At 51.3% G+C, this 62,739-nt stretch overlaps 4 protein-coding genes across 8 annotated transcripts in view; 2 read left to right on the top strand and 2 right to left on the bottom strand.

Annotated features, from left to right (window-relative positions):
- The first annotated feature begins 2,102 nt into the window (after positions 1–2,102).
- On the top strand, positions 2,103–8,870 carry LOC129665758 (cytochrome b-245 chaperone 1). 4 transcript variants are annotated; one of them, XM_055592595.1, is made up of 7 exons: positions 2,103–2,425; positions 3,132–3,279; positions 4,179–4,220; positions 4,632–4,705; positions 5,587–5,683; positions 6,723–6,867; positions 7,235–8,870. In XM_055592595.1, the coding sequence occupies exons 2-7, from the start codon at positions 3,195–3,197 to the stop codon at positions 7,353–7,355; spliced, it is 564 nt and encodes a 187-aa protein (XP_055448570.1). In that variant the 5' UTR covers positions 2,103–2,425; positions 3,132–3,194; the 3' UTR covers positions 7,356–8,870. The 4 variants fall into 4 exon arrangements, with proteins under 4 accessions (XP_055448570.1, XP_055448568.1, XP_055448572.1 ...); XM_055592593.1 differs by having other exon boundaries at positions 3,034–3,279; XM_055592597.1 differs by lacking the exon at positions 2,103–2,425 and adding an exon at positions 2,433–2,591.
- Positions 8,871–8,910: 40 nt separating this feature from the next.
- On the bottom strand, positions 8,911–23,359 carry Hexd (hexosaminidase D). Its single transcript, XM_055592590.1, has 12 exons — positions 22,532–23,359; positions 20,224–20,333; positions 16,978–17,065; positions 15,972–16,136; positions 13,753–13,936; positions 12,933–13,004; positions 12,370–12,565; positions 11,202–11,284; positions 10,082–10,160; positions 9,906–10,007; positions 9,723–9,812; positions 8,911–9,226 (listed from the first exon to the last, which is right to left on the bottom strand). The coding sequence occupies exons 1-12, from the start codon at positions 22,688–22,690 to the stop codon at positions 9,019–9,021; spliced, it is 1,536 nt and encodes a 511-aa protein (XP_055448565.1). The 5' UTR covers positions 22,691–23,359; the 3' UTR covers positions 8,911–9,018.
- A 347-nt stretch (positions 23,360–23,706) lies between these two features.
- Ogfod3 (2-oxoglutarate and iron dependent oxygenase domain containing 3) lies at positions 23,707–49,957 on the top strand. 2 transcript variants are annotated; one of them, XM_055592592.1, is made up of 10 exons: positions 23,843–23,914; positions 24,717–24,767; positions 25,256–25,473; positions 27,478–27,553; positions 28,348–28,390; positions 30,561–30,625; positions 31,091–31,147; positions 32,953–33,106; positions 42,341–42,464; positions 49,590–49,957. In XM_055592592.1, the coding sequence occupies exons 3-10, from the start codon at positions 25,338–25,340 to the stop codon at positions 49,724–49,726; spliced, it is 792 nt and encodes a 263-aa protein (XP_055448567.1). In that variant the 5' UTR covers positions 23,843–23,914; positions 24,717–24,767; positions 25,256–25,337; the 3' UTR covers positions 49,727–49,957. The 2 variants fall into 2 exon arrangements, with proteins under 2 accessions (XP_055448566.1, XP_055448567.1); XM_055592591.1 differs by lacking the exon at positions 24,717–24,767 and having other exon boundaries at positions 23,707–23,914.
- A 10,725-nt stretch (positions 49,958–60,682) lies between these two features.
- Uts2r (urotensin 2 receptor) overlaps positions 60,683–62,739 on the bottom strand; it is a 3,667-nt gene continuing 1,610 nt past the window's right edge. Inside the window, exon 1 of the mRNA XM_055592462.1 lies at positions 60,683–62,739. This exon is cut by the window's right edge and continues 1,610 nt beyond it. Coding sequence (XP_055448437.1) covers positions 61,820–62,739 — 920 coding nt within the window. The 3' untranslated portion in view covers positions 60,683–61,819.

The raw sequence follows: 62,739 nt of genomic DNA, 5'->3' as shown, positions 1-62,739 counted from the left end.
CCTTTGAGATAGGGTCTCGCTCTGTAGACCAAGGTGAGCTAAAACTAACATCTGCCTTTGAGATAGGGTCTCACTTTGTAAACCAAGGTGAGCTAAAACTCATTGTCAAAAATAAAAATTCAAAAATTAAAAAACAAAACAAAACCTGTTTTCCTGCCTCAACCTCTTTGTTTTTAATTGTGACAGTGTCTCTCTATGTAGTCCTGCTGGTCCTAACATTGTGGGCTATCCACCATAGAAGACCGCTTGGACATGGTTTAAGCTGATAGAAAGTTTATTAGCCAGCCAGTGACTACACTGGGTATTCTGGATCCCAGAGCAAAGCCAAGTCTTTCTCTGAGTGAGAATTAAACAAAACAAAACAAAAAAAGAGATTTGTTTTGTGTATGTGAGTGTTCTGTCTGCATGTAGACCTGCAGGCCAGAAGAGGGCATCAGCTCTCAGGATAGATGGTTGTGAGCCACCATGTGGAACTGAACTCAGGATCTCTGCAAGAGCAGACTGTGCTCTTCACCACCGAAAGATGTCTTAACCCTGAGGGCTCTCTCGGTAAGATTTTAAGGACAAAAACATATTCTGGGTTGACATAATTCAGTTAATAAGAACAGCTAGAAGCAGAACTACAGAAACCAAAAAGCAAGGTTAGTAAGGTTAGTTAAGTAAATTAGCGTTTCTCTATGTAGCCCTGGCTGTCCTGAAACTCTGCCTGCCTCTGCATCCTGAGTACTGGGATTACAGATGTGTGCCATTGGGCTGGAGAGATAGCTCAGTGCTTATAGAGCACTGTCTGCCCTTCCAGAAGTTCTAAGTTCAGTTCCTGGCAACTAACTACACAGTGGCTCACAACCATCTATAATGAGAGCTGGTGCCCTCTTCTGGTGTGCAGGTGTACCGGTAGTCAGAGCACTCACATACATAAAATAAATGTCTTCAAAGATGTGTGCCCCCACCGCCTGGCTAAGGCCAGACTTTTAAAAAGAGACACAGTAGAAAGAATGTCATTTTTATTTATCCACTGACTGGTCCTGTGCATGCCTAGTCAAGCACTCTACCACAGCTACACCTCCTGATCTCTTTGTATTTCTTTTGAGCTAGGGTCTCACCAAATTGCCCATACTGACCTTGATCTCACTTGTTATCCAAGTTGGCTTTGAATTGGTGGAGCAATTCTCCTCAGCTTCCCAAGTGCTGGGGTTACAGGCTGAAATGCCTCAGTCAGTTTTCTCAGTATATAATATAGCTTTATACTGACAACACTTCCAGGGTTACATATGCTGTTGTAGATTTTATAAGGCCATTAGAAGATTAAGAAACAGATAACACATCAACAAGGATGGCAGAGTAATGGAAAGTTCAGCTCTAGCCTGATGCTCTGGCACAGATCACCGTACTGCAAGACAGGGGCAGGTGCTCCAGCTTTCAGGTCTTTGTAATTATTGTACAGGTCTCAGAGAAACCAGGACAGATGGCTGAGGTGCCTCCTAAATATCAAAGCAGATGATGGTCAAGCTCCCATCGAGTACCTGCTGGACTCCTGGCCCCTCAGCCCTTCTCACGCCTGCCCACTTCCCTGACCTCTCCGGCCCCTGAGCTTCCCTTCCCCAGCTTCTCTTTGCATATAAAACGCAACCATTTTGGCTACACACTATCTTCACCTCTTGGTTCTCTCTGCTCTCTTGGTCTTCTTTCGTCTGTCTCCTCTTCCGTTCTCACTCTGTCCCTGTTTCCTCTCATCGCTGTCTATTCTGCTGGCCATGTTCAGGCGGACTCTTCCTTCTGCCTCTGGCTGTGCTTTCCCTTATATCGACAATAAAACCCTCCTCAACCATGCCTAGGGCCTAGAATGGTCATGTACTCATTTTCATTTACTGTGAATCTTTTGTTAGATTGACCTCAGGGAGTCCATGTTTCCCACCTTAGGAGGCTGCTGAGTATAACCTCTCATTATGTCCTTACAATTCCAGATCCAGCCAGGAGGTGGTGGTGCACGCCTTTAATCCCAGCTCTCAGGAGGCAGAGGCAGGCTGATCTCTTTGAGTTCCAGGACAGCCAGGGCTACACAGAGAAACTTTGTCTCAAAAAACAAAACAACAACCACCAACCAAAAAAAAAAAAAAAAAAAATTCAGATCCACACCTCTGGCTCCTAAGCCATCCCCACGTCCTGCACAGATAGGGCGCCTCCGTGAGTGACGTCATCCTCGGCCAGCCAGGAGGTTAAATTCAAGCGCCCCAAGGACCAGCCGGGTCTACCGGAGCGTGGAAGCAGAGTGGCGCGACGCCGGAGTACGTAATCAGTCTCCACCCCTGGGAGGACCCTGCCCGGCTCTTATCCCGGAAGTCCGCGGGACAGAAGTCCGGAAGTTCGAGAGGCTGTTTCCTCGTTTCCTCCCGCTAATTCTGCGAGCCTCTCGGTGCCGGCGTAGGTGCGTGTCCCGCGGCGTTCCAGGTTCCGACCCGCTGTGCTTCCGGCCTCACGTTCGTGCGCTGTGCGCGCCTTCGCTTGCGCACCTGGGTCGGGCACACAGCAGGCTGAGCAAACCGGGCGTGTGCACTCCGGAGGAGCGGGCGGAGCGGGCCGCTTGTGGAGCGGTAACTGAGGCCAGAGGGGGGCGAGTTGTGTGCCTACCTAGGATTCTGGGGCACGTGGGGCACGGAGCTCGACCGGCCCTGGCTATCCAGGGAGCCCTCAGAACTGGGGCGTGGGTGCTAAGTCTCCAGGGGGTCCCGGGAATTCCGATGCACTCGGGCCATTGTTAGGTAGGCTGGTGGCAGTGGCAGTCAGGGACCTGACAGCTCACGACTGCACCCTTACGCAGCGGCACTTTCAGTTCCCTTTGCTGGCGGGAAGAGGAGTTCCTGCAAGATTTAAGTAAAGTGCCGGAAACCGGAGAGTTTGTGGGGGTGTGGGGGTGGTGTGGGGGGTGGGTAACGACTCAGGACGGGAGTTCGGTCAAGAAAACGGTGGTGTTTGGGAGTGAGATCAGACCAACACTGAATTTGTGAACTACAAAGCCCCGGTGCCCATATCTAGGTGTGAGCTGAGGCGGTCCCTCGGAGAAAGGAGCTTAGGGTCTGCTGGACCTTCCCCCGGCCTCCTGTCTACACTGACGAGGTGCTGCTTCTGGGCAGTGCTTTCAGGCTTCCGCTGTGTGGTTTCCCGGCCTGCCGTGCAGTGGAGCCCAGGTTCCGGGGATGTACATGCAGGTGGAGACACGCACCAGCACCCTCCTCCACCTGAAGAGGGCTCCAGGCATCCGGTCGTGGTCCCTGCTGGTCGGTAAGCTTCCCATCTTCGCCAACACAAATCGTAAAAAGTGATGAAAACAGCTGCATTGTAGTCAAGTAGAGGTTCTCCTCAGTACAGGGCCTTGATAAAGCATGCCTCGTTAACCCTCAGTGTGCCTTTTCTCTCAGAGGACACTCAGGCCCCTCTGACATGCTAGGTGAGCTCTCTTCACTGAGATGCACTCCCAGCCAATCTGCCTTTCCTGAGGTCACTGTAGTTTTCGGTCCATGTGGCAGGGGGTCATGGGTGCACATTTTTCCTCTTCCTAAGTTCACGGAGCTTCCTGTACTCTCCACATCACTGCCTGTCAGAAGCCTTGGCATCTCAGGGAGAGCTGCGCTCGTGTTGGCTGAGCCGTACAGCAGTGTCTCTGGAGTCTGTCCTTAGGATACACACGTGACCTGTGTTGCGCTGTTACAGTTCTCCATGTAGTCTTGTCTTCACCCCTTATCACATGTCGACAATACCTACCTCGGGACCACTTGTGCATTCAGACCAAATGAAGACGGTGAATGCCATGGAGGGCTAGCCTGCTTTTTATTAGCTTTCACTTCTAAATTATGTGTACTTATGTGTATGTGCAGGTGCACATAGGTGCCTGTGGAGTCCAGAAGAACATTAGATCTCTGGAGCTAAAGTTACATGAGATTGTGAACAGCCAGACATAGCTGCCGAGTACTGGACTGGCTCCTCTGTGAAAGTTAAGCTCTCTTTCCAGTCTCCATTTTTAAGCAGACTTCTTGGCTGTTTCACCAGCTCTGCACAAGGTGGCCTCTCCCTCTGCCCCTGAGCAAGCTGTCCTACCATGGGACAGGCCAGCTTGCTGGCTGTCATGCTGTCCAGAAGGGAGGTCCCTTCGCTGGTTGACCAGGCACACCCTCTCTCTACAGGAATATTATCCACTGGCCTGGCTGCTGCCTACTACAGTGGAGGTGAAGTATGCAATCCCCTTCAACCTCCTTGCACTGGGAAATGAACAAAAGCAGTGATCTGTGAGCGGGCTTGGTGGGTGTGTGGCCTTTGGGGTAGCCTCTGCTTCGCCTTGTGTAGATGATACCAGCCCATGTCTTACATCTTAAATCTCTTGCTATGTTGTGAGGTCCTTTTGGAAAGCTCATCAGCCGCAGGGAGGAGTCGTAGGCCTCACCCTCCCTGACAAGGCTGTGTAGATCTACCCATCTCCTAGGTGGATTGAGGCAGAGTCTGGGATGCACATGGCAGACATCACCCCGGCAGAAGCACCTCCCACCTGAGCCAAAGCAAAGACTGGGCCGGGAGGGACATCCGTGGACACGTCACCTGGCTCTCATGGCCGAGGGGCTGAATCCTGTGTCTGCTTGCAGATAGCCTGGGCTGGAAGCTCTTCTATGTCACAGGCTGCTTGTTTGTGGCCGTACAGAACCTGGAGGACTGGGAGGTAAGATGGCACCCTTCCCTCCTGGAGGCATCTGTCCCGGTTACCTGGTTACTTTTCACTTTGCTTGTAACAGCCCCAGGCTCTAGAAGCTACTCTGCTGTTTTCACCAAGGTTCTGTAAGTTTTTGTTTTTTGTTTCTTTTGGTAGGCTTGCCTCAAACTCAAAAGTCAAAAGTAAGCCTACTGCCTCAGCCTTCTGACAGGCACAAATCTCCACACTCAGCTCGCGGGAGTTCCTTTTTCTGGGGTTGTTGCAGCGAGTCTGTATTGTCCTTCTACTGGGCTGACTGCACAAGATAGGGACCTGTGAGAACATTCTGCTAACTCACAGTTGGGCCAGCACCCAGGCCTTGAAGTTGAAGGGTTGGGGCTTCCTCTAACCAGCCAGGTCTCCCTGCAGGCCTAAAATAGCTGACAATAGGAATCAAGAGAACCTGAGCCGGGGAAAGGCCAGGTGGTAGCTTTGGGGGAAGCCCTCTCCTCAGTCTTGGCCTTAAAATGCTTGAAGCTGCTTGGCTTCTGCCTTTTGCTTAGTGGCCTCAGTGCCGTCCTGTGCTCTTGTTCTTTTCCTTACCCAGTACTGAGGGTTGAGCCTAGGGCTGCATACCTGCTGGGCCAGTGTTCGACCACCGGGCTAGATCCCCAGCCTGGTCTTGTTCTCATGGGGAGAGAGAGGGGCACCCACTCTACCTGCTTTCTCTCGTGTGCCCCTAACCCACAGGAGTACAAGAGGTCAGAAACAGAAGTTGCCTCTGAAAGCGAATCCAGAGCCTTTGGGTTTCCACTGAGTATCTGTGCCAGTGTGCATGGGGATGGTGCCTCAGCATCAGTGTGGTCCTCTCCCTGGAGTTGTGTGTGTGGCTAGCATACGTTTGTTTGCAGGAGGCCATTTTCAACAAGAGCACGGGGAAGGTCATCTTAAAGACATTCAGCCTCTACAAGAAGCTGCTGACTCTTCTCAGAGCAGGCCACGACCAAGGTAAGATGTGGGGACTTGCAGTTTGGTGAAGGCTTGGGGAGCATGGGCGACCTGGGTCCAAGTTCAGCTGCTCAGGGAATGAGGTCCCCAGACACATCCTGGCTTGCAGGGTGGGATCCAAGCAGACGGGCCATCTTGCATACTTCGTGACTCAGCCTGTTGGGAAGGATGGAAGCTCCTCAGCAGCTCTCTTAGGCTGGATGAGGGTGGTAGGAGTGGGTCCCTGTGCCAAGCAGACTAGAACAGAGCCATTCTGGTCTTCAGGAATGACTTGGCCACTCTTGGCCCAACTCCTGTACCTGACTGCTGTCAGCTACGCTAGCCCTACAGTTAGATGGTCAGAGGAAGCCTCCAGCCCTTGAACTCTGGGCTTGGGAGCTAGCCTGGCTGTGAAGTCCAGGTTCTCATAGGTCTCTTCCTGTGTATCCAGCCCACCTACTGTTACAGACATGTAGTAACAGCCTACACAGGCTCCTCAGCAGCCTTTAACGTGAGCACTTAGACTCCCGGATGCAGGCCTCTCACTGGTGTGGAGTGCTGGCAGTGTACAGCCGAATGTGGCACAGATAAGACCAGAGCTAGTTTGTGGGCTGAAGTTAGTGCACTGGCTGAACTTTCCCACAGGCACCAAGCCACGGGGTTGTCCCCATGTCATTGTGGCTGTGGGATACAGTTCCCAGTGGCTCTTGGGAAAGCAGTATCAGCCATGCATTAGGCAGTGGTTTTCCTGTGCAAAGAAATGGCGGGGATATCCCACTGAAGCTAGACAGGTGCTCCAGCCTTTAAGTAAAGCCAGGCAAAAAGGACAGCATACAGACGGCAGCTTAGCTGTCTGTTGCAGGACTGCTCCGGACAGCCAGGAACTGAAACTGCTCTCCGGACTGTAGCCTTATCCAGAAGCTGTTCTGGATCCACGTCCAGAATGTGGAATCACAGATGCGCCTGTTACTAATGCTGCTCCTACTGCTCAGCAGCTGTCCCACGGCACAGAGTGCGAGCCAAGAGGTGACTGCTCATGTGTAAACCCTTTTGTCCCCAGTGGTGGTCCTGCTGAAAGACATCCAGGATGTGAACGTGGAGGAGGAAAAGGTCCGCTACTTTGGGAAGGGCTACACTGTGGTGCTCCGGTTTGCAACCGGCTTCTCTCATCCCCTCACTCAGACTGCAGTCATGGGCCGACGCAGGTAAGGGCGGAATAGAGCAAGCCTGGGCTATCCCTCAGTGTTTCTCAGGGCAACAGGAGAGAGGCTGACCGTTCATAAACGGGGAATGGGGCTGAGGGGAGAAGTATGTGCTGCGGAACAGCTTTGCCGAGGCTGTCTGCAGGGGAAGCATCAGAACAGGGTTGGAGTCCATTGAGAGTAGGACTGAGGCCAGAGATACTGGGCCACTGGGAATGTTCTAGGCTAGCGCTCAAGCCCAGAGTTCAAGGGCTGGAGGCTTCCTCTGACCATCTAGGTGTATTGTAGGGGATGAGACAGTGTGGGTATTTTGTGGTGTGCTGTGGAGCTGCACCCTCTGCCAAGGTGACCTGCTTTCTTCATGGCCTAGCGATGTGGAAGCCATTGCCAAACTCATCACTAGTTTCTTGGAGCTGCACCGCCTGGAGAGCCCCTCAGAACGGTCACAAAGCAGTGACAGTGAACCGGACGGCCCTGGTGGCCAGAGCTGACAGCGTGGAATAGCTGTTGGTAAAGGCCATGTCTCCAACTGACTTGCCAATTATAAGGGTACAGGCAGACACTGGACACCTGCCTATGGCTCTCTTGGGCAGTTCCTTGGGCAGTGTGGACCACCTGTCTTTTGTTTATTTACGCTTCTACGCTTTGCAGAACCATGGGCTGGACCTCTTCCACAACCCAGAAAGGCTGCATCTATCAGGATGCAGGCAGGTGGATGCCACATCTAGGGGAGGGCAAGGTATCAGAAATTAGTGCCTTTCCCACAGGCAGACTGCAGCTGTGGCTTGGGCAGCACAGCCTGGTCTGAATAAGCTCACCCAAGGGCAATCTGAAGCATAAGATGCCAGGCTTTCCTCAGCACAGGCCTTGTGCCTGCCTTCAAGAGGCCTTGCCACCCAGGCTATTGCAGTTATGATTGTCTTCATAGCAACAGTGAGACACCCACATGCGTGTAAGCAGGACACACTCCTCCTGTGTATATTGGTGTCAACTTGTTGTTATAAATCCTGGTGTCGTCTCCCTGACCATCCCTCAAGGTGGACATCTCTTTTGCAAAGGCAGCTCTAGATGTCTGGGTGCTGCCTGGCTGCAGAACTCTCTGAGAAATCAGAGTGCACAGCTGTCAGGATCGGGAGGCTCTCCCTGCCCAGCCTGGGAAGAAGCTGTGGGGGGAGGAAAGGCCCCTCTTTTAGCACCCTGCAGCAGTTAGACCTGGCAGCTCCTCTACAGAAACTGAGTCTTGAAAAGCCCTGAGGAGCACAGGCATCTGACTCATACCATTATGAACCCCAGTCTTCAGAAGTGAGGATGGAAGAAGGTTCAAGGCCAGCGTGGGCCATTGCCTGTTCTAATAGAAGTTGGAACCAGCCACTGACGGTCCTTTTCTGCTCTCCTACTTTTCTTCTGAGTAGACTCAAGTTCCTCAAAAGTACAGTATTCACTAAGTTCCTAGCTTGGCTTCCAGGCCTGAATGCCATAGACCCCTGGCCTACACACAGCCTCTTCCCCCCCCCCCCCCCCCCCAAGCCGCAAACCTATGCCTGGCCAGGTAGAACTAAGAAACTGAAGTTTTATAGACAAAGAAGTCAAGTCAGCTTTGAGACCACTCTACCTGGGCTGAGAAGTTAGGCCAGAACCTTGAACAGGTGTCTGAAGTGACCGCCACCAGTCCTGACTTGGGGAACATGGTCCCTTGAACATGCCAAAGTGAGCTTTTCAAACGCTCAAGTTAGAGATTTCTCCCCACAAATGAAGAGTGTGAAATATAGCTTGTTTTCGGCTTGTTGCCTTCAGGCTCTTCAAGGTAATTTAGACAAGTCTGTCTCTTGGGTACTGTCCTATATCCCCTTCCTGTATTGCTGTGTCTCATCCCTAGGTGAAAGAATGAAGCTGCCTGTAAGCCAGGGTGGTAGTAAGAAGCTGATAAAAGTTTCTGTTAGTGGGACTTCTGCTTCTTCTGGTCTTTTTATTTCAGAATTAATAAAGCTCTACATGCAGATTGCAAATGTCCCTTTTTCTGTTTTCTGCTTTGCCCAAGGTGACTGTTCTTATAGTTGGGCCTGTCTGTGGTCCAGGGCTCAGAAGGAAGAGCACAAGCCCCGCATGGCTGGGTCACTGAGCTGTTGTCCAGGTTGATATGCAGGGCCACAGCCCTCAGGGATTCTGACCTGTGTCCCAGCCTGGGCGGGGCTGGGCTGGGGGCTGGGGGGCAGCCTCGCCCAAGTCCTGCAGCAGAGCCTGCAGTCGCTGCATGCTCGGGAGCACATTCTCCTCCAGCCACTCCTCTATGGCGTCCGGGTAGAAGGCCAGCTGCAGGGCTGCCTCCAGCTGCTGCACAAGGCTGTTCCACCTGCTCAGGAGGCTGAGGGCAACAGCAGCCATGATTTGACTTGAGGGTGTCTGCTAAGGTTCAAGTTCACATAGCCACACTCATATCCTCAGCCCCCAGCACCAGTACTGTTCCATGCCCCAGCCTAACACTGGGACAAAAATTAATGAAGAGCTGGACACATTTTAGCCATCAGAACCACACCACTGCCTGGCAATATTTCTCAAAACCATGCACGAGAAGTGTATTCTTATTAGTCTAGCTTAGAGTGGCCTGATCCCTAAGATGAACCGTAGGTTAGCCTGAGCATGTGGTCAATGCTCTGTCTCAGGCAAGGAACCACTCAGATTCTTACTGATATTAGGGCCAGTACTGCAGGCCTATCAATCCAGCCATGACCTAGAGCTGTAGGGCCAGAGAGCGTGTTTTCCCTTCACACTGAAAACCGTATTCATTTCACGGTGTGTTCATTAGGGGACAAGGTGTTCTAGGAGCGGAACACCGGGGAGGATAAGATGCTGCCGGCTACCTGAGTGCCTCTGGCTGGATGTGCTGGATCATGACTGGGTGAATAAGCTTCCTCCTGCGATGGTAGGGACTGAACCAGCCAGTGACATACCTGGAGCAAACCCAGACAGTGTCAGTGGGCCAGTAGTGGCTTTTTAAGTCCTCTCAGAAGGCCTTTGTAAAGGAGAAATGTGGGGTTGCTTACCGGTTCCTTTCCAGAAGCGTATCCACAGAGCTGCGCAGGTGAAGACTAATTTGTGTGACGAGGGCATGGATGTCACTGCCAGGGAAGGAGCCAGCTCCCTCACTGCCAGAGAGTCACACTGAGAACCGTGGTCACCCGAGGGAAGGGTGAGGGGATGTCAGGGAGGGTGGGATTACCTCACAGCATCCATCATTTCCAGGCTTGAAACCCCAAGGAGGCGCTCCACTCCCAGCTTCACGTCCTCAGCGAAGCCTCCTGCAACCACCCACGAGCAGAAGCGGTCAGAGACCGGCTAAGCTTTGGGTGCTACAGGGCGCCCCGGGCAGGCCAGCTAGCAGCTTTCCATCGAGCCCATGAAAGGAATCTGTTCAAGATCCCTGGCTCCGCCCCGGGCTCACTGCACAGTCCAGTGCACGTGTCCCGGCTCAACCAAGGGCAGAGTAGACTGACACGAACTGCTGGGGCAGACGCACCCACAGGTCAGCACAAGCAGCTGTGGCAGGAAGCCACCGACAGGGTTCCTAGCTCTGCATTAGGGGCCCAAGCGCCAGTACAATCACTCTTCAAAAACAGGAAACGCTAAAGCCATCACTACTGACATCAGTGCCTCTGCAGTGTTGGTGAGGCCGTTTGTGCTTCTCAGTTCATTGGTTTTCTGCTCATTCTAGACAGGTTTCAGAGAACAACTGCCAAGGAAAAAGCTAAAAGAAAACAACTTCTACACCTTTCTCCACCCCACAGCTGCGGAACGTTTCGGGGCCTTCTTTACATGTGGACATCCCGAGAGCTGTAGACCTTACAGTTTTGCAGTTTAAACGGGCACGGCTTGGTTCACCACGGCCCCAGGGCCCACACTTGTGCGGACCAGTGCCCCGCCTGTCTTCTGCAGTTAGTGGTCCCCTCAGGGTATGGAGCGGTGGTTAAGGGGCTCCTGCAGCCACAGGGCACCCAGTTCTACAGTCTGCCTTACAGCTATCGGGACACTTCTGCAGCAGCAAGAACCCTGTACACCTGCATCTGAAGCGTGGATTTCTTACGTAGGTTTTCTGGATCTGTGGGGCACATCCCTCATAACCTTCCAATCTACCAAAGGCTCAGGCTGAAGATCTGGGTACAGGCAGTCCTGCACCAGTAGTAGTCAAGCAAGTGGGCAATCTAGGAATATGAGCCTTCTTCAGTCCCATGAAGAACCGCAGTCCACACAGCAGGGCAAGCATAGGGGAAATCAGCACCCTGGCCTCCTTTCTTCCTGGCTAAGAGTGGGTAGGGGGTCTAGAACTGTTGGCTGGGACGTACCATGTACAAGTGTCTGGAGACAGGCAGCCAGGGATGGGATTCCCACAGGGAGCAGCTCACACAGCACAGAGAAGTGGTCATACCTGCGTCCAGAAGAAGAGGAGTCAGCTCCTGGGCTGGGAACCACTGTGGGCAGCATGATGTATCCCATGCCATGGCTCGGGGTTTTCAACGCGGGCTCCAGGTTACAGGTCATGGAGATTTTGCATTACATCTGTTAAGATGCCCCCAGGGAGGAGCCTGAGCAGGGGAAACAGGCTCTGAGCACTTGGGTCCACTCCACAGCATACACTTGGGGTTGAGCTTCTGTGGAGCCTTCATTAGCCACTGTCCAGTACTGGTCTGCTTCCTGGAAGCTCTTCTGTGGCCTGCATCCTGGGCCTCCCTCATCTTTCTCTCAAGGCCCCAGATTAGAGTGGGCAGCTGATCCCCCAGGGCTGGGCAGAGCGCCTCCCTGTGGCCTGGCCTCCATATTTCAGCTGTGTGGCACACAGAGGTTGACAAAAGGGCCAAGGCCAGTGAAACTCCCATCACATTTCCTTTATCTCACTTTCCAGTGCACAGAAAGGGCTTCACTCTGTGAGAGTCTTGGTTTAACTCACACCCCAGTTCACTCCCCCAGGGCAGCAAATGCTTGATAAGGCTCCATGAGCCACCTCGAACCATCTCTGAAGCCGGTCAGTGGCCATGTACTGAAGCCATGAGCAACCCCATAACCACCCTAGACAGCTGCACCTGGTGGAGAACCTTGCTCTGGGGTCACACTCTGGAACCTATGAAGGCCCCAGAGGGACATCTTTCCAGCTCTTCCTGATGGAGTTGCCAGCTTCAGCCGGTCCAGCTAAAAGGTTAGAACCTGATACTAGGACTTAGCTAGAACCAAGGTGTGGGTTCACCCTATTTTTTAAAGAACAAGGACTAATCTTCATGCCTGGCTACACATCACATGAGATATGCAGTATCACTCAGGACATGCAGACCACGCAGACTAGAAGGATGTATGCTTGTGGCTCTGAGTGCTCAGTGTCTCCTCAGCAGAGTTAATGAGGGAACCACAGAAGCATGAAGAGCATGATTTGGGCAGGGGCCAGGCCAACACTAGGCAGGCTGCCATCTTGAATGACAGCAATTGTCCTCGCTCCCCACCCCCAAGCCTCTGAGAGCGTACCTTTGCCAGCCAGTCAGGATGATTCCTTGCAGAGTGTCCGCTGGGCCACTGCCTGCAACCTGCAGCCACTGCTCGTGGTTTCTGACGTGGTGCTCAACAGGAGGCAGGGCCTGACTAGCCCCCGTGGCCCCCTTGAAGGCACTGGCAGCCCACAGTCTCTGGAAGCCACACTCCTGGTACTTTCCCATGAGGGAGACTAGGCAAGAAAGCAAGTAGAAGAGCAGCTCTCACAGAGAAGACCTCAGACACAGAGCAGCAGATGACACACCTATCCTAGCAGGGAGGAGACTCCAACCATTCCCACAAAGTCTGTGGTTTATCACTCATTAGGAATAAACACTTCAGGAAGAGCTGGAAAGGACCCTGGATGATCTGGAGTCAGCAAGGGATCTCCTACCAGGACAGGCAGCTTTGCATGGCCTTCTGGTCCATGCTGGTCAGCCACACTAATGAGGTGTCGGCTAAGCTAATGATTCCCAGGCTGAGTGATTCAGGTTACAGCGTTATGAAGGAGAGACATGCAGGCACATGCACCATGAGGAAAGTACTGTGAGCATACTGACTTTTGCTGTGGACATCAAGGTCAGCTCCATAGTCCCAGAGCACAGGCTCTACCAGTTGAGGCACCTCAGATGCTGTCAAGAGAGCAAGGTCATGAGTGTAGAAGGACCACTCAGATCACACCCCTGCTTCTTAGACATTTATTTTGATTTATTTTGATATATATTTGCTGCCCAGTCTAGCCTTGAACTCCAATCCTCTTGTCTCAACTTCCTAAGTACTAAGATTACAGTCGTGTGACATCATGCACCTTCTTTTCATGTTAAAGTGGGAACACAAACCGTCTTCTTGGGTCTACTGTTTTAAGAACAGCTTGCAGCTGGGCTAGGCTCTTGGCCATAAACACCAGAGCTACAACTGAAGTTTGTAGCCACCTGCTTTTGCGAGGAGAGACTCCTAAGCTCTTCTCAAAGCCGCTGGCCTTGCAGCCTCAGGGCCTCGGGGCACATCTCTAATTGATTCTATCTCATTAACACGAAACATAACTAGCCTCCCACAGTGCAGTACAGCTGGCCCTTGATCTCGTCACCGAACCGCAGGGTTCAGTGGTGCTAGATGATCTGTGTAGTACCATCTCCCAGGCTGGGGAAGATACTCTTCTGCCCTGGTTGGCCACTGAGAGCACTGGACGCCCCATGGCTCCTCTGGGCCTGACAGCCGCCAAACCAATTCTGGCGCACACCCCTGCAAGGCTGTGCAGTGACTTGGAAGGATTAAGTGCAGCATTTTCACTCAAGCACACAGTAAGAGCTCACTTCCAAGCCTCTGGAGCAGGTCTTGGGCAGCCACCTGTCAGCCCCCATCCGCACAGGCCCTGCCAACCTTTGAGCTGTTCCTGGGGGATGTCCCGCAGCATGTCATCCCACACTAAGGGTGTTGTGCCAGGGTACTGGGCCCACACATGGCTGGCCACTGCCTGCATGTGGGACAGGCACAGTTTCACCAGGCTGTTCTGTTCCTGCTGTAGCCACTGTTTTGAGGTCTCCCCCTCGCCCAAGTAGTAGACCTGGGAGGAAGAAACAGGGTGGGGTTGAATCCGTTGCCATCCTTACGTCTTCAGGGTCTCCACCTGTCCTGAATCCTTGGGTGGCTGCAAGTAAAGAGGGAACTAAGAAACTCGGCTTCCGTAGTTTCCACAGGAAGACTGCCTGTCTTAGATGGAGTCACTTAGGGCCAGTTCAGAGCAGCTCTGCTCAGATCACTAAGAGGCGGGGCAACCCTATGACCTCACTGAGGCGTGGGTGGAGATGGGATCCACTATGGCATGGCTGTTCCTGACATGTGGTAATGCTGAAGAGCCCTATCCTACACTCAGAATGGGAGTGAAGAAGCCAGGCCCAGAAGGCAACATGTGGCATAATTCCACCTATGAAATGTACGTACACACACACACACTTTTTTTTTTTTTCTGAACAGGGCTTCATATACAGATTATAATACATTGTTTTATCATTCCGCCTCCTTATTTTATATTTTTAATGTTATGTGCATTGATGTTTTGCCTGAATGTATGTCTGTGTGATGGTATCAGATGCTCTGGAAGTGAAGTTACAGACAGCTGTGAGCTGGCATGTGGGTGCTGAGCATTGAACCCAGGTCTTCTGGAAGAGCAGCCAATGTTCATAACTGCTGAGCCATTCATTTCTCCAGCACCCCCCCTTCCTTTCGGAGAGAGGATTTCATGTAGCCTATGCTGGCTTGTAATTCCGTATGCTGTAAAGGCTGCTGGGTTACAAGTGTGTACAATCACACCTTTCGGATTTCCTTATTTTGAGACACCATGGCCCAGCTGACCTAGAACTAACTATGGAGCCCAGGATGGTCTCAAATTAATGGCAATTCTCTCCACAATCCTCCAAGTGCTAAGATTACTGATGTCAGCCACCATGTCCAGCTTTGATGTCCTTTTAAAAGTGGAAACTTCAGGGTTGAATGCCTTTGTGTAAGACTCCCTAGCCCTCCCACATGTCTGGAATCAAGCCAGAGAAGCAGAAGGGTAGAGGCTAGCCTTTGAGGCGGCTAGATAGGAGGATACAACATGGATGTCACAGAGGGGCACTTTCCAAAGTCAGTGTTTCAAGATCCAAACACACACTCCCCCTCTCAAACCTCCAACTGCACTTCCTGGGCCGCCACAGTCTGAAAAGGCATGAATTTGCTCCTGGCTGGTTTGGCTCTGGTCCTGCAAGAGGAGGAGGTAAAGAAGCCTGTCCCTCTGGATGATACTGTTATCTGGCATACAGGACACCCGACTTGGGCTTTGCAGGACTGCCCTGTGCCAGGCAACACTCCTAGAATATCATCTAAAATGCTGCCTTCGCAGGCCTATCTCCTTGGCAAATCCCTGCCTTTATCCCTTAGTATTCAGACTACTTCTCTACCTAAAAGAATCCACAGGGCCTGGCATGGTGGCACATGCCTATAATTCTAGTGTTTGGCAGGATGAGGCAGAAAGATCAAGAGTTCAAACCAGCTTGGATGATGTAATGAGACTGTATCTCAAAAAAAACAGAGTTTCTCGGTGTAGCCCTGGCTGTCCTGGAACTCACTCTGTAGACCAGCCCGGCCTTGAACTCACAGAGATTTGCCTGCCTCTCCTCCCCTGTGATCAGACTAAAGGCACGTGTCACCACCTCCTGGCTATCAATTTTTTTATTAAATTAAACCAAACCATATCAAAAGAAAACAAATAAAGAGGAAGCCGGAGAGATTGCTGTGGTTAAGAGCTTTTCCACATGAGGAAGGCCTGTCAGCACTCACAAAGGGGCTCACAATCATCTATAATTCCAGTCCCAGGCTACGCTGACACCCTCTTTTGGCCCCTGTGGGCACCAGGCAACACAGACATGGCACACAGGCATACATGCAGGCAAAATACCTATACACATAAAATAAGTAAATAGATAAATACAAGAAGGGAAGGAGGGAGGGAGGGAGGAAGGGAAGGAGGGAGGGAGGGAGGGAGGAAGGAAGGAAGGAAGGAAGTTATCTCATGGCTTTGAAGAAAAGAGGCTGCAGACCTTGAGATTGAAGACACTCACCTCATCACAGCCAATGTGGAGCCACCGGACACCCCTGTGCAGCTCCAGAATTTGGTCAATCATAGCTTCTACCAATTCCAGAGACTCAGCCTCATGAGGATTGAGGGTGTTGGGAAAGAGAGACACTTCACGGAGATGTGAAAAGGCTGCGTGCTTTAGCACAAACTACAAGACAAGGAAAGAGGGACGCTGGTGCCCAAGCACCCCGGTCCCCTGCATGTCCTTGGTAAGAGCCAAGCTTCTGCTGCTTAAGCTGCCAGTGTGCCCGAGGGCTTCTGACTCTGGTGAGCTGGGTTCTGAGCCCTCTAGCTGGTTCCTCCCCCTCCCCATCTCTCTGTGATGTTGGGACTTTAACTCAGGGCCTTGCACATGCTAAGTAAGCTATCTTCCACTAAACTCGATCTCCAGCTTAGTCTTTTTACTTACAAGGGTGTTTTTCTTGTTAGAGTTAGCAGTCTGTGCAGGACACGTATCTAGTGTCCGCAGACGCCAGAAGCAGGACATCAGATCCCTTGGAACTGGTAGGTTTGAGCTGCCTTGTGGTTGTGGGAACCAAACTCAGGTTCTCTGAAAGAACAGCCAGTGCTCCAACGGCTCTAGAGGAGTGAATCAGCTGTATCCTATACCTACTGAATCAACACCAGGCTGCTTCTCAGCTGTCTGTCTTACCTAGGAGAATAATCTGAGCACTGGTAAAAAGACTCAGGTAGAAACCAAAAGCCAGCCTGCCTTCCTTCCTTCCTTCCTTCCTTCCTTCCTTCCTTCCTTCCTTCCTTCCTTCCTTCCTTCCCTCCCTCCCTCCCTTCCTTCCTTCCTCCCTAGTGAAGCTGCCATGACCAGGAGCTGTGCCCTCTGGCTGCTGATAGGTTAGTGCTCCTGAGAACAGGGGTTCAGGCAACAGGTCAGCTGCTGCCGCTGACCCTGTCAGCCTTTGTTGTACATTGGAGCCCAAGCCCAGTCTCTGAAGCTCACACTCATGCCAGGAATTTTCATTCCTCCCACTCACCTCCATGTGTCCAAATGTCTGCACCAAGGGAACAACTTCCAGCTCACTGAGTCTGGCCAGGCGCAGGATCTCTGTAACTTCAGAGGGGCTGGGGAGGTTAAGAGCACACAGAGGCTTGCATCAGGCTGGATGGCGCAGCACTTTCGCCCAGCCCAGCCCTTTCTTGCCCCTCTTCATGTTCTATGAAGAGCCATCCTGCACAACAGGGGTTGGCAGACTGGCCCGAGGGCAAAATTCATTCCTGTTGTTTTCGTACAGCCCTTAACCTTCGAGAGGATCCCATCACGCCCATCCCCCCTTCCTTAACTGCAAAAGACAATCAGATATTCACTGTTTAGAAAACAGCAGAGCTCAGAGGGCCCTCCAGCTGGGCAGGTGCACAGAACCGGGATACCCAGAGTCAAGCTGCCCTCTAGCGTGGTGAGGGCTTCACATTCCACCAGCAGGAGCTTGCTTTTCCCACTGCCACACACCTTGCCTTTTGTTTGTTTGGGTTTTCCTGAAACAGGATGGAAGCCCATGCTCCTGCCTGAGCCATCCAAGGGCTGGCACTGTAGGCAGTTATTATCATGCCTACCTGAAGAAGCAGCAAGGATTGTATCTCTAGTCCCCTGACTTGCCTAGGATCTAACCCAATACCCTGTGTATGCGAAGGAAAGACTGTACTACTGAGCCACGCCCCCGGCTTCTCCAAGTCAGTAGCTAAAATGACACTGCAGAGTTGTTTTAATCTTGAATTCTGTGACAGACTTAGTATTCCAAGGTTAAAATCCAACTGTGAGAGGTGGGGCGATCACTCAGAGTTGAAATGCCTGTTGCAGAAGCAAGAGAACTGGAGTTCAGATGCCCAGACCCCAGGGGACCATGGGTGGGCACGGTGGCCTCTCTGTGTTTCTAGTGCTTGGAAGACACAGACAGGAGACACCAGAGCAAGCTGCCTTCCAGACTAGCCAAAAACAGTGTGTGATGGCCCCAACCAAGATGTCCCTTCAGTCAATGAAGTGGAGAGTGATACAGACTTGGGATGTCAGCTTCAGGCCTCACATGTACTGGCACACATGTGCATCCATACATATGAATGCACACGCACTGCACACCCCCCCACATGAGAAAACAATCAATGTGGCCTTAAATGTAGCCCAGTTCCAGATGCCCCATGACCTCTTACTCTTCCTGGGCTTTCTTACTCTTCCTCTGAGCCCTTTCTGGCCTTTGATGTACATATTTTGCTTAAAGAGGTATTTTCTGCACATGCGTGTGCTGAGTATCTGTACTGTATAATGTGCATGCAGGAGCCTGAGGAGGTCAGAAGAGGGCAAGGGCTCCCCGGCCCTGGAGTCACAGGCCAGCCACTGCTGAGGACTGAGAAACAAACCCAGGCTTCTGTGAGAGCAGTAAGCGCTCCTCGACACGGGTACTGTGGTGGTAGCTCTGCTAGCTTACACCCCAGCTATGCTCTGTACATGTTGTTGCTCTGACCCAGGCGTGGGATGTAGGACTGCTTCAGACTGTCCACAGCAGCCAGCTATTTGCCTCACACGGGCTCTGGCGGGGCATGACTGTGCCAGCTGAAGACAGTTTAATGCGGGGACTCTAGAAAGGGTATAAAACCACCAGAGCCCCAAGAGAGGAGGCACGGCTATTCCTCCTGCTCCTGCTGGTTTAAGTGGTTGGTAAGAAATTAAAGATATCCTGATGAAGCAGAGATTGGACTTGCCCCAAGTAACTCAATGCCCCTAATCAGCAGAATGTAGTCTAAAAAGACTCAACACCCCCTCTGCCTGCTAACCTTCTGTCTTCCTACCTGTTGGTGTGTTGGAAGGGACTAGGGTGGAGAGGGGTAATAAATATGATAACCCAAATAAAGTATGGTAAAAAAAAAAATGCCTATAAAAGACATCTCTCTAGCCTCTACAGGTTTTACTTGGAGCAGGAAGGATTGTAGGAGCCAGGGGGTCAAGGACACCACAAAAACATGGCACCACAAAAAAAAAAAAAAAACAAAAAAAAAAACAAAAAACAAAAAACAAAAAACAAAAAAACAGAGTCAGTAACCAGGGCCCATAGCGAGGCCAAACAGCAACCAGGGAGGGGGACCGTACAGGTCTGACCTGTGTCCTCCGCATCTAGGTTATGGGGTTTTGGGTTTTGGTTTTGGTTTTTCAAGACAGGGTCTCTCTGTGTAGCCTTGGCTGTCCTGGAACTCACTCTGTAGACCAGGCTGGCCTTGAACTCACAGAGATCCACCTGCCTCTACCTCCCAAGTGCTGGGATGAAAGGTGTGTGCCACCACTGTCCGGCTGTAGCTTCATTCTTGTGGGACTTCTAACAGTGGGAATGGGGGCTGTCTCTGAGTTTTGCTTGCTTTTAGGATCTTTTTTTTTCCTACTTGGTTGCCCCGTCCAGCCTTGATATGAGGGTATGTGCCTGGTCTTATCATAACTTGTTATGCCATGTTTGGTTGATATTCCTGGGAGGCCTGCTCTTTTCTGAAGGGAGAGAGAGGAGTGGATGTGGGGGAGAGGGGAGGTGGGCGGAGAGGAGGGAGGGAAACTGCAGTTGGGATGTAATATGTGAGAGAATAAAAAATCAAAAAATTCCTCTGAGTGCTTTGCCTGCATTTGTCTGTATACCACATTTTTAATATGGGAGGTCAGAAGAAGGTATTGGATTGCCTGGAAGTGGAGCTGCAGGCAGTTTTGAGGTGCCATGTAGAACCTAGGAATCAAACCTGGGTCTTCTGAAAGAGCACTCAGTGCTCTTATCACCTCAGCCATCTCTCCAGCCCAATGTTTTATTTTTATAATGTGTTTTAGGTTTGTTTGTTTGGTTTTTAAGACAGAGTTTCTTTGTGTAGCCTTGGCTATCCAGGAACCGGCTCCATGGACCAGGTTGACCTCAAACTCAGAGGTCCGGCTAGGATTAAAGGCAAGAGCCACCACAGGCAGGTTTGTTTCTGAGACAGGATTTCAATCTGCAGCCCAAGATGGCCTTTAACTATCAACAATCATCCCGTCTCAGCCTCCTAAGTGTTGGGATTACAGGTATGAGTCACCACACCTGGCTACACATTTTAATTCTGAACCAAGTTATATACACAAAGATGCTTAGAAAGACAGAAAAGTGAAAAAAAGGCCAGAAAAAATGTAAAATGTTATATTCCAATTATCCTACCCTTGGTTCTGCACATGCCTTCCTTGTTGAAGGCCCTCCCCATCACTTGGAATTCCCTGCTAGCTTTGATACCTGTATGCATGCTCAGCCCTCAGCAGCCTCAGGCGGCCCTCATAGGGAAACATGTCTTCATACTCAATGAGGAGGCCATTTGCACCAAGAGCATGGAGCCAGGGGAAAACCTGGAAGGAGACAGAGGTGCTGAATGAACAACAAGGACTGCGATGAAGTGTGCACCTTTTCCTTCTAGGGTGTGGAGGGCGGGAGCTGAGACTCACTCTTCTCTCTTGCAGACTTCAAATCTAGAGTGTTTGCTGATGTTTGCCAGACACATTCTTGTTTAACAACAGGAGTTATTGTTTCGCACAGGAGTGTCATGTGTCTTTTATAGCAATCAACAAGGACTGCTGGTGGTTCAGCTGAGGGAGGACCTGGGACAGCTGGGAAACTATTCTGGAGCCAGGCCACAGGGGTCTATTTCACAAGAACCCGTGTGCCAGAGCAACAGGGGCACCGGGAACTGCACACACACACACACACACACACACAACCTCACCCTGACCCACCTATACTTCCCCAGGATCGGACGGATCATCCCTTCCCAGCTAAGGTAGGGTTCAACGTCAGAGCTCCTTCCTCCACCCTTCCCTATCTTCAAGGGGTTTTAGGGCCTGTCCATGCCTACTATGCAGAATAACTGGGTGGTTTTTTTGTTTTGTTTTTTTCTGGTCTGAGATCAAGGCCGGGGGGGGGGGGGCACAATGTAGACACTAATGAGGGGGCCTCTATCTGTATTAAAACAGCTCTCAATCTCCAATCAGTGCTCCAAGTATTTTCTGTGATGCAGGTTTTAAGTAAAGTTGTGAAGTATGCTGAATCAAGTCAGTTCAGGACTGAAATTTAGCTGCAGATGAGTCACAAAATGGGTATTAAGGCAGTACAAGTCACAGAGGCAGCTGACCATGGAGAGAATATAACCTAATTATCACAAAGAAATTAAGTGCAATGACGATGATGCTGTCTAATTTCCCCAGTGTTTTTTGTTTTGTTTTGTTTTTAAACACACATTGGTGTTTCCCTTGCATATTTATCTGTGTGAGGGTGTCAGATCTCCTGGAACCGGACTTACAGACAGTTGTGAGCTGCCATGTGAGTGCTGGCAATTGAGCTCTGTGGTGTCTGGATATGGCTTTGCTTATTCCAGCTTTGGAATCTATGGAGATACCTAACACATAAATTTTACTGTTCATTACATGTATTTATTTTATGTGGTGTGTGTGTTCCAACATGCACGTGGAGGTCAGAGGACAACCTGCAGGAATTGGTTCTCTCCTTCCATTACATGAGTCCTAGAAATAAAAGTCAGGTCATCAGGCTTGGTAGCAGCACTGTTACTGCTGAACCATCTTACCAGCTCCCCATCACCTCTTTTCTAAGACAATGTCTTCTGTAGTCCAGGAGGTCTTGAATTTGCTCTGGGCTCAATGCTGGCCTTGATCTCTTGAACCTCCCGCCTCTACTCCCCAAGTACAGGGATTACAGATGAAGAATGTTGAAGAATGTATTGGTATTCTAGGATTGACTAGAAACAATTACAAATGAATAGCTTCGAATAACAGGATTTTCTGTCATAGTTCTGGAGGCCAGGAGTCCCACATTCAGGAGCGATAAGGCACACTTTCTCTGAAGGCTTCCTGTCTCTTGTAGCTTCTGGTAGTTAGAACCATCCATCATAGTCACTGACTTGTGGCTGCATCAGGCCAGTCTCTGCTTCCATTGTTACAGGGAGTGCTTATGTCTTCTCTCACCTTCCCTTTAGGCCCAATTTTATGTTTAAAGTCCCCTCTTCTACTGGAGTTTGGATCCCTAATACTCATATAGGAGCCGAGTATGGTGGGGTATGCCTATAACTGAGCACTGGCAAGGCATAGACAGGCAGATTACGGTTTACTCTGACTAGTCTATCTGTCTGACATGTGTTAGTGATTGATAGAGGAAGACGTGTTGCTGACCTGTGGTGTCCACATGGACACACATGACCGAGTGTGTAGTGTGCTCACTCGCCCACACACAAGCCGCTTTTCTTATTAGGCACACAGAGATCCAGTGTGCCCTCATCTTAACTGGTCAACTCTCCAAGGACAATTTTCAGGTAGGGTGGACCTGAGCTTAGCTTTTTGGTGGGTACAATTCAGCCACAACAAAGAGATCATGGTTTCTTCTGTTCTTTGTGCCACCCTGCTTGTCCTGGCTGGGAAACTGGGAGAAAATGAAAACCCTATGCTCTGTCACCACCTTGCCTATCCACAGGGCCTCAAAGCATGTCACCTGTGCACAGGTCCGTGGAGTAAAAGGTGATTCTTTAGAGGTGAGTCCTTACCTCAGAGAGATAGGAAACCTTTGGGGGTGCTCCTTTAAGGTCCAGATGAACGAATCTCATCTGAAACGGCGTGTCACACGACATGCTGGTGTAGCAGGGTCTCTGCCTGTGACCTCTTCCTGGTGGAGAGAACTCAGTTACAGACAGGAGCAAGGGCATCCCTCCCCTTCTTTCTTCAGTCCTGATACCAGCCAATATCAGGAGAAATTCACTTCACTAATGTGAAAACGAGCAAAGAGTTTACTTCCGTATTTACAGTGTTTGTGAATTGCCCTGAAACGGGAAGGCATTAATTTCTTTATGAGGTGATTATGATTAACAGCCACAAAACCCTCCACCAGTGTGGCAGTGGCACACGTCTGTGACACCTTTCCCACCCCACCCCCTGCCTGAGGAAGAAAGATTAAAGTTCAAGGCTAGCCTCGGCAGCCTAGTGAGACAAGTAAGTGAGGTAAGGGCTGGGGTACAGCTTAGTGGCACAACACTTGCCGAGCATTTCGTAAGGCCTCAGTTAATTCCTAGCACTGAAGAAAACAATTATGGCAGGGATAATTTGGGGAGCTGGGACGTGTGGCTAGCTCCGTGACACAGCACTGGCTCGTTATGCCAAAAGCCCTGGAATCCGCCTCCACCACTGCAAATAATTAGTAACAGTTTGAAAGGGGAATAAGCTCTCCATTCATCAGAGCTGACTGCAGTTTGCATTAACACTAATTTCTGGACGATACTGAAGCAGCCAGGAAATCAAGGAACGCTTTCCTACCTTCTGTAAAATCACAAAAGATTATTTAGGAAAGGAGAGCCACTGAGCCGTGTACCCAGTTCCATGATTTCACCTGGTCGTCCTGTGCAAGGACTCAAAGCCTCAGCCACAGGAACCACTCCCCCTGGCCCTCAATCCCCAGCCCCGGTCCGCCGTTCTCAGGCAGGGGATATCTGTCGAGAGACCTGTCACAGGATTCTCAGAGGAGCTCTCTGGGCAGAGGGCGGCGGCTGCAGGAGACAGGTCCTCCTCGTCCAGACCAACCCGTGGCCGCGGGTCTGACTCACCTACGCGGTCGCCCCAGCCCTGCAACTGGAGAAGGCGTCCAGGGGAGAGGCGCCAAGAGAGGGGAAGGCCCCGCCTCCCCGCTCCCCCACCCCGCCCTCGCTCGGCCTCCGATTGCTCACGCCTGGCCGCGAGCCGGCCGACGGCCGAGCGCGTCGCTCCCGCGTCTCCACACCGTGCCCGCTTGGCGAGCGCTGTCGCGACTGTTGCCCGGCGCCTGCAGGCTCTGTGTTCCGCCTGGCTCCGCGGCGGCCCGGCCCGATGGCGCCTCAGCGGAGGGGACCACCCAGAGTCCCCGAGGGGAGCAGAGCAGCCGAGCGCCGGCGCGCGAACAGGTAGCGAGGACCGTAGGGACCTGGAGGCCGCGCGCTAGCGGGCGGGGCCTGGCTGCCGTCGTGTGGGCGTGGCCATTCCGGGGCGGGGCCTGACGGGGCTGGGCGTGGTCATGACCGCGGAGTCTGAGGCCGAGCGGGGTGTGGCCATTCCGGAGGTGGAGCTTGACAGCGGGACGCGGTAAAGCTGAGGGGACGTGCGGGGCGCTTGGGTCTGGGTCGGTTCTTGCCTGGAGCTGTGGGGCGAGACCAGCCCTATTGCGATGTTATATGGCAGGATTTGAACAAAGGGCGTGGAAGTAGTGGGGGCCTGACGCGCTGGGGGCGTGGCCTGGTGGGAGTATTTTGCCGCATCCCTCCGGTAGCGAGAAGTCCACGTGGTTGTCCGCCTCCGAGCTCTGCGCAGAGGTCCTACTCTCAGGGAGCTTCTCCTGGGAGTCGATCTGCGTCCAGTCACCTGAGCAGGCCTTTCTCGCTAGGGACCATTTCTGAGCCTTTATGACTCCATTCTGCTCTGTATGCACCATCACCCCCCAACTCTGCTGATAACCTTTCACACCTCACCTGTCCGAACCCGGCCTTGTGAGCCTCTGTCTAACCTGCCCCTGAATTGTTAACTAAGGGATGGAGCCTTTAGGGACAGGGACTTAACTGGCAATTCTGCGCGACCTTTTCCGGACAGCAGAGCTCAGATATCCCAGTTATACACACAGATGTGTAGAGACACAGATACAGCGTCATCCGGGACTGTTTGGATAAACATAGACCTGGGTATTGAGACGTCTTAACTCACATATCATTTCAGACATTCTTCTGTGCTCTTTCTGGCCCTGTGATTTAAGTGGATACGATTCTTGTAAGTTGGTTCAAGTACACATGTGTTCTTACATGCTTGGGATGGGACAATCATACAGGGATGTGTGAGTGTGATTAAAGACTCACATTCCAAGCAACCCTCCAAACAGGAGCTCTGTGGGCTGGGTAGAAAGCAGCTATGGTCAGCCCATGTTTTTTTTGCCCATTGATTCACATGTTCAGCCCTGCCTGGTCAGAAAAGACAAGGCCACACTCTGCCTGAGAAGTTCCTCGGGGGGGGGGGGGGGTGCATGTGGGCATCCTGATACACTTTGTTGGGTTGTGGATGGAAGTAAATGCCCCATTTCCCACCACCTGCTTCGTAGTCAGCCCACAAGTACCTGCAGCATCTCAGGATTGACGGGAGTCAATCATCGTGATCAGAGGTCACTGCCCATGGCTCGTGCCATCCAGTGTGAACATCTTGTGGTTCTGATTGGCATGCTTAGTGTGACAGCTGCACCCAGAGGCTTTGTTCTCTGTTCTCAGCACCAAGAAGGACTCGCTGCCTCGGGAAGCACAGACACCATGCCTAAGGACTGTGGCCCTTGCGGTCAGCCTTGCTGTGGTCATGTTCCTGCTCTGGAATAGTCTTCAGGTCGAGGATGATGTTGCTGAAGTTGTAGCCCGTCGTGGTGAGGTGCTGGAAGGCAGATTCATTGAGGTTCCCTGCTCTGAGGACTATGATGGTCACCGAAGGTTTGAAGGTATGTGCCACAGGCTTCTCGATAAAGACTGACTGGTAGGGACTTGGAGGCCGACCCTGCAACATCTTTACTCTCCAAACAGGCGTGGGCTTGCCTACTTGGGAAAGGAAAGTTTGTCTTGCCCACCTGTATAATTATCAGCTGACTCCAGTTGTAGCAAAAGGCAATGTTTCATTTTTGTCACTGTGGTGTGTGTGTGTGTGTGTGTGTGTGTGTGTGTGTGTGTAAGAGTGTGCCTATGAATGTAGGTGCCTGCAGAAGAAGAAGTTGCATCTCCAGAAGGTGGAGTTACAGGCCATTGTGAGCTGCTAGTCAAGGAACTAAATCCAGGCCCCCTGGAAAAACAAGTGTTTATAAGTGCTGAGCCACCTCTCCAGGCCCACTCAGGTGTAGGCAGCATCTCAGCAAGCTTCTGTGTCCAGAGGCTGCCTGCAGAGAAGTAATGGGATAGGAAGATGAGAAGGGTCAGCAAGATGGCTTGGCAGTTAAAAGTACCTAACAGCAAGCCAGATGACAGGAGTTCAATATCCTGAGCCCATATGGTAGAAGAGAACCAACTCCTGTCAGTAGTCCTCTGACCTCTATATGTGTCGTCTGTCCACACATAAAATTAGAGATGTTTTAAGAAGAGGTCCAGGGAGTTGAGGGTAAGTGGGTGACCAAAGGTGTTGATAAAGAACACCCAGAAAATGTGGTGACAAGAATGTCACTCGAGGTCAGAGCCCTGCAGCTCTGCTGATAGCATTGGCTGAGGCAGGAAGGAGCAGCCTGCTGGCTATAAGCTGGAGACCTGGTGTTTGGGTGCAGGGGAAATAGAGGGGGAGGCACAGTGTCAGGGAGGCAGGGCCAGGTGAGGACAGTCAGGGCCCTGGAGAGTGCACCCCAGAGACTGGGGGTTGGGCACAAACCTCCTGGATGCTGTTTTCCTGAACATTCCGTACATCCAGCTTCATTCTGTTTCTCAAATGTAGCATTGGGCCTGGCTCTCTAAGGACTTTTTTTTTAAGTAATGTTTTGGACTTGAATGGAGAGAAGATAGCATGTTCTTCCACAAAGGGGCACTGTTGTGATGCAGAGAAACTCAGCCATGCGATGTAAGGGGAGTGTTCTGTGAACCGGTGGCCAGGACAGAGAGCACAGCATCTCTTCTTCAGCAGTCAGTGAAATAAATGTGTCAGGTGTGTGGGTGGAGGCTTCAGACGTCCTAATTTTCAACCTGCACACACACACTTTTACACGTGCACGCACACACACACACAACTATAAATGGCAGTGTAACAGCCAGTGTATCTTACAGGAAGATGCCCAGAGCGTAAAGCCCCATCTCCTCAGTAAAGGCATCGCCCAGCTCACGCGGCGAGGGAACAACCCTTCGCTGCCAGAGTACAGGCACTGGTTGTTTGCTGAGCTTGCCTCTGATGCTCTTCTCCATCCTGGCCACCTCTCCACCACCCTAAATGCCATCATGCTCACCCTCTCCCCATCTAAGCTGCTTCTGACTGCCTCTCAGTGTCTGCATGACACCAGGGTGGAAGCAGATGCAGAAATGAGTTTGGCAGGCAGGGATGGTGACCAGAACAGCAGGTTCATTTTGGGCTGTGCCAGAACTTTGCAGTGGGTGTTTAAGAGTGTTCAAACCAGCAAGCAGGGTATGGAATGTTGCCAGACTGTTAGTGGAATAGCACAGGCGTGTATTCTCACAACTCAGAGGCTAAGGCAGGAAGTTCTTGAATTTGAGGCAGCCTGAACTACATAGTGAGCATGTTTCTGACAAGACAAAGCAAACCAAAATGTCAATGCAGTGTCTGGGGTGGGAAGGAGATGTGAACTTGGAGGTTTTGCACAGGGCACAGTAAAGTGTTACCACTTTTATCTGAAGTTGACTTTTAACTAGGTGTGTTAGCTGAACTGGTCCCTAGTCATGGTGGAGGGCTTTACTAGCTCAGCCATGATCTTGGGGCAGACTTTGGAAGTGAAGATTTCTGCTTGGCTGTCACCCTTCAGGCTGCACCCCCAGGAAGTGTGGCAGAGGTGTTACTGACGTGGTGATCACCAGGGAGGAGGCGGAGCAAATTCGCAGGTACCCATGCCTCTCTGTGCTTTGCTTGGGGCAACCATGAACTGGGCTAACGGGAGTGAGCTGGGCTGACAGCAGAGCTGAGAGAACTCTCATAGTTCTGTAGACCATCCTCAATAGGTAATTGTTTTATCTCTCTGTGGCTCATAAATGCTAGCTCAGAGCAGCCAGTGCTGGAGTTTTCTTTGTGGGGATTTTAAAAACAATAGCTTAAAAAGAAAATTTTAGTTTTCTGACCAGCTGTTCAGACTCAGTATGTGGCTCTTCATTTGGCCCTTGGGTCCCATTCTCCTCCATCCTCATGTCCTACTACAGTGCCCAAAGGGAGCCTGTCCTCTGTGTCCTGCTTTCCACCCTGATCCTCTGTCTCTACCATAGCCGAGGATTACTCACCTTTACTGATGGGTTAGTGTTGCTGGGTGGCCTTGTCAAAGCCGCTTGCTCTTCAGTAGGGTGGTCCTCTCTGGGCTGGTATTGCTCTTTTTCAGTCTGTGCTGTGATTACCAAAATCCCCATCTACTGGGGAGCTGTCAGACCACAGACAAACTAAGAGGAGCCTTTGCTATCATCAGGAATTAGGCCAGTGGTTTCCAAGCAGATCATGTGTTGGTAGCAAGAGGATGCTGATCCTCAGCTTCGAAAGTTCTAGTTGAGCGTTTCCATGATTGTTTACACTATAAATGTTAAACACATAAAACATATAAATTAGACAGTATTATACTGATTGATGTTCTGCCTAGATGTTTATGGATAATGCTGTCAACTAAATTCTGGTTTAAAATTGTTCCCCCCAACAGAATAGCAGAGAAGGGGCTCTCCCTAGGTGGATCGGATGGAGGGGTGAGTTGGCATGGTTCCTGTTCTCATTTTCTTGATACATTTTAAGTTTTCTCTCCTTGAAGGGAAGGGGAAAGTGTTAGACAGACAAGGTCCCCTCAGTTCTCTACCAGAGGCATGGGCTGCTATGTCCTTGATGTTTCTTAGACAGTGGCTAGTGTTCCTTCCGCCTACTGCGCACAAAATATATCCCTCTCTCGAAGAGTATGTATTCACTCACGGCCATCTTTTCAGGTTGTAATGGGCTGCCTGGCTTCAGGTCACTGTCTCTTTAGACACCCTGGATAGGGACAGGGAGGGTGGGGAGAGGTGGGACGAGGGAGGGAGGAGCCTGGTGGCCAGGTGGCTGCTGGGAAAGGCAAAGCTCCTTCAGATGATCAAATGGATCCCACAGCAGCAGCCCGCAGAAGCCTGTAGTCCTTTGCACAAGGGTAGATCATACAAGGACCAGGTGGTGTGTCCACCTGGAATCTGTGATATGATTTGGAAGTGGGATCTTTTAGTTATAATTGAGGGACAGTTGTTATCAGGGGTCCCAAGACCAAGGACAGGTGTACGTATTAGAGAGAGCCAAAGGGAAACCTAAAGAGAGGAAAAGGCCTGTGTGTGGATAGAGGTGGAACGCAGGGTGATATGCCACAAACCAAAGAAAGCCTGGGGCACAGATACTGGAGACAAGCAAGGACCATGCCATAGAGCTTGGGCCAAGGAGTGCTGCCTGCCTCGGCACTTCTAGCCTCGGAGATGGGAGGATGAACTCATGCCGCTGAAAGCCCTCCTTCTGTCTTGGTGCAGCGTAGGAGTAAACTGGGCTAGCCACACCTCTGTGAATAGACAGTTGGGTGGCCATCCCTGGGACCTTTGTGTCAATGTGGATTCTCACCTGGTCACTGCTTGGTGTGAGAGAATGTGTATTTTGGCAATTGCTTTGCACTGTCGTCTCCAGAGCTGATGTCTTTGGGAAAGTTGAATTTCAGACTTTGCTATGATTTCAAACTTTTTCTGTTTGATCTTTCTGCATGACTTCACCTATAACTCTTTAGAGTTCTGAAAATGGAGTTCTTTTTATGTTGTTCAGTTGAGTTCAGGGAGATATTTGCCAAAGGACTATCAGCGAGTGACTTGTCTCTTACTCCTTCAGCATCCTTGAGAGTGCCCATGTAATAGGCTTGACACCTTTAAGTTCAGAAAACAGTAAGCCCGTGTTGTGTCCACACCTTAGCTAAGGTACTATAGGAAAAAGGTGTGCTGTCTGTTACTGCTGGCCGTGCATGGGGTAAAACTGTCCATATTGGTGGCAGCTTTCTTCCTGGGACACAGGGAAAGACTCAGAGGTGGGCAGTTAGGGTCAGAAACATGTTGGCAGTTCCTCGAGAGTTACTGATAAGTGATTCTATGTGAAGTATTTGACCGGGAGCCCAAGAATGTGCTCACACGCAACTGTGGCCATGGCGGGGCTAGGCCAGCAGGCTTGACACGTCCGTTCAGTAGAGCCTCAGTGATGGCTGAGATAAACAGCGTGAGTTAAGCCACGGGAGAGAAGCTCATCACACGTCTATCTGCACTCCTCCGCCTCAGCAGAACACAGGCAGCCTCCTACAGGAAGCAGAGCTTCAGATACCCAGGCTGGGGCCAGACGGAGACAGCGAGCAGAGAGGGGTCACAAAAGGGTGCTGATCGGTGTAGACGCAGAAGTGTGCACTTACGTATAAAATAGTCACACTGGATGCTCCACTCATGGACAAAATTGGGTGTGTAATTTTTACCTTTACAGACCTAGGAGAGGGAAGGAAAGAGGGGATCAATGGGGTGGGCTGTGACTCACTATAAGCATTCCCAGATGTGTCAACAGAGAGAGACATATCTGTCCAGGCAGACAAAGCACAAGTCAGGCTTTTAAAAAGTCAGAGGTCAGCCTGGTGTGGTGCTGCATGTCTTTAGTCCCAGCACTCAGGTAGGTGGAGGCAGGCGGATCTCTGTGAGTTTGAGGCCAGCCTAGTCTACAGAGTGAGTCCAGGACAGCCAAGGCTACACAGAGAAACCCTATCTCAAACAAACAGACAAACAGAGAAGTCTGAGATAGAGTGTTTACACAGTGGATTGTGTTAACTGGGGCTCAGCTCTGGCTGTTAAGGTGACCGTCACTCATTTCATACACGTCTGTCTTCTTCAGGCGTCTATTCTGGACTTGCACTCTGGGGCCCTGTCTGTTGGGAAGCACTTTGTGAACCTGTACAGGTGAGAGGAAGAGGAAGAGGTAGGATGCAGGTGGGTGTCTGGTGGCTGCATGGGCTTCAGGGAGCTGTGATGGTCCTCGAGGGCTGGAGAGACCCAAGACAGTCCTCAGCCTCAGTGTCATCCTCGGTCAGGGGCTGATTGCCTCCTTCCCTTTCTCCTCTTCTCTCCACACTTCTGTCCCGTCTTCCTTCTCTGTGACACAGTTGTTACTGTAGAAATGGTTAACTCTCAGATGACGTGACCGCTCTACTTTAGGAGACTTGCTGGTTAGCTTGAGGAAAGACGGATCAAATAAAACAAGGAGGCTGGGTGTGGTTCCCCATAATCTGAACCCAAGTTGAATATCAGCTATACTATAGAGACCCTGTTTTTTGTTTTTGTTTTAAAAAAAAAACAACAACAACAAAAAGTAAGGAAAAGACTAGTAACATGCTATGCCTGCTAACGCTACTTATTACTTCACAGATACTTTGGGGATAAAATACAAAATATCTTCTCTGAGGAGGACTTCCGCTTATATAGGTAAGGGGATGAAGAGCTAGACAAGCAAAGGGGGCAGAGGTCAGCTCTGTGATGTCCTATCCCATCAGGCCAGGCCAGTCACACCTGTGCCAGGCTCAAGACCTGTGGAAACAGACAGAGCCCGGCTTGCTCACAGCCCAGCACCTGTCACGTGATTCTTGCACAGGTCTCACCCAGAGGCAGCTTGCCTGTCTGGGGAATTTTTAAAATGAAAGCTTTTCTTTAAAGATGAGTAAGCTGTGCATTCTAGTCCGGGAGGGCCCATACACTATGTATTTAGTTAGTCCTGCACTAATAGAGCCTAACTCCAATATGATGTCACTCCCCAGAATGGGCATTGGCACAGCGCTCTGATCTTGTGCAGAGTCCCAGGCTTTACCTGTAACCGTGTGTGAGCATGTGTCTGTTGATTTTATGTGGTTTTATCACCCACTAGGTGGTGTTTAACTAACCAAGACCTTAACTTGCCATCAGAGCACCGAGTTCCTGCTGCCCTTTGTAGCCCATGCCCACCCATCTCCGATGGTCAGAAGACCATCTCACCATCAGCCATGCTGCCTGAAGGCAGAGCTGATATTTGGCCTTCACTGTGTCCCCAGGGAAACAGCTTCTAAACAAAGCCTAGGCTGCGGGTCCAGAGAGCAGTGAAGGGCTGGGGTGACCCGCCTCTGGCAGCAGTGAGGTGCCACTTGAAGCACGCGGCACACATCCTTCTTGAAGGCCCTGCCTCGGGCGTGCATCGGCAGCCACCTTCAAGAGTCCCACCTCGCATACAGCGCCACTCTATGATATCCTCAAGGCTCTGGGCCTACGGCGGTCTCCAGCTGACCAGCTGTGCTCCTACCCCTCGCTAGTCTTATTTTCTTCTTTATGTTTATTCCCAGTATGCGCACGCTGACTTAAATAGAAAGTGTTCTGTGACCGTTTGACATTTGTAAGTTCCAAAATTTATATATATACCCAATATATCTATATGCCTAATATATCTATACATCTATATACCTAATGTATACCTAATATATATAATATATATGCCTTATCTATACCTAATATATAATATATATATAATATGTATCTAATTTATATACATAATATATTATTATATAATAATGTATATAAAATATATAATATATATAAATAAAATATTATATATATATTCACACACACACACACACCTAGTGTGACAGGAAAACAAAATGTTCTTGAGCACCATAGACACAAACGTCCTAGAACTACATACAGAGAGCTCTTTCTGCGTCTCCCTCCACACTGACCTGGACAACCAATGTAAGAGTCAGCTCAGATGGAACATGAAATTTGTGCTTGTGGGGGACAGCAAGGTGACTATTGCAATAGCAGTCTTGAAGACCGTTACCAGCCACAGCGATGCTCCGTACAGACACTGCTAAGTGCAGGTGATATACAAGAGAATTAAAGGTGGAAGCCACTGAATACTGATTTTATCCAAATGTCCGCTGTATGTGGTTGGGTTTAAGAGTTAAGTGGAAAGCCGGTACAGTGGTGCACACTTGTAATTCCAGCACTTTAGGAGGCAGAGGCAGATGGATCTCTGTGAGTTTGAGGCCAGCCTGATCTACAAAGGGAGTCCAGGACAGTCAGGGCTACACAGATGAAACTCTGTCTTGAAAGAAAACAAAAAGAAAAAAAACAAGACAAAAAGTTAAGTGGAGTTTTACAATTAGGAGGAAAAGTGAAAAGAATATCCCAACCAGTTTCACTCTATAAAGCATTTGGAATGATTAAAACTTAAAGAATATCAGACTGATGCATTGTGTCCTTTTCAGGGACATTCGGCAGAAGGTCCAGCTCACCATTGCCAAAGCTTTTGGCATCAGTGCCTCCTTGCTGTATCTGACAAAGCCCACGTTCTTCTCACGAATAAACAGCACGGAAGCCCAGACGGCCCACGATGAGTACTGGCATGCACACGTGGACAAGGTGAGCCTTGGCAAGTGGTTCTTGCTCTTGTCTGGGACCAGAGCTCCAGTCATCCGCTCTACAGCGTTTCTGTTAGCGACTCTCCTTCCTGATGTCCTGGGAGCGCTGTAAATGAGGTGATGCGTTGAGGAAGTAGAATTTGTTTCATGGGTGTCAAGAGCTGGAACAGAAGGCGAGGTGGCCGCTGTGGAGCAGCGGGCCTGCAGTGTCCTCTGTTCTGTACTTGCTCCCAAATTCACGTACAACCTTGTGATTGGGCTGTGTAAACAGAAGGTCCCTTCCGCTGCTTCTCTGGCCCAGGTCTCTGTTCCCACAGGGTATCTTCTCCATCACAGCGAGTTTTCTTTGTCCCCTTCCTGAGAACTTGTCGCGAGCAGCAGGAAAACCATGAGGGCTCACTGTCTGCCCCAGGAGGGAATCAGGATAAGTTAGAGGAAGCAGAGTTAGAAAGTTTACTGATGAGCTCAGAAGACAAGGCGCACCTGAGGAGCCTGGGCGTGGCCATTAGGAAGGGAACACACTGAGTGCCTCATCCGTCACTGGGAATGTGTTCTGGGATTCTGAACGGCAGCTGGGTTTACATATCAGGGGAAGTTTGCGCTGGCATACTTTTTCTTATCCACAGAATTTTGTCCTTGAAGAAGAGTCCATTTTAGCAACAGTCTTGTTGTTGAGAAGGGAGCGCTGCTAGAAATAAAACGTTCATGCTGGAGATGGGACCCAGTTGATAGTCCTGCCTGGCATGCACAAGGTCCTGGAATCAATACCCAGCATCACACAGACTAGACAGGATGGCCCATACCTGTGTCCCCAGCACTTGGGAGATGGAAGCAGAGGGCCAGGAGTTCAAGATCACCTTCAGCTACATAGAGAGCTGGAGCCCAGTGAGGGCTACGTGGTGCTGCGTCAACACAACAGAAAAGCAAACAACCCTCTTCCTTAGAGGTCTCTTTATTTGTATGTAGGTCCTGTAAGGCATACTTCATGAGCCGTTTTAACCATCAGACTCTGTGATGTTTATCGGAAAGTGGGTACAGTTATTTTGCAGGTAGTCCAGTTGGTCCTGGGGTGTCAGCCAATGAGAAATGTAAATCAGAGCAAAAATGAGGAGCCCTTCACTTCTCACCCTCTTTGTTCTCTAAGTAGTTGGTTCAACCTGCTGAGATTTCTCAGCTCCTGCCAGCCAGTTACACCCAGTCACCAACATGAACCTTCTCTGTGAGGGTCTCTCTCCCTGTACTGTGAGGGCCCTTCCCCACCACACAGTGCCAGGTGGCTGCCACACACCAGGAGAGCGAGAGCGTGAAGTGTCGCCCTTCTGTGCAGTAACCTGCCTGCCCCCACCCTTTTCTTTGAGCGTGGTAACTGGCCACTGTGTGGTTTCGAGGGTCCTTTGCGATGTGTGAGGGTGGGTTGAAGTGTTCACGTAGTCAGAACAGGGTGGGGTCCTTGCACGCTTCCTGGTGCTGCTTGCTCTGCCTGAGTCTTCGGATGTTTGACGTGGTTTGTCTTCACTGTCTTTGGCCTGAGCTTCACAGCTGAAGCTGGTAGTCATCCCTGTTGGTGTTCACATTACTTTGGTGTTAGCCTCGGGGCCTGATGCTGGGTTGGGGAGCACTCAGCTCTTGGGTCCAGCTAGATCCAGCAACAGAGACTGACATCCACAAACATGAGCCTTGCATCTTGACCTGTAGAGTTTCAGCAATATTCTTCCATACCTCACTGGCCTGCTTACCTCTGAGGACCTGCTGCTCACTACTGGACATTCCACCCAGGAGAGGACTGGTTTAAGGACTGGTTGGAGCGGAAGCAGCAGGGAAGAGCAGGTCTGTGCTTGCTGAGGTATTGGGCCTACCCCTGTTCCACAGTGGCAAGCAGGGCTGACCAGTCAGTCACTGGAGTCTGCCTTTCACTCGGGATGCAGGCGGTGGGGAATCTAGGGTGGCTCAGAAGAGCCGTCGTTGCTCAGTGCTTGCAGCTGGACCTTGGAGTCTCATTATTCTTGTCTCTTACCACAGACTCACCGCTTGAATGATTCATCAGGCTTCCAGTTGTTCTCAAGTGACTGGGAATCTGTGCACACTTCACACCACTGTCCTTGTGGCACAGCTCACTCACCCTTATTAGCTAGATGTCGCTTTGTGAGTGTTCTCTCTGACATCCCTTGAAAACAGCTCTGCATGTGGCAGGCACTTTCCTCTTCCGCCTGCAGCACAGGGCACGGGGAGCCCCTTGTAGCACCCACCACCTGCAGTGTGTTCTGGGGAGCCTCCGCAGCTGCTCAGACATGGCTGGCATGGCTGGCATGCTTCTGGGAGGGGCTTGCCCCTCCTGCTTTGTATTTCATGAAATAAGGACTGAGGGGCCCTGAGTGAGTGTATGTCTGCAGGCCCCATCGTAGAACTGACAACTGGGGAGACGTCTGTCTAACCGCTAGTCATGCCCTGTACTCCACTGTGTGCTTCAAGCCTGGTGGTGGTCACGGCTGCTGTGCCACTGTTTCCATCTCTGTCCGACGGGACCAGCTCTGCTTGTGACACCCTCCAGGGGGAGCTACAGCTTCCCCACCTACAGCATCTTGCTTTGCTCATCCAGTTCCTGAACTAACCATAACCAGCCTAAGAAAACACGCTCTCAGTCTCTTTTCTCCTTTTTGAGACAAGGCTGTACTGTGCAGCCCTGGTTGGCCTGCAACTCACTATGTAGACCAGGCTGGTCTTGAACTCATAGAGATCCACCTGTCTCTGCCTCTCAAATGCTGTGATTAAAGGCATGCACCACCAAGGCCTGGTCTGTCATCCTGTTCTTGCAGAGGAGGGAACTGAGGCTCAGAGAGGTCAAGTCACTTGCCTAGTGTCACACAGTGAGAATGCTCCACTGAGGCTAAAGCGATGTCTCAGTGAAGAGCACTTACCGATATCACAAAGGAACTGACTTAACTCCCAGCACCCACATTAAGCGTCTTACAGTACCTGAAACGGGGGTTTCAGGGGATCTGACATCTCTAGCCGAGTGGGTGCCTGCACTCAGATGCACAAACACTCACGAAATAAAACAAATCTTTAAAAAAAGATTTCTCTAGACTCTAGGGACAATTCCTTTGTAGTGAAGCTTTTTAATACTATACATTTAATTACATTTATTCTGAGAGTGTGTATATGTTTGTGCAAGCACATTCCACAGTGCTTGTGTGTACATGGGAGGAAACCTGCTGGAGTCTGTTTGTGCCTTCTGCCAAGTGGGTCCCAGGAACTGAACTCTGATCTTTTGACTTGTTAGCAGACACCTTTACCTGTGAGCCACTTTCCAAGCCCCTGTAGTGACGATTTGGCAAGAACACGTGCGCGCGCGCGCACATGTGTGTGTGTGTGTTGGTGTTTTGTTTTTGAGACAGGGTCTCTATGTAGCCCTGGCTATCTATCCTGAAACTATGTAGACCTCACCGAGGTCTGCCTGCCTCAGCCTCCAGAGTGCTGGAACTAAAGGTGTGCACCACCACCACCTGGCCAGTTTTGGTTTCGTTTCGTTTTGTTTTGGAGACAGGGTTTCTCTGTGTAGCCCTGGCTGTCCTGGACTCTTTATAAACCAGGCTGGCCTCAAACTCAGAGAGATCTGCCTGCCTCTGCCTCCTGAGTGCTGGGATTACAAGCATGTGTTACCATGCCCGATGTGGTTGCTGGAAAACCAAACTCAGGTTTTCGACAAGAGCAGCAAGCACTCTTAACCACTGCGCCATCTCTCAGACCCCTATATGAAACTTTAAATGCTTTTTGAAAGCTTTAAAATGACTTTTCTGGTGCTTGGCTACTGCTTAGTGGTAGAATGTGGGCTTAGGTACTGCATTTGGAGAGTTTGGGGCCATTCCTTTAATGTTTTTCTGCACCATTTTTTCTTTTTTTTCATGGGACCCGATGACAGTATCAGAGCTCTAGGCGTGTTCCCAAGGCTCCATTTCCCTAGTCCCGGGTCCTCCAGGTGTACATTATTCACCTGACTGTGCTCCTTCCCCCTTTAGCTGAGATCTAATCCAGAGCAGTTTTCAGACTGAAGAATTCTATTTGTCTGTTTATTTATTGTTTGTTTTGAGATTGGGTCTTTGTATAGTCCAGGCTAGCCTTAAACTTTCTGTACAGCTGAGACTGACATGGTGATTGGAATGGTGGCATCATAGGCTAGTACCAGCGTGTCTGGCTTTCTTCAGTTTCTGTTGAGCTGTGAAGTTTCTGTCTCTGCCTGGAAAATTGTGGTTATTGCAGTGACTTGAAATCTGCTAAGCTCCCCATGGCCCAGGACTGAATTCTGTCAGGGAACGAAAGCAGCATGGGAGGCTAGCCTTTCCTAATCAGATATTTGCCTTGGCCAGTCTGGTTTACGTAGTGAGACCTTGTCTTGGAGGAAAAAAATGTTTCAGTGAAACAGCGAGGTGGAAATTTGGGTGACTGCCACCGTGTTCTGCAAGATACCTTGGCACATGACTTCTAGCCAGTGTGCTTCATTTTCAGTTTGGTTGTTTGACTAGTGATGCACCCTCCAAGATTCAAGCTTGAAAAGAAGACAAGAACACCCTTCCCTGAGACCCTCACTTCCCAAAATTAGCACAAAGGCCAGATTTCTCCAACAACCTTTTTTGGTTTTTCAAGACAGGGTTTCTCTATGTAGCCCTGGCTGTCCTGGAACCTGGTTGCTCTGTAGACCAGGCTGGCCTCAAACTCACAAAGATCTGCCTGCTTCTGCCTCCAGAGTGCTGAGATTAAAGGTGTGTGCCACGGCTCCTCGGCATCTCCAACTACTTTTATGCAAAAACAAATGCATAAAATACTGTTTTGTCATTTGTTGAGAATCACATTTTTTGAAGTTTGCTTTCTTGTTAAGTAATTTATGGCAAACTTGATCTTGAAGCCTGATCTGCACAACAGTGCGATCAGCAGGTTATACTGTAGTGCTGGCTTTTTAAACTTAATCTAATTTGTTATTACTGGAGGGGAAAACCATGGTGAGTGTGCAAGGTTCAGAGGATAACTTTGTAGAGTTGGTTCTTCCCTTCTGTCTTTCTACAAGTTCCAGGGACTGAACTCAGACTTTATCCACAGAGTCGCCTTATTCTTTTCATTGTTTTTAGTGGAAGTAGATATTTAGGTACTGAAATATCCTTCAAATAAAATCTTAAAAATATTTATCATTATTGTGCGTGCGTGCATGTATGTGTGTGCGTGCACGTATGTACATGGTATGTGTAAGGCCATGTGTGGAGGTCGAGGACAACTTTGTGAAATTGATTTTCCTCTTCCTCTTCCTGGGCTCAGGTGACTGAGCTGGAGCAGCAGGCTTGCCCTTAGGCACCTTCACCCACAGAGCCACCGTGCTGGCCTGAGTGTCTGCTGACCACTATGCTCTCCAGCACCCTTCTTTCTAGCAACAGTCTCCTTTGGGTTACTGCACAGATTTTAATCTGTTACATTTAACAGTAAACAATATTTTACTGTGACTGCGTCACATTTCCTTCACAGTCACCAAATATTCGTGTCCAGTCTTGGGCTACCACAGCTCTTGCTGCGGGGAGCAGAAGGGCACGTGCTTCCCTGTGTGGGGATCAGTTTCTTGGGTGTATGAGCATATAATGACGAATGAAGCGCTGTTCTGAAATACAGAGTAGAAATTCTACTGACCTGAGGAGGTTTTTAAAACATTCTCTTAGCTGGGTGGTGATGGCACATGCCTTCAGTTCTAGGATTCAGGAGGCAGGGGCAGGTGGATCTCTGTGAATTCAAGGCTAGTCTGGTCTACAAAGTAAGTTCCAGGAGAGCCAAGGCTACACAGAAAATCCCTGTGTGGAAAAAAGCAAAACACAACAAAAACAAACAAAAAACCACCATACCAACCAACCAAAAATAAATAAATAAATAAAATAAACCACCCTTTTCCTTTAGGCTTCTCTCTTTCTCTCTCTCCATACCACCTTTCCTCTCTTCCTCTCTGTTTCTCAGACAAACTCCTACTCTATAGTCTAGGCTGGCCTGAAACTCAATGTGTAGCCCAGGCTGTCCTTGAACTTACAAAATGATCCTCCTCCTGTATGCTAAGATTACAAAGTCTTGATATTACTAATTTTTTCTTTTTACATTCTAGCTCATACATTTTGAATTATGATAAGTAAATGTTTTCATGTCTAATGATGGCAGAGGTCTATCATTTTTTCATGTAAAGGTCAATTGCTCTGAGGCCATTTTTAAAGTCATCTGTGGTTTTCCCCACCAATCTGGGGGAATCACTCATACAATTACCACTTACCTGTAAGTTCATATGTGACTTTCTCAATTCTCTCTTCTGTTCTCATGTTTTCTTTTTTAAAATTAATTTATTTTATTGTATGTGGATGGGTGTTTTACCTGCATGTATGTCTTTGTACCACTGTAGAGGAATGTTAATTCGGAACATGATTGTTTTGGCAAGAGATCACATCCAAAGACCTTCTAGGTCTGTGTGATCTGCCTAGAGTACAAACACGCCTTTAATCCAAGAGACAGAGGCAGGTGGATCTGAGTTCATGGCCAGCCTGGTATAGAGCTTGCTGGGATAGAGCTGCTTTCCAGGTAAAGAAAAGCTTAGGTCCAGGCATGGTGGTACACGCCTGTAATCTCAATGAAGGTAAAGTCAGTTTGTAGAAGGAAGCACCCATGTTTGAAAGTTCTTTTTAATTGAGTGGCAGAAAAAGTGATGAATCAGAGAAAGATTTGACAGAATAGGATATACCCAACTCTCACAAGAAGAGAGAGGAAAGGGAAATGGGCAATGCAGAGAGAAAGAGCAGGCAGCTTTACAGAGAGGGGTTGAAGGCAGAACGAACCAGAGAATGAGAAGGAGCCAGATTAGAGCAGATTACTAGAGTTGGTTTGAAGCCAAGCAGAGCAATCCTGGGGGCCGAGAGAGAAGCCAGATTGAATAAGTCAGCCGGGAGAGGAGTTTGAGCCAGAACAGATGAGTTGAACCAGCCAGCACAGAACTTAGTAAGAACTAGAAAGGGTGTGCTTATTCAGCAGCAAGTCTCAGAGGCTGAAAACATTATCAGCCTAGGTTAGATTGTACAGAGGCCAGAACCTGCCAGGAGTAGGCCTTGGTTAGCAGATGGAGGCAGTAAGCCTCCCAGACAACAACTGAAACAGGAGAATAGAAAGAAGTTCTTTTTACATACCACATGTGTACCCACAGAGGCCAGAAAATGGTGCACTGGAGTTTTAAATAGCTTTGAGCCACCATATGGCTTCTGGGACTTGAACCTTGGTTCTCTGGAAGATCAGCTAGTGTTCTTAACTACTGTACTATCTCTCTATCTCCCAGTTTTCTTAGCTGTTTAAAGAAATTATTCCATTGTATTTATTTGGGATGTGTGTGTATGCTGTGTCTCGTGGTATATGTGTAGAAGTCAGGTAGCAACTTGCAGGAATCGGTTCTCTCTGTCATGTGGATTCTGTTACCAGCCTTTGCCTACTGAGCCATCTTGTCAGCCCCCAATCACAGTTTTCTGCAATTGCATCAAAAACGATTTTTGATGACTCTAGTTCTGGGAATTTTGTAAGTAACAGAGCATATAACAAACTGATTTTGTCTGAGTCAAAGCCCTGCAGTTCTTGCAGGGCGGTATCAGTGCATCTCATAGGCCTTCCAGGCGTGTTCTAACAACTGCATGATGGCTCCTGCCTCGGTGACCATTCTCCTAGAGGTCAGTGTTAGGAGCGTTTGTTGCGGGGGTTTTCGGGGTACTCCCGCCCCAGCAGTGCTGCAGTGTGATGCCTGTGCAGAGCTATGTCCGTGTTTTATGTGAGTACTAGGGGTTTGATTCAGATTCTCATACTGGCAAAGCAAGTGCTGCTACCCTGAGCGCTCTCCTAAACTGCCCCCACCCTGGGTGTGTATTTTTGTTTTGTGTCGTTTTCTTTGGGGCAGCGTCTCATTTAATACAGACTGTCTTCAGACTCAATATGGAGTTGAGGTCATGTTTTGAGTTGCTGCAATAGGGTTTTCCACACTCATGTCACATGGATGTAAAACAGATTTTCTGCTACGTTCTTGACTATAGACTCTGATGTAGTTTTTCCTATATTCAGTGGCTCTGCTCTCTTGATAGCTGTCTTAATTTGGGATCACCAGAGCAAAGCCTGAGTAAGAACTGGTGTGGGAGATTTTGTAGGGTGTGCAGGAGCAGGAGGATGGAGGCAAACGACCAGGGTGAGCCGGCAGGAGCTCCAGGCTGCAGCTCTTACAACTGTCTGTACAGGACACAAGGGAAGCTCCTCCTGCCCTCAGCACCAGCTGTGGGCATCCTGGACACAAACCTCCTCATTCTGGGGCTGGTGTCATCTCCAGTGGAGAGGGCTCCAAGGCCTCAGGAAGCTCGTGTGGAAGCAGAGCCCGCACTGACGGGTGAGGAGCAGGCTCTTCTCTGCCCATGGTGCTGTCCAAGCAGCACTGCCTCTTCCTCCTCCCGTCCCACAGCCCCCAAGGTGAGGCTGTGTACCACGTGTGCCCCGGGAGTGATGGCCGGAAACGTGGGCGAGCATCAGTAAGCTTGTTCCCGCTCCCAGGGGAGCATGCTGTCACACAGCTGCCGGAGCCTCCTGGAAGGACCCCAGAGATGCCACATTCTCAAAGAGAACAAAAATGGTGGGTGCCAGGGACCAGGTGGGGAGTTAAGGTCACTATGACAGACATCCAGTTGGGGAAGTTGCAGGGGCCAGGCTAGAAGGTAGGGATGGCCGCACAGCAAGGTGAGCGTGCTCAGTGCTGCTGACAGTGCCTGGAAAAAGTTGAAAGCAGACCTCCTCCTGTGTGTATTTTGTCCTAAGTTACGGAAAGTTTGGGACTGCCGGTAGCTGAGCATGATGTACGTGCTCTTCTCTACAGCAGCCCGTTTACATTGCTGTGCTCAGGGGAGGAGCCAGCTTCTGTCCTGTGCTCACCCACTGTGCACTTTGTTGGAGCATAGCTGAGTCCAAAAGCCTCATTCTGGGGCTGGAGAGATGGCGCGAAGAGCACTGGCTATCTTGTATAGAGGGCCCACATGGATGGCTCACAGCCTATAAAGTCAGATCCGAAGGATCTGATACCCTCTTCCGGCCTCCCTGTGCTCCTTAATACACATGGCATATGCAGACACTTACACATAAGTAATAGTACTGTCTTTAAAGAGCCTCTTTCCCATGAGAATTGAGAAGTGTGGCCCTTATGCTTCCCCCACAGGTGACCTATGGCTCCTTTGACTACACTTCGCTGCTCTACCTGTCGGACTACTTAGAGGACTTTGGTGGAGGACGCTTTGTGTTCATGGAGGAGGGCTCCAACAAGACAGTGGAGCCCAGAGCTGGTAGGACTCAGGCTGGGGTTCGCCTGGGGTGTGCAGTACAGGCCTCCAGTCCATCCTGGTGACGTGTGTGTGCTTACAGGCAGGTACACACACACACACAGGTGGGTGAGGGGGCTCTTCCTCCAGGCAATACTACATTTGTAGAACACTTGTTCTCCATCTTCTGGGCTTGGTTCTGTCTAAGTGCACCTGCTGGTTATGACGCCCTGAGGCCAGCGTTGCCACTCAGTTGCCCAGTGTCACTGCAGCTGACTGGCAGAGCCAGGCTCCTCGGGGTGTCGCGCTGCTGTGCTGGGTCTCACCAGCCTCTGTTGCATGCTCCTGCTCAGTACCTTTTTTGAAGGTAATGGCAATGTAAGAGTGAGCAATGCTGGCTGGGGGCCCCACAGTGCTGGCTGCTTTTCTAGCATGCAAGAGGCCCTGTAAAGACAACAGAGATGAGAGAGATTAAATGATGGTCCCAGGGCAGCATTAGCGATGCTGTGCCACACTCCGCTGTGTCCTCCCTGGCACTGTGGGTCTGCCTCAGAGCTCATCTCCCTGGGTGGCCTCAAGATCCAGAGCCCAGCACCGTGCTGTGTGGTTCTCCCTAGGGAGCAGACAAACGTCCCTTCCTTTCTAACCTCTGGAGAGCCTGAGCCCAGGTCCAGGAAGAGTTGGAGCCTGAGCCCAGGTCCTAGTCAGGGATAAAGCCTGGTGGGGAGGTAGAAACTGAGTCTAGGTCTGAGTAGGAGGTGGAAACTGAGTCCAGATCTGATAGACAGGTGATGAGTCTTTGGCCCCAGGTCCGTACGGGAAAGTGCAGGAATGGGTGGCCCACCTTCCTGAGATGCAGCCTCTGCCCTTGGCCAAGACCCAGCCGACATGCAGAGACACAATCGGCCATCGCGCCGGCATGCCCCATGCACCGTGTTCCACCTGTCGGCCACACTGTCACCCTCACAAGCTAAGGTCCTCCTGTTACGCCTCTGCTTATTGACAGCTCCCTCAGAGCAGCAAGGCTGACCACACAGTGATTCAGAAGGGCCTTTTGGGCTAAGGCTCCAACAAGTCGCTGCAGTGGTGTTTGCTGTTTGGTGTTTGTGTGTATGTGTGAATATGGGTTGTGCACGGGAGTACAGGCCTGTAAAGGCCAGAAGAGGGCATCAGATTCTCTGCAACCAGAGTAACAGGCAGTTGTAAGCGGCCTGACCTTGGTGCTGGGTGCTGGTCTTGGGTTCTCTGTTCTCCTCAAGAACAATGTGTTCATAACTGCTGAGCCACCTCTCCAACCCCTGAAAATGGCTTGGCTGGCGCTGAGTATGAGACAGGCCATGTCCACATCTGGTAGGCAGTTGGGGCTCAGGGGCGCAGGCAGTGTGGTGGGAACCTCTATTGATGGATTTGGGGCCTAACAACAGAGTGCCTACACCAGGCCATGGCCCAGATTGAGTGCAGCGTGGTTCCAGGAAAAAGTGCTGTTTCCTAGATAGCCAGGGCCCAAATTGCCATGGCCACCTGTACATTGGAACCGAAGAGACTGGCATGAGAGCTGGCTGCTGCAGGGGAGTTGATATGAGCTGTGGGGACATGTCCTAGTCACTGTTCTATTGCTATGAAGAGACACCATGACCATGGCAACTCTTACAAAGGAAAGAGTTGTAACTGGGCCTGGCTCACAGTTTCGGAGGTGCAGTCCATTGTCATCATGGCGGGAATATGGCTGCATACAGGGGGACATGGTGCTGGAGAAGGAGCTGAGAGGTTCACGTCTCGATTCTCAGGCAGCAGCAAGAAAGGCCCTGGGCCTGGCTTAGGCTCTTATAACCCCAAGAAGCCCACCCTTAGTGACACACTTCCTCCAAAAGGCCACACCTCCTAATCCTCCTGCTGCCCAAGCAGTCAGAGCTGTTAGCCTGTGGGGACCATTCTGGTTTAGACCACCGCAAGATGTTGCAACGTAGCATGTAGGGCTCCTGGGTGGGAACAGGGATCTCTCCTGGGACAGAAGACCTGTTTTGGGACTGTGAGAGCTGTCTAGGCCTGTTTGTGGGTCAGGACCCAGCCTGCTCCCAGGTGGAAGTAAAGGCTGACGGAATATGTCACCCCTGGCTTCATCTGCTGAGGTGAGGAAGGTGAAGCACATTGCCAGTGTCGCTTCCTTGTACCTAGCACCTCCTTTTAAGAGCTGATTTGAAACTTAAACTGTAGAAAGATCAGATCTTTAACGTCATAAATACTAGCATTCCTGAATTCCCCGTAGTCAGGACCAGGACTTCTTCCTGGGCTTCCAGCAGGTTCTTTGGGTGTCTGTTCCTCTCCGTATGCCCAGCCTGGCGCTCAGAACTTAGCAAAGCCATTCACTCCCACACACCCAAAGTTCATTGTGTATCTCAAGGGTCCTGGTGAGCCGGGCAGAGCAGTCTACAACACACATGCACATGGGCATGAGCGTGTGTGTGTGTGTGCGCGCGCACACACACACACACACACACACACACACAGTACCTCTAACCAGGTATTTATTGGATGGTGGTTAGGAGGGCATGACTGATACCCCAACCCTTGTAACTCTTGAACTCTTGCCCCCAAAGGTTGGGCTTACTCCACTTGGGCCTGGGCCGGGCTGTAAATCATGCCGCTGGCTAGACTCTGTGACGGGGCCCACAACCTGGGTCAGCAGGCTGTCCTCAGTCCTTTCTCCAGAATGGGTAAGGTGTGGTCAGTCAGTCTTCGCTCCTACCCTGTGCTGCAACCTCAGGCCATTTCCCTCAGGCCATCTCCCTCAGGCCATCTCTTAGGGTTCCAAGAACTTCATGGACTGAAAGCCAGTCAAGTGTCCCCTGCATTGAGACATGCAGGGTTCTAGAGACCTAGGTCATGTTGTGATTCAGTTTCTCAGTTCCCAAGTTCAGGCCTGCTTTAGGGAAATAGGTGGCCATCAGACAGTGCTTCCCAAGGACAGTGGTGTCATGCAGCCCCCTGAGCTGAGAATGTGCCTGTTTGTCCTTGTCAGTCTGTCCTTGTCTCTGCTCTGGGCTGTTTTGATTCCACTGATAAGGGCCCTACCACTTTGTGACCCCAAGGCCTCTTGTGTCATTTCAAAGACAGGGACTTTTGAGCTGAAGGAGTTAAGTGGAGTTCGTTAAATGAAGCCTGAAGCCTGCACTAGCCCTGTCAGTGTTCCACCGTCATGGTGTGAGACTGGTAACAGTGAGGAAAGTGGTGACAGTATTTTTCCCTCACAAGGCAGGGGCTGCAGTCTGCAGCTGTGGAGATCCCTGTTCACTGTGTGAGGTTGGGTCTCCTTATGCCAGCTGGCTGTCCCAGCCACCTGATTGCAGCTTCAGCCAGGGCACAGGAGGAGGGTGCTCTAGCCATGTGCCCTCAGCTGTGTTCTCCACCGCTGGTGCTGTCCACATGGACTTGTGTTGGGCAGGCAGGCAGCATCACCGCATGGGCTGTCTCTGGCTTACACTCTCTGCCCTCTCTCTCTCTCCTCCTTTTCCTCCCACCCCTCTCTCTTTTTGTTTGTCTGTTTGAGACAGTCTCATGAGGCTGGCCTTGAACCCCTGATCCTTCTGCCATCACTTACCAAGTGCTGGGATTACAGTTGTGCACTGCCACGCCTGGCTTCGTTTCCTCATCTCTTGAAGGAAATCAAAGCTGAAGCTCTTAAGAAGTCACACTTGCTGGTCCTTTTCTTTTAGTGTTCACGCTTTAATATAATGCCTGAGAACAGTTGCCACCTTAAGATCATAGGGACTGTTTTGTGTTTACTTGTAGAGACTTTTCTTTATGGCTTTTATGTTTATGCTCTGGTTCCTGTTGAAGTAATATTGACATGTGGGGTGAGGTAGGGGCCAGTGTTCTCTCGTTATATATGGTTTCCAGATGTTTCTACATCATTTGTTGACGAGACCGTTTTACCCATCAAGTGGCCTTTGAAGCTTTTGTCATTATCCATAGAACATGCCCTTAGCTTCTGGCTCTGGATCCTGCACTCTGTCCAGCAAGCAACATGCCCTCTGTGACTGCTGCAGCGTCTCAACGACTACAGCTTTATAAGCTGGGAAATGGGTGGTTAGTCCTTATTCTTCATATCCAAACAAATTTTAGAGTCCACTTGTTAATTTCTGCAGAAATTCTGCTTTGCATTGAATCTGGAGTAATTAAAGCAAAATAAATAAAGCTTGCCCACTTCCACCCCCCACTCCTGTAAGTGCTTCTGTAACTTGTGTTTTCCTTTACTTTACTCAGATGTGTGAGAAATTAACACCATAGCTTATTACTAAGTTACTTTCCCTCTCTTAGAATGATTTGTTCCCTCTCGGGATTAGCAGGAGAGTGTGCACCGTTTCCCTCCCCCCACCCCGCCCTCTGCCTGCACCTCCTCTCCAGTACTCCCACCCCTCTCTGGATAGTTTCCAGGGGCAGCATCCCCATCAGCCTGCGGCAAAGAGGCTTCAGCGATGTTTCTGAGTGTGTCTTCATCTTACTTTATCCCCTCAGTGGTGCTGGGGAGAAGCCCAGGTTCTCGTGGATACAAGGCAGGCACTGGGATCTGAGCTGCTCCCCTGGACCTCGCTGCTTGCTGATTGTTCTGTTTTGCTTTGAGGATTTTACTCTGTAGCCCAGGCTGACTGGGAACTTCAGAGCCTAAAATGTTTGTGAAAGATTTCTTTTTGTTGTATGTGTGTGTTAGCTTGTGTGTTGTATGTGCCTGTATGCGTGCAGTGTTCACAGATGTCAGAAGAGGGCACCAGATCCCCAGGAGGTATAAGTGTGCTGTAGGTGCTGGAAATTGCACCCAGGTCCTCTCCAAGAGCAGCAAGTGCTCATAACTGCTGAGCCATCTCTTAACCCCTTTTGGAAATAGATTCTCAGGTATCTCAGAATACCTCAGGCTGGTGACTTTGAACTGATCCTTCTGTCTCTGCTCCCCTCTCAAGTGATGGCATTACAGATATTCACCACCATGCCCAGTTAATTTGGTGGACAGAATCAAACCCAGGGCTTTATACATGCTAGGCAAGCACTCCACCAGCTGAGCTACATCCCAGTGAAATGTTCTGTTGTTGTTTGTTTGTTGTTTATTTTTTTAAGCAGGGTAAAGGGATTTAAACAGCAAATAGAGGGGACTATTGACCTCAAGTTCATCTTTGAAGTACTAACATGGGCTTTGGTCCAGGGGAAAGAGTATGCATAATTAAGCAGTCGTAAGGTTATGGTTAATGATTTTTGCTGTTCTGGTTCTTGAGGGTGGTAGGAAAGTGTTTCAGCCGTCACCTCTGCTCCAGGCTGTACTCTCACCTGTGTGGATAATTACCCTCATCTTCAGATGGTCTGCCCTGCAAGACTCCAGTGATAAAGGTGGCTGCGTGTCTAGGACAATGATATTTCTGCACTGATAACCTAAGGAGGGATGGGACAGTCAGCGGCAGCCCTCAGGGATCAGCATCCTACAGAGTCAGGCAGGAGGCTGACACAAAGGGGAGGCTTGCCAGGCTTGCGTCCTGCTTTTAGTAGCCCTGGGTCTAAGGGAGGAGAACAGCCTTCTTAGCAAAACGAGCCACCAAGTGCCTGTTACACTACAGTATCTGGGTAAAGGATATCACACGGCCAAGAAGCATGAAAGAGACAGAGAGAGTGGGGTAAAGTGGATTAAAATACCTTCTTCATTTTTCTTTCTTTCTTTTTATTAAAGATAAGATCTCACTATGTAGTCTTGGCTGTTCTGGACTCCCTTTGTAGACCAGGCTGGCCTCGAACTCATAGAGATCTACATGACTCCGCCTCCCGAGTGCTGGGAGCATTGATTCTTTTAGTTTAGTTTTTTGTTGTTGTTATTTGTTTTGTTTTGTTTTGTTTTTTAAATCCCGATGTGAATCTCTTGTGAACCTGATAATTTGAATATGTTCTTATCATCCCAAGCTCAGGATCCACTGTTGTCCTCCATTGTACATTCCTCTGTGCTATGGCTTTGGTAAGATGTACAGGAATCTTGGGGCCTGTGGGAACCCTGCTCTTACTGAATATTGCCACACAGAACTGTCAGTCATGAAGGAGGAGCCCTACTCTACATTAATGTTAGGCTGCTTGTTTTTACATCTCAGGTTTAATTGACAACGAAGAAACAAGGACAAATGTTCTTGAAAATGCATGAGCTCAGAACACTGTGACTCCACTTGCCCTGGAAAGCCTGGCCATTCTTACACAGTGCCGCCATGGCTTCTCACACGGGTTTCCCTGCTCTGCTTTCTCCGGGTTGGGTAAGCCTCCCGCTAGGACGCAGTGCAGGGCAGATGGACTTCGCTCCCATTCTGAGGGCTTAGGAAGTCCCAGCAGGAAGAACTGAGTGGCCCGAAGAGAAACAGAGTTGTCATGGAGCATTCGGAGGAGCTGCGTGTGGGTGCTGTGTCCCTGAGTCCCAGTGCCCCTCCAGTTCACAGAGCTGAGCACAGCCCTGAGCAGTAGGCACCCCCAGTACGAGCTAGATGTTCAGACAAGTAAGCGTTCTTGGGCTGACTCCCGAGACAGGGCATCGCGCCCTGCGTGGCCCTGATGCTGTGTGGGAGGGGCTGTTTCTGTCTTCACAGGCCATCTGCTTTGACATGCATCTCTGGGCTGCTAGGACGTTATCATCCTCCATGATTCGTATTTTTATTTAAAGTTTTTATTTCTGTTTTGTGTACGGATGTTTTGTCTGCATGTATGTGTGTAGACCGTGTACAGGGCCTAAGGAAGTCAGAAAGGGCATCAGAGTCCTTAGAGCTGGGGTGAGAGCTGGTCGTGAGCTGCCACATGGACGCTGTCAGTCAAACCCAGGGCCTCTGGAAGAGCAGCCAGCACTCGGAACTGCTGAACTGTCTCTCCAGGACCTGATCACTTTTATTTCCCGCCTGTCAGACCTAGAAGGCCGCTAGCAAGCCTCTGTCCTCCCTGCTGTACAGAGTCCCCATGGCCAGGAAGAACTGGATCAATGCAGCCAGTGCTGCTGGTTCTGCTTTCTGCTCCTCTGGCCTTTGTGACAGCAGACAGGCCTCAGGGTCCCTCCATCTTGTCCAGTGCTGTCATGTTTACTGCTGTGTTCGTCCTGTAAGTTAAGTGCGGCCCGGAGGTCATGTCTCTTTCCTCTCCCTCCAGGTCGCGTCTCATTCTTTACCTCAGGCTCTGAGAACCTGCACCGAGTGGAGAAGGTCCTCTGGGGCACGCGTTATGCCATCACCATCGCGTTCACCTGCAACCCCGACCACGGCATCGAGGATCCAGTACTCACGTAGCCAGCTGGGTTGGGTCCTGAGTACCCTGTCTAGAAGCCTGTTGACGACACCCTAGTGTGCCGCAGCCCTGTCAGTGAAGGCGCTCCTAAGCCAGCTGAGTGTGCGCTGCTGCGCTCACCCCTCCTCTTCCAGCCCATTGCTGCTGTACACAGTGCCTTATGAATGAGCCTACATTTTGACTTGCTGATATTTTAATGTTTTCATCTGTGAATAAATCAAGGCAGAAGCCTCTCCCCTGGTAGCTCCGAACGTGTGTTCTGAGTGCCGCCCACCGTGGCTGCCAGGCCTCATTGCCAACGTGGGAAAGAGACACCCATCCGTTAGTGGAGCTAGACATCTTCCCCCAGCCCACGCAGCCCACTGAAGATGCTCAGGTCCAGAACAGGCAAAGAGGAGGGGGCTTAGGAACAGAAATGGTGGCACTTGGAAAAGGCTGCAGCAGGTGGGTGAAGGATAATTCTGTGTGTTTGAGGAGGAGATGGGCATTGAATGACCCAGTGACTAAGCCTTACCTGGAGAACCAGCCAAGCTGCTGTGCTGGGCCCTGCCTGTCGCCAGCATTGTCCCCAATAGAGCAGGCCCAAGTATGTCCCTGCCGAGGAGGGTCTCAGCATCGCTGTGGCCAGCTCTCAGGATTTCCTGCCCAGTGAGGCACAGAGTGCTTGTATCCTTCTAATTCTGGTACCCTCTCTTTTCCCATCAGCAACAGTCAGAGGAAAGGAGGACAAAAGTGCCTGCCACGGGGTAGGCCTGGACCCCAGGCACATGGCATATGGCCGTGTACCTGGAGGCTGGTGGCCTTGGTGTTGGGATCACCTTCCCAACCACACACCTTCAGTAGGGCCCAAGACAGCTCAAGCATCTCTGGCCATTGAGCTGTCCTGCAACCTGGCTGAAAACAAAAACAAAAAACAGGGAGCTCCTGGGCCCTGGGAATGAGTAGGTGTGATGCCCACGGAGGTGTGAGGAGATCTTCGAGTAGCAGGTCCCGGCCTGCTCTGTGCTGCTGGCACTGGTGCCCCTCCAGGGGCAGCGTGCCTCATCTCCACATGCAGAGGATCACGCCCTTGTTCTAGCAGGTGGTCCAGGGACAGGACTGTTCAGAGTGCCGAGGCCTCTGCTGCCCCCTATTGGTCCTCCTGGTCACGGGGCGGGGGGCAGCTCTGGTTGGTGGATGAGGCTGATCCTACAGGGCTTCTGCCTCCTGGGCCTGTGAGTCAGGGCAGCGTTACCAGGCCTCCCTGCATCTGTCACCTTGTGGCTCTGGGCCTTGAATGTCTGGTTGTGTTCATGGGCTGCATGGGCTACATGGCAAGGAATGCCATGGGCTGCATGGCGAGGTTGCCTGGTACCTCCTCAGTAGTCATAGCCTTCACATGCTCTGCAGCCTTTGGAGGACCAAGCAGTACTTCCCTGGTGAGGAGGTCTGGCCATCTCCCAGGTCAGTCAGGGAGTAGGCCATGGATCTTAATAAAGCTCCAGAAGTTTCTGGAAAGGTCACATGGCCAGTAACACTCTTCCTCAGCTGGGATCAAAGCTGGGGTCAGGCATCAGCAGTAGCCAGGAAGGAGGGACTAGAACAAAGGTGGCTCTGCAGGTCCTGGTTAAGGACAGTAGCCATGGGCCTTTGAGCAAGCATTACCCGGACAGCCGATCTGAGGTGACTCTGGACCCAGCCTGTGTTGTACTACCTGACAGGCTTCTTCACAGGAAATGCAAACCGTTCGCAGCTTCTTCCCTCCATTCCACAGCCACGTCTGTGTGAGCCCCTTCTAGACAATGCCAAGGGAGGCTTCATAACCCTTTTCTTTTAGCTCTGTGGTTGTCATTGAAATGTCATGTCACATGGGAGCTAGGGAGTGGAGCCGGGACTTAGTTCACCAGTTCTGGGCTGGCATCTTCATCTGGTGTCTTGCCTGGACAGAGCAAGGGAGTAAGTTGAGAGTTGTGTGGATGTGGCAGGAGCTGCCATTCTATATGATGCTGGTAGAACACATCAGCCTTAAGTGATCTGTACCCACAGCCACAGGACCCCCCATACACACTTGTGGCCCGTCCTGGGGGTCATGTGGTCAGAAATGACACTTTTGCTTGTTACAGAAATGGAGATCAGAGACCTGAAACAGCAGTTGCCTGTGTCCCACCCGGCAAAAAAGGAGAGGCTTCTGGCTCGGGAGCCGGGTCTGGGAGGGACTCTGGGCTGATGGCTACCCCGCAGGCTCAGGTATGGGCAGGTTACCCAGGAAAGCTCTGGCTGCACTGACCCAGTTCTAGACCCTCACACATGCTCTGTGAGCCCCATCCATGATTTTCCACCCAGGGCTTGCAGGGAGCCCGGGAGATGCCTGAGAAACCCCTCACCCACACACACGCCTCCATGCAGACCCCGCACAGCTTTAGGTACCATCAACCTCTGCAGAACCTCTGTCGAGCTCCATGCAGTCCACCTCTTAGACCCTCTTGACTCTGAGGCAGGAGGTAAGCAAGGCAACAACCGGTTTCTCTCTGCTTCATTGCTCAGCTGACACATCACTTCCAAGATAACCTGGGGGACATCACCCAAAGTTCAAAGAAGCAAGACAAACACAGGAGACAGCGAATTGAAGTCAAGCATTAGAAGGGCCTGGGCGTGCTTCCCCTGAGGCACTCTGATACACTGCAGTCTAGACTCTCTCCGCAGTCTCCTGGGACACCCGACACTGTAAATATCAGGGTTTCATTCATTTCCTAGGTGTTTGTTTTACCCCGTGAGCTGCTTTATGCTAGGCTTTTTTCAGCCCTCTCCTTGGATCTCTCTGTCTCTGTCCCTGTCTCTGTCTTTCTATCTGTCTCTCCCCACACACACACCAGATAGGGTCTCACTGTGTAGCTCTGACTGGTGTGGAGCTTGGTAGGTTAGACCTCCAACTTGCAGAAGTCTGCCTGTCTCTGCTTCCCAAGTGCTGGAAATAAAGGCATGTGCCACCATGCCTGCCTTTCTATGGGTCTTGATCTGAGCATCATTTCCGTGCTTTCATGCCCTTCCTGTTGGTGTTGGGTGCAGGTCTGGGCCATTAGTTAAGGGACATGCTTGGCTCTGTCTGGAACTCTCTGCTGCCCTCTGTCCTGTGCTCACTGTTGGTGCCTGTGTGTCAGCTCATCATGGCCCTGGCATTCAAGGAAGAGTCTGTGGCCTGTGCACCACCCCACAGAGGACATCAGCTCCAACTCAGCCCCATGTGGCTCTCAGTGTGCTGGGTCTAGAGTAAGCAGAACAAGGGGTCCTCAGGGATGAAGCTATTCTTGAGAAGGCAGGGCCGGCAGGGGCTCACAATTCTCTCTAGCTGTGCCATGTTGGGAGATCATGGCACTCCAGTGCTCCCTGACCATTGATAAGAACAGAGAGTGATGGCTGATGAGCTCTAAAAGGCCTGAGAGGTGTAGGGGGATGGGTTCCCTCAGGTCTCCACGCCCCACATCGCTTCTTGAACCTCATGCATCTTGCCCCAATCTCCTGTCTTTGCTTAGTGTTCCCAGGCCCTCAGGGCAGACCTGCCCTAGCCTTTCAGCCCCTCAGCTACAGGGAAGGGAGACCAGGAGGACTCAAAGTGGGTGTCTTGGCAATGCATAGTCCAGACCAACGAGCCCTGCCCATCTCTGTCTCTCAGTGAGGCCAATCAGAGGGTGGACTTCCACCAGTGTCTCTTTTGCCAGTGCTTCTAGGCCCCCCTCAGAAGCCCAGACAGACCTGATCTACGTCTGTATTTCAGGCTGTAGGTGCATGCTGGCTCATCCATCAGGCTCCAGGCCCAGCCCTGTTCAGGGTCCCAGCCCTATAAGAGTTCTTGGCACAGACTAGCTCACTGAACACTAATACACAGGGTACCACCCTGGACACCTGTGGTGCTTTTGAATTTCACACTGATGCATATTTATGGAGTGAGACACAGGATCTGGACTTTCAATTATGCTGTGAGTTGCCAGAAGCTGTGAAAGGCCCACTGTGTCCCTGCTGGCCAGCCAAAGTAGCTATGTTCCCGGCTCCTGGCCACCTGGGCAGACGCAAGCCCCACTAGCACAGTCTGGGCAGTGTCTTCGCTAGAGCCCTGCAGGAGACCATTGGACTTAGCATCTGACCGTCTGTCTTCTCCCATGTCCCCTGCCTGCAGAGCTGGGGTGCCCTCCAAACCCCTGGAGGACTTATTAGAAAAGAGGCCTTGCGCCAGGACAGCTGACAAGGTCAAATACCTGAAAGACACAGCCAGCCAGCCTATCTGTGTAGTCTGAGAGAACTGCGGGTGAAAAAGTTGGTAAGGGGAGGAAGGGCACCCCGGAAGGTGACTCCTGGGCTAGACAGAGGGCATGGAGGCATCTCCAGCAGGGTTAGTAGGAGAGAGCAGGCAGAAAGGTACTGTGTGCTAGAGCCCCCTGGCTGCGGCGCGCCCCGGGCTGCCTTCCTGCCTTTAGCATTGGCCTTAGCATTGGCCTCACCCGGCCTCTCAGATGTGGCTCAGGACAAAGCTGCGGTATACCTCCGTTCAGCCTTCGGCCACTGCCAACCTGCGCACCTGCGCCTGGCAGCTGAGGGGACGGGGACAGGGATGCTATGGAGCCAGATCAGTCCTGAGGGACTTGGCCTTCCTGACACATGGGACAGCATTCTCAGTGGCCAAGAGATGGCCCGAGTCTGGAGGAGCTTGCCATTGGCTCCAGCGGCCTGGCTCCCATTCATCCGTCATCCATCTGGAATTCGAATGGAAAAACATGCATGTGGTGAAGGGAGTGCCAGAACAGGCTGGGTCCAGTTCCGAGGACCTTCCCAGGGGTGTTTGAGAACCTAGCCACCCCTCCCTCACTGGCCCTTCTGTGGCCCCGGCCACCCCCGCTGGGCGCAGGGTCTGGGCAGGAACTTGTAAGTGCAAGTCTTCACAGACCAGTGACAGCCATTGCTCCTGCTGTCCTTGCAGGTCAGGCCTGTCTCATGTTGCAGCACTGTCAGTGTCGCCCCCATAGCCCAGGTGGGCCTTCTCGGGTTCCCTGGAGTTGGCTAATACCCACAGCAGGAAGCAGAGGCTCTTGCTTGTAGGTGACACTTAGCAAAGAACTTCATTCCTGGAAAGATTATGAGTGCAGGGAAGCTCAGTGCGAGTGATTTTCCACTGATGAATGACTTACACAGGTGTCGGAGAGCTCTGAGCCACAATCTCCTCGTGTCCACCTTCACTGATGTACCCATGCAGTCAGCTGGGCACCTCCTACCTTCTCCAATCTAGAGCTGGAAAAACATCTAGCCTGGGAGACGTGGCATTAACCCTGAGTGAGATAAGATGGTTTGAAGCCAAATTCAAGGCATAATACAGCTGCTTGAAGACAGGTCACGCCTGATAACTGTTCATCTACCGAGTTTGCTAGCTGAGGAACGCTCTTCACTCGTCCATCCGTCCACGAGATATCAGGCCTCCTCTTCCTGCTTGTGGGTCTCACAACTTGTCATTGGTTTCGCTCTGGATCGAGAAAGCCGAGTAAGGGTTCAGCCACGTCTTACCCCTGCAACCTTCTCACTGAGAACAGGAAGGCTCTGTGAGCGTTCATGGCCCAACCGCTAGAACAGGGACTTGGCTGTCACTCTAGACAAGCACTGGCCCTGTGGCAGCCCCACTGTGGTTCTGGCAATCTCGCTGATTACCTGCACTGTGTAAACCCACGTGTCCACCCCTAGATGGTGGTTCATCCTCTGGTTGGGCTAGACAGGCTTTAGTAGCTGCCTGCTATGTAGGGACCACTGTTTTCCTTACCCGCACCCTCCCTCTGTGTACGCTTCAGAGAGCGGAGCCAGTGACCACGGAGATTCATGAAGCAAAGGAGCCCAGGGCCCAGGGCATGGGGCTGCAGTGGGGCTGGAGCAGACAGGTGGACACTGGAGAAAGGAAAAGCTTAGGCAAAGCGGGGCCTTCAAAGCAGGGCACACCCAGGGGCTGGCAGCATAGGCCCAGACCCTCGTTCTGACCACCAGTTCCCAGGCTCTTGCACTTAGTCCATTTCCTTTTCCCTGTGGCATAGCTGACAACGGCCCAGGGTAGAGGGCTATGAGCCTAGGGGACCTGGGCAGGCACAGAAGCCTTGTTCTGGGAGTTCTCTGATCCACTTAAGTTTAGGGTGCTAGAATGCTTCGACTCTGGGATGCTTACATAACATGTCCATGTTTAAAGCTGCATGCATTCTCTGGGAGAATATTTGAAAAGTATAAAATAAGAACCATGACCACTAGCTGAGCAGCGGTGCCGCACGCCTTTAATCCCCCCAGCTCCAGAGGCTGAGGCAGCCTGTGATCTCTGTGCATTCACCAGCCTGCTCTACAGAGCTAGCTCCAGGACACCCAGGGCTACACAGAGAAACCCTGTCTCAAAAAGTCCAAAAACCAAAACCCCAAAATAAACACGAAAAAACAAGAACAAACAAACCCCAAAACAACAACAAAACCCTAAAGTTTTCCCACCATGAACTAACTGTTGATACTTAAGGTGTTTCTGCGGACCTATTTTTTTCTTTTTCTTTTTTTTTTTTTTTTTTTGCACCTGTGTGTTTACACACCACAGAGTCATGCTCACAGGCATGCCATACACAGACACAGGCATGTCTATTACAGGCACACCTCAGACTCACGGCACACAAATGCATCTCTTGTTTGTTTTAAATGAGGCGAAATTGTGCTCTACAGCTTTCTGTTCTGGTCTCTCTCCACGATTGCAGTGCCTCGGGTTCAGCCCTTCTGACCCCACTGAAGGTCGCTCTTTTCTGAAGATGCTATGCTTTGACCTAGTTAACATGGAGGATGTTCCGAGACAATGCTGGCATTAGCTCCTGGCTACATAAATCCTTATCAAAACACCTGAGATTTGGATTTCAAGATCAAATCCTAATTGCTAAGTAGGAGTCATAAGTATTTGTATCGCTCCATTTATTTATCTGAATTTTAAAAGATTATTATTTATTCTTTGACAGCTTCATGCATGTAAACAGTGTATCACGATCATATCCATTATCTACCTACCTACCTGTCTACCTACCTACCTACCTGCCTACCTGCCTGCCTACCTGCCTACCTACCTACCTGCCTACCTGCCTGCCTACCTACCTGCCTGCCTACCTGCCTGCCTGCCTACCTACCTACCTACCTACCTGCCTACCTACCTGCCTGCCTACCTACCTACCTACCTACCTACCTACCTACCTACCTACCTACCTGCCTACCTGCCTGCCTGCCTACCTACCTACCTGCCTGCCTACCTGCCTGCCTACCTACCTACCTACCTGCCTGCCTGCCTGCCTACCTACCTACCTGCCTGCCTACCTATTATTTGTTTTGTGGTACTGGGCATGGAACCCAGTTCCTCATGCCCCTTAGGCAAATATTCTACCAACCAGCTTCACAGGGCTCTTGATGGGAAAAGCCAAGTTTGTTGTTGTTTTGTTACTACAGGACCTCTATTTTGGCTTACAGTATATATTTTTTTCTAAATGGCATATCTTTCTCTCTTCCTGAAGGTTCCTGGGTTCTGGGCCAGACTTTTTTTTCTTGACAAAATCTCACTATATAGTACTGGCGGCCTGGAACTTGTTATGTAGACCAGGCTGGCCTTGAACTCCCAGCGTGCCTCCCGAGGGCCAGGTTTAAAGGTGTGCCACCACCAGCCACTGGTCAGATTTCCAACCATCTTCTTTTTCCTCACTTTGGAGATACGAGTACTCATTTCCCTCCTTCATTCTCTTATGATTTTGTATTTCACATGAGTGTGTAAAATGCCACCTGAGTTTCACTCTGCCTGAGGGACACGGTCACCTGCCTGGTGGAGTGTCCCATCTACCTAAGGCAGATCTGTCTCCAGAGTCTTCAGAGCCAGGCTGCCCTCTGGAGGGCCACTGTGTTCGGACATTTGCTACCTTGGAGGAAAGTGGCACCAGAGCCTTGCTGCCTCTGCTCCCCTGACCACTGTGTGACCACAGTGTCTGGCTCTGGTCCACAGCCAGGCTGATGTCCAGTGGCTGAGGCATGAAAAAGCCAGTGTCTCAGGAGGAGGGTGGTAGAGCCCCCCTTCAGGGAAGGGGAGCTTTCCCTCCAGGTGGAGCCTGGGTGACAGGGCCTGACAGCCCCAGCCAGGCACGTAAACCTGGAACACTGTCCTGGAACGTAGGTGTCCCAAGAAGCTGGCTCAACCTGGGACAGCTCAGAGGCCCCAGTGGCACTCAAAGGTCAGCCCCGCCTTCCTCCTGTCTTGCCACAACTGTGGTTGCACCACAGGGACGATTCAGCTTGTTTTCTTCTTTGCTAGACTTTGAGTGTCAGGTGGATGACATTTAAAAGCTGAAGAACTTGCTCTATCACCCTGTGTCCCTCAGCCTCTGTGAGCTAATCAATCACACAGGGCAGGTTATCCTCCCCAGCCACTGGCTACCCCTGCCTGGGAGGCTGCTCTTGGGCTTCCACGGAGATTCCACCATCTCATTAACATCCAGGTTCAGGCCTAGGAGCATGGCCCCTCCACCGGTCTGTTTCCCTCCCACCTCCCCTGCTCCCTCCCTCTGTCACTGGTTCTGCCCCTTCTCTCACGGCTGGGCAGAGCAGCAAGGGGCCCTCTCCATCATAACTTTCTCTGCATTTATTCCGTGTTCCGGACCTGGTGGTCTCGCCTTTGCCCGGGCTTGGACCTTCAGCTGACCACCTTTCCTGTCTTTTCTGTTACCACAGCTTGGAGGCTATCTGGAAAGACCCTGTCCTAGAGAGCCCCGGGGTACCAATCAGCAGGCCCGCTGGTCACCCCAGGCCTACAGTCCTGCACTTTTTCTCTGAATGCATGCCCTGTCCTTGTTTAAAACAGGACGGGTCACTAAAAGTTCCCTGAGGACCTGAGACCTGAAGAGGGCACATTAAGATCTTAGCTGACAACCACAGGTCCAGGAGAGCAGTGGCCCCCAAGCCTGGTGGCTGAGCAGAGCCCAGATCAGTGACAGAGAAGCCGACAGCGCAGTAAACCCCGCACACCCTGATATGAGGTCCCCAGCAGAGCTTTCCCTGTGTGATGGGGACCACAGGAAGGTCTCAGGGGAGGGCAGCTCCAGCTCACAGTGAGACTTGAGGCCAGCCAAGGCATGGGGGACAGAGCCAAGATGGCTGTGATGGTGGCCACGCCCACCCTCACCAGCCTCACCTCTCTTGATTCCCAAAGAAAAACAGACTTGGAAGCTGACACCTCACCTCCACTGTTGGCTTGTCACAGGCAGCATTTCTGGAAGACGACATGCTGTGTGTGTCTAGTGTGTGTTTTGTGCACACGCCATAATATTGTGTCTGTGGTATGTGCATGTGTTGCATTTGATGTATGTTGTATGTGGTATGGCCTGTTTATTGCGGGTGTAATGTGTATTTCGGGATATTCGTGGTCCTGCCAGCAGATGAATGAAGACATGAAGACTTACTATTGCTCATAAAGCATAGGCACAATAGCTGGGCAGACACTCAGCTGGCTCCTACAGTCAACCCCGCCTGCTCCTGACCCGTGTTCCATCATGTGCCCCACTGCTTCTCTCTCACTCCGTCCCAGTGCCTGTCCTTCCGTGAGGTGCTGGCAAATCCCTCATCCCATTCTTCTTCCAGAGACCCTCCCTTAGCCGGGAAGTCCAACCCCTTTCTGCCCAGCTACTGGCCAGCAGCTCTTTGTTAAGGCGGTCAGCAGTGAGGGAGGAAGAGTGTTTACAAATATGACGCAAGTGCTGACCCACAAGGATAACCAGTCCAAGGTCCAGCCAGCGCTCCGCTCCCTGTCGGTGCAGCGACCAACGCTTAGATAGAGCGGCGGCCTCCACGCATGCACAAGAGTGTCACCCGACAACGTCTGAGGTAAATATCACATGCATCTGTGTGTGTGTGATGTGGGATGTGTGCTGGGGCACAAGTGTATGGAATGTACTCGTTGCATTCGCTTTATGTGGTGTGTGTGTGCGCACGCACGTGCGTACCATGTTCTGGCACCAACCTCTGTTAGTGCTGGACCAGAGAGGCCCTGAGGCCAGAGTAGCAGGGCCAAGACTCTAGGACAGCGACTGTCGCAGGGATCTGGCTGTTGGTCTGAAGTCTCCCAGGACGTGGTCCTTTCATAAAAGCCACGCACCCCTCGAATTAGAGGTGGCCTTTTGGAGGCTCGGCATTAGGGCCTTGTTGATGTCAGGCGGTAGGGACACTTGGGATGTATCAGTATCTCTCTGGGTTGTGTTACCTCCCTGATGCTGGCCTGGGGATGAAGCTGCACTCCACCTAAGGGCCCAGGCTCTTCCAGCTCATGGCCACCCTGTCCTGTACTCTAGAATAGCCTCTGTGGTCCTCTCTGGGGATGGTACCCTTCAGTTGTGTGCTGCCTGAGTCACAGCGCCCTTGTGGGGATGTAATGCTGCGCTTTTCTCTGGGCCTTCTGAGCACTGCAGGATACAGAAGCCTCCTCGAGACGTGGGCCTGGAATGAGGGCCACCCTGCCAGGGCTGAGGCCACAGCACGGCTGAGTGTCAAGTGAAGGTGGTCCCAACTTGGACCCCCAGTGAGAGGCCCAGCGCTGAGTCCTCAGAATCAAGACCAGGAAATGGTTTTTGTCAAGAAGGAAGGAGCTTGGTGAGGCTGAAGGCCAGCATCAGAGAGACAGTGGGGCTTGGGCTAAGGAGGGGCAGCAGCGACAGGGCCTCTGGTTCAGGGTGCTCTGCCCACCACCCACATCCCACATCCTCCTCAGGTGGACTCACTAGCCAGTGGCTGTTTTTGTTTTGCAGAGTTGGGCGTTGTGGCACACGCCTTTAATCCCAGCACTCTGGACACAGAAGCAGGTTGATCTCTGTGAGTTCAAGGCCAGCCCTGTCTATAGTGAGTTTGAGGCCAGCCAAGGAAGGCTGCATAGTGAGACCATGTCTCTCTCCTTTTTTTTTTTTTTTTTTTAATTTAGAGCACAAGCTGACCTCAAGTCTCCCCAGCTCCTGGGATTACAGGCCCAACCCTTTCGTGTGTGTGTGTGTGTGTGTGTGTGTGTGTGTGTGTGTGTGTACCCAAATTTATCCCTCATGCTCTACTATCTTAACCACGGTGAAGCACAAAGTTCTGCGGCCAGACACCAGAATCTATTTCTGGAACATTCCATCGTTCCAGAGACCACCACGTCCTGCCACCGGAGCGCACCTGACATTCAGCGAGTGCTACCAGACAAGGTGCGCCCGGCCTCGGGCGGTCACCCTAAAAGGGGTGGCCACGCAGGAGAAATGGTCAGCCTGGGAAAGGCTGTCCCGAGGACGGTACCTCGGACAGGGAAGCAGTCCGTCAGGAACAGTGAATCCAGGCCTCATCGCTGTCCACACAAGCCACTGTGGGTCGTGCTGCCCGGTCTCAGGCCTGCGGCCTCCTTTCTGTGCTTGAGCTGCAGTGCTCGCCCGGCCTGCCCTAAGTGAGACATCCGCAGGTAAAGGCCGGGAAATAGGGACCCCTGGGTCCAGGACCGCCGCCCCACCCCAACTTCCATCCCCGGCACTGAGGCAGGACAGACTGCAGAGCAGAGGGTTTATTGTTGCACATGGAAGCAAGAAGCTGCCATGGGAGGGGGATGTGGAGGGAAAGGGCAGAGAGGCCTCTTACCAACCAGAGGGTCCTCGGGACTGGGCGGGCCTACATCCACAGGTCAGCCAATGGGAGAGGGTCCTCGGGACTGGGCGGGCCTACATCTACAGGTCAGCCAATGGAAGAGGGCTCTCGCCTACATCTAAGGGTGGGGCTTACAGCCGGGCACTAGCTGCTCTGGGTGAGTAGGTCTTGTGTGATTCAGCTCACCAGGGTCTTCAGAAGAGGGTCTGGGGCACAGCTTCTGAAGCCCGTCAGCGATAGGCTTGAAGGAGGAGTGTGCTGGCCTGGTAGGAGAGGTGCTGACAGGGTTGAAGTGGACAGCAAAGGAGAAAGAACAGGGAGCTTTCCAGAAGAGAACTGAAGAGGACAGACAAGCTGGTTGGGTTTGTGTACGGGATTCTGGGAATGGGCTCCCGAGTGGCCTGGCTTTAGGTCCTTTTCCACCGCCAGGATCACAAAGGGCACTCTCAGACGAAGGCCCCGCTAGGGGCCACTGGGGACAGCATGAGGGCCTCTGTGGCCTGTTGGCTGCTGGCGGACGGCGAGCGGCCCGAGTGCTGCTGGAGGTGGGCTCTGCTGGGCGGGAAGCCGCCAGCACGCCCTGGGCCACGGCAAGCACTGCGCAGCGAGCGATGGCGGCCGTGCAGATACTCGCGGTAGTTCTTGGTGAGCAGTGTGTAAAGGAAGGGGTTGACGCAGCTGTTGCCGTACGTGAGGCACGTAGTCAGGTAGTTGACGATGCGTGCCGTCTGGGGCGCCAGTGGCATGGCCTCACGGTACTGGGCCAGCAGCTGCCACAGCCAAAACGGTAAGAAGCAGGCCCAGAAGAGAAGGACGATGCCAAGGATGAGGTAGAGCACTCTGGGGTTGGGCAGCCGCCGTGTCTGCTTGAAAGAAGCTTGCTGAGATAGCCAGTAGGCCCTGGCCAGGCGGACATAGAGCAGCCCAATGACCAGGCCAGGCCCCACAATGCTGGTCCCAAAGAGCAGGGTCAGGTAAGCCCGGTGGGCATGAGGGCCCCAGGCCGGCAGGCAGAGGCTCTTAGAGCCCCTACGGACCAGCCGGATGGCAAGCACCATGGGCAGGGTCAGCAGCAGCGCCAGCAGCCAGGTGCCCAGTGCCAGCAGCTTTCGGTAAGCCTTGGAGCGCTGTACCGTGTGCAGGGGCCTCAGGACCGCTACGTAGCGCTCACTGCTCATTATGGTCAGGGTGAAGATGCTCGCGTGCATGGTCAGGAAGTCCAGGCTGAAGAGAACACGGCAGCCCACGTCCCCAAAGTGCCAGTCCTTAGTGACGTAGGTGGCTATGATGAAGGGGATGCTCAGCAGGTAGAGCAGGTCAGCCAGTGCCAGGTTGACCACGTAGACGTACATGGAGGCCGAGGCGC

This window comes from Psammomys obesus, unplaced genomic scaffold (genome assembly GCF_907164565.1).
Source record: "Psammomys obesus unplaced genomic scaffold, mPsaObe1.curated_primary_1811, whole genome shotgun sequence".
NCBI classification, from domain to species: Eukaryota; Metazoa; Chordata; class Mammalia; order Rodentia; family Muridae; genus Psammomys; species Psammomys obesus.
The sequence above is the reverse complement of the archived record's forward strand: the minus strand, read 5'-3'. Positions and strand labels throughout refer to the sequence as shown.

Coding starts and splice junctions, on each gene's coding strand:
- LOC129665758 (XM_055592595.1), top strand. CDS start 3,195: ATGTACATGCAGGTGGAGACACGCACCAGCACCCTCCTCCACCTGAAG. Junction 4,706..5,586: donor AGAACCTGGAGGACTGGGAG/GTAAGATGGCAC, acceptor GTTTGTTTGCAG/GAGGCCATTTTCAACAAGAG. Junction 6,868..7,234: donor GCAGTCATGGGCCGACGCAG/GTAAGGGCGGAA, acceptor TTCATGGCCTAG/CGATGTGGAAGCCATTGCCA.
- Hexd (XM_055592590.1), bottom strand. CDS start 22,690: ATGCCCTTGCTCCTGTCTGTAACTGAGTTCTCTCCACCAGGAAGAGGT. Junction 13,937..15,971: donor TCCACATTGGCTGTGATGAG/GTGAGTGTCTTC, acceptor TCTTCCTCCCAG/GTCTACTACTTGGGCGAGGG. Junction 10,161..11,201: donor TCTCCAGACACTTGTACATG/GTACGTCCCAGC, acceptor GGGTGGTTGCAG/GAGGCTTCGCTGAGGACGTG.
- Ogfod3 (XM_055592591.1), top strand. CDS start 23,841: ATGGCGCCTCAGCGGAGGGGACCACCCAGAGTCCCCGAGGGGAGCAGA. Junction 23,915..25,255: donor GAGCGCCGGCGCGCGAACAG/GTAGCGAGGACC, acceptor CTCTGTTCTCAG/CACCAAGAAGGACTCGCTGC. Junction 30,626..31,090: donor CACTTTGTGAACCTGTACAG/GTGAGAGGAAGA, acceptor ATTACTTCACAG/ATACTTTGGGGATAAAATAC.